General features: G+C 37.6%; 5 protein-coding genes and 1 non-coding gene across 6 annotated transcripts in view; 3 read left to right on the forward strand and 3 right to left on the reverse strand.

The window, feature by feature from the left end:
• LOC104120379 (kinesin-like protein KIN-14N) overlaps positions 1-5,073 on the reverse strand; it is a 6,804-nt gene extending 1,731 nt beyond the window's left edge. Inside the window, exons 1-12 of the mRNA XM_009632133.4 lie at positions 4,706-5,073; positions 4,335-4,589; positions 4,102-4,246; positions 3,653-3,762; positions 3,419-3,538; positions 3,130-3,333; positions 2,426-2,635; positions 2,263-2,337; positions 1,980-2,126; positions 1,766-1,904; positions 1,553-1,662; positions 1-75 (exon numbers count right to left, since the gene is read on the reverse strand). The exon at positions 1-75 is cut by the window's left edge and continues 87 nt beyond it. Of these exons, the coding sequence (XP_009630428.1) occupies positions 1-75; positions 1,553-1,662; positions 1,766-1,904; positions 1,980-2,126; positions 2,263-2,337; positions 2,426-2,635; positions 3,130-3,333; positions 3,419-3,538; positions 3,653-3,762; positions 4,102-4,246; positions 4,335-4,589; positions 4,706-4,759 (1,644 nt within the window). The 5' untranslated portion in view covers positions 4,760-5,073. The remainder of the gene's footprint in view (positions 76-1,552; positions 1,663-1,765; positions 1,905-1,979; positions 2,127-2,262; positions 2,338-2,425; positions 2,636-3,129; positions 3,334-3,418; positions 3,539-3,652; positions 3,763-4,101; positions 4,247-4,334; positions 4,590-4,705) is intronic.
• A 20,975-nt stretch (positions 5,074-26,048) lies between these two features.
• Positions 26,049-26,420, forward strand: LOC138895567 (uncharacterized). The gene has a single exon (XM_070180270.1). The coding sequence runs from the start codon at positions 26,049-26,051 to the stop codon at positions 26,418-26,420; it is 372 nt and encodes a 123-aa protein (XP_070036371.1).
• A 4,906-nt stretch (positions 26,421-31,326) lies between these two features.
• Positions 31,327-31,399, reverse strand: TRNAA-AGC (transfer RNA alanine (anticodon AGC)). Its single transcript has one exon. It is a non-coding gene; the product is annotated as a tRNA-Ala (tRNA).
• Positions 31,400-31,876: 477 nt separating this feature from the next.
• On the reverse strand, positions 31,877-33,133 carry LOC104120378 (21.7 kDa class VI heat shock protein). The gene is made up of 2 exons (XM_009632132.4): positions 32,724-33,133; positions 31,877-32,226 (listed from the first exon to the last, which is right to left on the reverse strand). Exons 1-2 carry the CDS (start codon positions 33,028-33,030, stop codon positions 31,976-31,978), a joined length of 558 nt encoding a protein of 185 aa, XP_009630427.1. The 5' UTR covers positions 33,031-33,133; the 3' UTR covers positions 31,877-31,975.
• A 1,114-nt stretch (positions 33,134-34,247) lies between these two features.
• LOC104120377 (formin-like protein 5) lies at positions 34,248-43,240 on the forward strand. Its single transcript, XM_009632128.4, has 6 exons — positions 34,248-35,118; positions 35,886-36,970; positions 37,044-37,243; positions 40,008-40,243; positions 41,285-42,196; positions 42,749-43,240. The coding sequence occupies exons 1-5, from the start codon at positions 34,957-34,959 to the stop codon at positions 42,164-42,166; spliced, it is 2,565 nt and encodes an 854-aa protein (XP_009630423.1). The 5' UTR covers positions 34,248-34,956; the 3' UTR covers positions 42,167-42,196; positions 42,749-43,240.
• A 17,539-nt stretch (positions 43,241-60,779) lies between these two features.
• Positions 60,780-62,237, forward strand: LOC138895568 (uncharacterized). The gene has a single exon (XM_070180271.1). It carries the CDS (start codon positions 60,780-60,782, stop codon positions 62,235-62,237), a length of 1,458 nt encoding a protein of 485 aa, XP_070036372.1.
• Positions 62,238-72,089: the final 9,852 nt, after the last annotated feature.

Raw genomic sequence — 72,089 nt, forward strand, 5'->3', positions numbered from 1 at the left:
CTCTGGACTTTCTGGGTTGCCCATCATTGTATGTGTCTTGCCAGAACCAGTCTGACCATAAGCAAATATACAGACCTGAAGAAAAAAAACAGGGCATTCAGCTAGTGGATCAGTTTTTCTTTGCTTATGAATTGAATGATTTCACATATCTAAAGGAAATAAATCTTTTCATCCCTCCATTTCATTTTATAAGGGGGGAAAAACAAGACTCACATTCAAAAGTTTCCTTAGTACTTGCACATGCCATGACATTTTTATGGCCATATTCATTGACAGTAAAATTAGAAGTTTAAAGTTAGAGTTTCAAATATAGAAGGCCGGATAGCTTATAGACACTTGTTGTTGCACTAGATTGTGCTCCCCCCCCCACCCACTCACTTTGACCCTGTGTTACCCTCACTTGCTCGGATGTGGATAACACATCAGTATCCACATCAGATAAGAATATGCCACATCATTATTTTCTTTACGAAAATTACTTCTAATAAAATCTTTACTACCGGAAAGTTGGAAACAGCCAGTAGACCTCTCTCACAGTAATTACTACCGGAAACAACCAGTAAACCATCATCTTCATTCCTCCATCACTATATGTGATCTTGCTGGAGTTCGAATTTTCGTCAGAGTTGAAAACCTTAACAACAAGATCGGAGTACTACCAGAAAGGAAGCTTCACCAGAACTCTCCATCGGCGGCGTTCTATCAGCAAGCAAACAATGTACCGGTGTCTCAAAAATATTCCAAACCCAGCCCATATTCTCTTTCCTCAACACCTCGATCTTCACCCCACAGAACCACCACTCGTTTCCCCATTTTCAAGGCCTTCACCACTCTGAAAAGGCAGAAACTCATTTCAGCAACACAACTCGCTGCACAGCCACCATTATACATTCATTCCCGTCCTCCAGTTTTTCCCATCACCTTCAGCCTTCACCTCTATTTCTTCCACTACCTAAAGGAGAGAGATGGTCATGTGAAGACACCATTTTCACAGTGGTTCACAAACAAGAAAGGGAAAGGACAGAAAGAAGAAGAAAATGGGGGCGGAGGCGTGGGGGTGGGGAATTTGTTTAAGGATACATAATTTTTAATCTTTTTTCTTTTTCTTTTGATTAATCTTTTATTTTAATATGTTTCAAGTAAAATCATTGCATTCACTCTCTTTTAAAAGCATGTAACCATGCACTTTACCAAACTCATCAAAACAAAGGCCACATAAGCTTGGCCAGGCCAACGGTTAGAGGGATTTAAAACACTAGTTTTAACCAAGTTCAGGTGTCTTAGTGAAATTCGGTGGAATTGGAGGGCCGAGAACGCAATCTCATGCAACTACATGTGTTTATTTTAACTATTTGACCGATATAGAAAGGTGCTATTCTTTTCGGAACAAACAAAAGGAAATAGTGCCATATAAAATGAATAGAGGGAGTAGCATTTTGCACATAGAACACTAATGACCAGAAAACCACTATAGCAAAACCTAAACTGTTTTTCCTATAAACACATGGGAATACTGAATTGCAGTCATGCACAAAGTTTAAAAATATATTACCTTATAACCGTCAAGAGCACTTTGTACAAGCTGGGATATCTCAACAAAGACATCTTGTTGTGAAGCCTCGGGCGTGAAAACTTTGTCAAATGTGAAGGAATGCTTTTGCCCTTGAGTAATAGAAATATCAAATCAACTTTCACAGATATTAAAGCGCAGTTAAAGGAAATACAAATATTATCTGCTTCAATGTGATAGAAAAAAAATACTGACCATTTTGTGCCACGTCAATCCCTCTCCCTTGTGCTTCCATTGAGGTAGGAAAAGAGATGACATTGGCTTCTGCACTAACACAGTCTTCAGATAATAAAGGTCTCACTCTACAGAAAACCCGTATGTTGCCTTTCAATTCCTGCATTAGAAAGATTCGTAAGTGAACCATAGGTGAACTTTTAGGATAGTTGCATATCATGTGTGCGAAATTTACCAGTATAGTATTGTGCAATTTTTTGCGAAGTTTCTCCCCTTCTACAACTTTTGTTTCTGCATCAGCAAGACGCTGGCGCAAATCAAAGATCATTTTCTTCTGCTCCTCATATTCTGTTTTTGTTTCAAGCGCTGACATGTCGGACATCTGACAAAGTGGTAAAATATTAAGAGGAATGTCATTTAAAGCTTATGAGGTATAATGGACTGTAGAAATCCCAGAAAGGAAAATGAATCTCAATATGCAGAGAGAAAGTATGTTTTCATGCCAAATTGTAACACACCTGTAACCTCTTCTCCGCAAAAGTAAGTTTTTCTTGCAGTCTGATTATTTGTTCAGATTGAGACAGACATCGTGCCTAAGGAAAAAAATCGAGAAAGATGGCTATTTACTACAAATAAATATTGCTATGAGATGTTCAGACATATAAATACAACCAGACGGACCTCCAGTTCGTTTGCCCTTACTGTCATGTTCTCTAACTCAGCAACAGATTTCCCGGTACATTCCTTACATTTTAGTAATTCAGCATTTAGAACCTGGACTTGACACAACTGTTGATCACGATCATCCCTCATCTTTTGTAAATCTGCCCGCAAACATCCAACTTCATTTGCTAATGTTTCTTTTTGTTTCACAGCCTCATCTTGAACAGCCTTTGAAGTCAGAAAGGAAAAATAAGAATACGACTCAATAGATAATAAACAGTTCCCATTCTTCAGTTTACACAGCCTATCAGTCCAGATATGAAGCAATAAGCCATGAAAGTAGGGGTGAAGTTAGACATCTAAAGGCATCAAACAAGCCAAGCAAATACTGCCTTGGAGAAAAACACCATACCAAGAAAAACCTATAAATCATAAACATCATCTAGAAATTTGACTAGTTCCCATATTGCCATCAAATTTAGGTACCCGACCATACAGTTAGTTGTTGGTACGGGTTGCAGAAAGCAACAAACTAAGCTTCAAGCAAAAGAAAGTAGTTTAAAAATCCAGAAATGAAGTGGCATTTCAGATTGATACAGAGTAAAGTTACTTCACTATTTGCTCGATCTATAAGTGCTCAAAAAGCGGAGATAGAAAAACAAGCTGCATAGATGTTGCTAACAACAGCAAAAAGAAAACAAAAATGAAAATCTAAAACTTACTCGAGAAGAAGAGAGCTGTTCCTGCAAAGAAGTATAATGCCCCCTAAGGGTGCTGAGATTTTCAACAACTGCAGCTTTCTCCTTCTCCACACGCTTCAATGTTTCATTTGTTGAAGCAAGTTCAGACTGGAGCTTACTGTTGTACTGCTGTAAACTTGTATTGTACTCCTGTAACCGCTTGTACATTTCATTTAGTGATTGAATCTGCAGATATTAAGCACGATGAAAGTTCAACAGAGCAATTCACAACTATAATCGAGCCAAAACAATACCTTGTACAACTCCTTACCTTTTGATTCGCACTTGAATTGTCTTGTTGAGATCTCTTGAGCTCTTCAGAAACTGAAGCTTGCAGTTTCTCTGCTGCATCTCTAGCCTCTTTCTCCCTACTAAAAGAATCCATCGCTTCCTGATCAAATTGTTAAGCAATTCAGAGACAAAGTTATATTTTATATGCTACAGGGCAAAGCTCCAACAAAGATCCCAAGTTAAAGAAACATGATTTTTGCCCTGCCAGTCCTACCAATTTGGCTGACTCCTCTTTTGCACACTTATCTTGCAGAGCTTCAATAGTTTTCCTCAACTCCATTATGATTGAGTTCAATTCTTCCTCTTTGGCTTTCATAAGCATCTCTAACAAAACGCAAAAGAGCTAATGTAAGTCAGTAATTCATTGTAGTAGTGGTGGAGCGAGAAATTTATACAAGGGGAATCATAAAGACATTACAATGTCACACCTAGAATTTGAACCTTGATCAAAAGCAATTTTTGAACCCCTTCGCCACTACGCTAAAACTTTTCTTAATATCAAGGGGATTCAACATTCATTAATTTAAACAATAAAGACTTATTTTTTCTCTATTTGAACATATAATTTTTCGACCTAGGGGATTCAACTGAACCCCCTTATTCTAGCCTAGCTCCACCCATACATTGAACAGCATTAACATATACAAGAGGAACACATCATACCCATCTCATTGCATTTCTTTTGTGCCGAGTCTAACAAGGTTGTAAGCGATGCCTGTTGTGTGACATGGTTCTCTTCAAGCTGCTGGAACCACTTAATGCATAGCTTAAGTCTTCTTATGTATTCTGACATGAGATCGCACTTTTCCTAATAGGAACAATAGAAATTAACACATCAATAAACATGATAAATCTATTTTAATATTTGTCTAATTAATTAATTCAACATATCACACCTTAGTGTTAAACTTGTTCTTAGTTTTCAATTTCTCAGCGAGTAAAGCTTCAACATCCTCTTTAGAAAACTCAAAGGCAGGGCTATCTGAACCGGCAGTACTTGGCGGTCCACTAGTTGGAGCCAGATCTGGTTGAGCCACTGCATTCACCACTGCAAATGCTTGCCTAGTTGGTCTACCAGCGGTCACCGGCATTCTCGGAATCGCAATTTTTCTCTTCTTATCTACTGATATTTCATCTGTTGCGTACTTACTCTGCAAAACCCAAAAATTTGGGAACATAAAACCGAAAAGTCAAACGCAAAATATATGTAACTGGAAACTATACAAGCAGAGGAGAATAGAGTGTTGAAAGTAAAAGCTTTGCTTACATTGGAAGGGCTAGAAGGAATTGGGGCTTTGTTCTGGTTCCTAGGAGGAGCCATTTTGAAAAAAAAAATTGTAATTACGAAATGGTAAGTAATGAGAAAGAGAGAGAGAAGTTAAAATCAGAGGATTTGATTTTGGGGGTGTGGGACTGTGGGTCCGTGGATTGTAATCGAAGCTACCAATACACTATCACTACCGTTGCTTTGAATTGCAGTAAACTGAGAAAGACACACAGTGATGAATTTAGAAAAAAGATTAGAGCAAGAAAAATATTATACTCCAATTGAAGAAGAGAAACATCATCTTGTCTCTCCCCCTCTGCAACCCTAATTGGTAATTTGGTCTGTTTGAATCGACGGAAGTCAAGGATAAAACGACGTAGTGTCGAAGAGCGTACGCTGGGGACTGAGGAGTATTTGAATTTTTTTGAAATGGGAGCAGGCGCTAGGGGACTTTTCCATTCGTTGAAATATTCACTACCAATTATACCCCTAACGGTCCATTTAATATCATTACTTGGACCCTTTTTTTACTGTTTTATTTTGTTTTGTAACTCCAACTTTCATTTGAAAATATCAATTTCATGACTCATTACAAATATTAATTGTATGATCTTTTCACAAGAGTTCAGTAAAAAATAATACAAAATAATAGTAAAACAAATGAGATTTTTATATGGTCATTTTCTTCTAAAGGAGATCATTTCTTCCCATTATATTTTGTTACAATTTTCTATTAATCTGTTTTAAAAAAATATAATTATATAATTAAAAATAATATAATTTTAATTTTTTTATTTTAACTGGAGTGTCGATATTTTATAGACACAAAAATTTAATTGACATTTAAAGCCAGAGACGGAGCTAGAACACAAGTTACGGGTTCGATCGAACCAATAGTTTTAATCCAAATCTTATATTTGTTTTAAAAAATTAATTAAATATATACAAATTATTAATTAGAACCCAATAATTTAAATGAATTAGGACCACATTTAAGATATGATAAGGTCTGCATACACACTACTCTCCCCAGACTTCATTTATGAGATTACACTGAATTTGCTACTGTTGTTATTATTATTAGAATTTTGAACTCATAAATTTTAAATTTAGACTACGCCTCTATTTAAATTCACAAGTATCAAACTCTATATTGAGTCAAATATGACCGCATAATTAAAACGAATAGTACCTTTATCTTCTTTGCATTTCGTTAAGAAATCAGCTGGACGGTTGTCCTCGAGGCTCCACCTGGGTTTTAAAATTAATTACGACTATCAAAGTATGCCACTATGTATTACCACATCTTTTGTATATCATTATTTTTATCATTTAAAAATTGTGTACTATTAATTTATTTTAGATTAAATTACGTGACACTTTTATATTGTGAGCTTATGACTCGTGAATAACCTTACTGCATTATGGAAGTTCACCCTAGAAAGTTGAAACTAATGATATAGAAAGTGTATCCAGAATTGACTCATAATTATTGTTTACCCTTAAAATTGAATAAGAATTAAACTTATAATGTGGTTCTAAGGACACATGATTTCACTTAATACCAATTGATAAATATGAAGATTAATAACAGAAATGAACTATAAAGTAAAGCAAATCAGTGTTAGAATGGAACTCAGCCCTCGAATTTGGATACCCTCGAACTAGTTGATGTAAGAACAATCAAAATATAACAAGCTGATGAACAATAGTATAAACGAGAAAGAGAATTATACTGCCTTGATATCTATGAACAATCTCCCTCACAAATGATTAGAACCCCCCCTTTAAATAGTAGAGGAATTCCACTTATGGTATAATTCTAATTACAGAAGGAAATCTCATGATTAGCTAATTAACTATTTCTGAGTTGATCCGTTCCGAGATTTACGTCATGATCTTCGACCAGTCACGGATATCTCGCCTTTCTGTTATTGTGCTATCTTCGATCTTGCTCGATGTCTGTCTCATTTGGCTTTGATCGCTACTAGCTTCGATCTCGATATGTACCTCGATTCTGAACTCGGTACCTTATCCTCGTGATTTTAGTCTGTTCCATTATGAGGCCATCATTCGATGTAACCTCCCGGTCTTGGTCAAGTAGTAAAATCGGGTGGGTCCGATTTTAACCGTATACAGATAGTCCCCTCATTTATTGGAGTGAAATGGCAAGAAACGAATTGAGCCTTCGATTATCTACCTCGACATGTCATGACGTCATCCTCGTGACGTAAACGACAAAAGAGACCGAAACGTCCAGTTGGTACAGTTTCCCAAATCATTAATGATTCAGTTGGTGGTCGGCCACTAGTGCCTTTGAACCGTCGCCATGAATCCAATAAATAGACCCCTTCCTCGTTGATTCAAAATTTACTTTCACTTCCTTCTAATCTCTAAAGCTTTTACATCTCTTAAGTTCTTCTCTTTTACAAATCTTCAGGTTTTGTTGTTAATCCTTTCTCAAACGCCAAGTCCTATTATCTTCCTCTTCTTTAAACTTACACAAAAATGGCAAAAACGTCGAAAATTTTACCACAAAAAGAAGCTATTTCATCTTCTCAACCGGCCGGCGAGAAAACACCGAAGGAACCCCGTCTTGAGGAATGCATTCCTGGGGGGTGCGCGATGAACTCCGATTTCAAGACCGATAAAGCCTCGTCGATTCCTGGTCGATGCGAGCCAATGTCGAGGTATATATGCTCGATAACTGAGGAATACCTTAAGCAGGTAAAGAAAAACTGCAACTGGGAGGGCAAAGAGGTGGTGATCCCAACCCCCAAAGAAGACATCACCACCCATGTGGAAGGGTTTCTACGTGTTTACACTTACCCTTTCACACTAGGCCCCTCGACCCTATCATCGTTGATTTTTGCCATCAACATCAAATAACCCTAGGCCAAATACACCCTTCCTTTTGGCGAATTATTATTCTGCTCTGATTCTTCGTGAGCAAAGTCGAGAGGCTCCCTTTCACCCTCGATCACCTTATCAGATTGTATAGCCCTCACCTCTATCGAGACGGGTTAATAAAACTCTAACGTTGGGCTACCAAAGTGTTGTTCTCGAGCATAGACGATGATAAGGATCGAGGCTGGATGGGCCGGTTCGTTCGAGTGAGGACTTCCGACCTAATCACAGCCGAGAAGATGCCATTTCCTGAGAAATGGAACATGAATCGTAAGTACCGTCTCACTGTTAGCTTCCATGTATTATTTGTTTCTTTGTCTTTTCTCATCGATGTCTTTTTCCATGATGTAGCGGTCGCTTGGATGCCTCGTGCGATTTCTGACCTTTAGAGCTAGGTTTGGAACCTGGCCTCGACCTATACATACGTCGAGCGCTCATGGCGCGATTTATCAAAAGGCTGGTGGGAGGCCAAGAATCATGGTAAGCCCATTTTTTGTGTATTTGATGATTTGATTAAGATGCCCTTCTTCTACTTATTCAATTTTCTCGTGTACAGGCCTCGGCAAGGATGCAGTCATGAGGCCCCCGTCTGGTGAGGAGGAGACTTTGACCCCAGTTCCGAAGCCGGCGAAGGATAAGAAAAGGAAAAGGACCTCAACCTCCGAGGATCCAAAGCTTAAGAAGAATCCAGTTCGTAAGCCGAAGAAAGACATTGTTGCCCTACTTGCGGATGTGATTCAACGGCTAAGGAAAGAAGAAGAAGACGAAGGCGATGGCTCGAAATTGGTGGCCCGAGTGAAGAAAACCATCGAGGCCCTAGAGGCCGCTGAGTCGGTGGTGGTTGAGGAGATTCCGCCTCGAGGCAAGAGGGTCTTGGAAAAGGACTTGGGTAAAGTCCCCGAGTCATCTAAGATTGAAGATGCCTCCTGCCGAGATAAGCAAAAGGCGGGTATGTCTGAAGGGTGCGGCTCTGAGGCCCTTCGCAGCGAAGAGAACGCCCCAAGTGGCTCACTTGGGGCAATAAATATTGGAGACTTGTCGATTCTCCCTGCGTTTTCCGGGGAGGCAATTCGGGAGGCCCAAGCTACAAAGACTCCCGAAGTAGACGGGGCCCATGAATGGGAGGACCCCTTCCGTGGTTACTTTATTAGGGTCGAGGATGCTACTGACCTGAGTGAAGCATCGAGTCTCTTCGATGAGGCTCAACAAGCCTTGAATCGGGTGAGTCTCAACTCCCTTTGTCGATATCATACTTAGTTTATTTCTTCTGTTCCTGTCTAATTTCCTTTATTTTTTCCGTATAGGCTTTGGCGCTCCATCAGGAGGCATTTTCAAAGTCCCGAGCAGAGCTGAGCCAGTGTGAGGCCGACCTCCGAGGACTCACAGAGGAGATAAATGCCCTTAAACTTCTCAATGGGAAAAAAGAAGAGGAGATCAAGGACCTCCGAGCCGAGTTGGCCAAGGCTCACCAAGATCAGACCGACCTAATCGAGCATGTAATGAAAATCTTAAAAGCTCATGGGCTCGATTCGGGAACGGTGGCTAACATTTTAATTTCACAGCTGCAGTAGAAGGTCGAGAAGATCGAGCAGTTCCGTGAGGAGGTCAACATGATAAAGGCGGAGACCTTGGGGTGGAAAGAAAGTATGGACCGCTTTGCTGCTGAAAAAGAGGCTGCTCGAGCCCAATTGTCATCGGTCAAAAGTCAGCTTCGAGGCATGAAGGAGAAGAGCTCATCTCAAGAAAAGAAAATAGAGAAGCTCGAGGCTCGGTTGGCTTCCGAACTTGCAAAGGCCAAATCTGAAGCCGAAAAGGCAAAGGCGATCGTGGCTATCTACCGAGCCGATGCTGAAGCCGCTCAAGTCCAAGCGAGAGAGACAGCTGAGACATCTCAAACTCGAGCACATTAGATTGTTGAACTCGCCAAATGCCAATCTCGGAGGGAAACCCTCGAAGAGATCCACGCTCGAGGTTTTGATCTTATCGATGAGATAATAAAGGCTAAAGAGCATGAAGCTGATGATAGAGCGCTGACCTCTTCCAATAATGATGATGATGATGGCAGCAAGAGCGGGTTCAAGAATGGGGAGGACCTCGATGGAGAAGAAGTTGCCCCTGAGGAAAATTAGGAATCTTAGGCTTTTTCTTTTTTCTATTTTTTGTGCGGGACCCTGATCGGTCCTTATAAATAACTTCGTATATATATAAAGATCTTTTCTCTCTTTGACTTGTCTTTATTCTATTTCCCGCCTCGTGAAAATTCTATTTTATTCATGCCTTCATGCCTTATGGAGATTTTGCCCACAAGTTTGGGACTTTAGGCAACTAGACTGAAGTTGGACCAATATAGTCTTTAAAATCGAGTAGGTAATTGCTCGAACTCAAAGTAGGGTGACCCTTAGGTTTTAGTTAAGTAAGGATGATTTCTCGAACTCAAAAAATAAAATGGCCCTTAGGCTCTTGAATTAGGCCGATATGGCCTCAAAAGAATGGGTTTTCCCCTTTTTCGACTTGAAAAATTAATCATAAAAATTTATCATGCCTTAGCACGAGATGAATTTGTACCCATTAGGTTTCTCGAGGATTGGTGTTATCGAAATCCTTTACTTTGTTATGTCTTAGGACAAAATTGTCTAAGAGTTCGAACAATTCGATACCTCTTAGGATTTTTTGAGGGTCGATATTATCGAGACCCTTAGTAATTCAGTCGAGGGTTGCCTTTTTTAACCGGTCTATGAGAATATTTGAAGGCCTATTTTATAACGGAATTCGGACGTCTCCGAACCGTGTTAATTTGGCCGTAGCCTTTAGTTTGGGATTTGCCCCTTAGGCTTGTTTCCCTGCTATACTTCGAACTCGTTCGAAGTGTCAGTCCCGAGTGGGGTGGCTGTGGCCTATAAAATTGAGGATTACCTTTTTAAAGTCTTACGATTTCGAGGTTTAGTAATTCGATCATGTCGATTTTTTGGACTGCAGTCCCCGAGTATAGGGTAAATTGTTTGAACTTCGGTTGTGATCTGCCCTTAAGCCAGTTTCCACAATATATCATAAGTATGAAATTGTAAAGTATAAATTTCTCTAAGGCATGGAACATCTTGTAAGGAAAAATACTTCTTTCAATAGATTATACATGCGTACATGTTTTGCCATTAGGGCTCGAGTAATCTGCATGGACACGGTTTATTTGACCGTTTGGTCCTTTACCTATCGATACCCTGTCGACATGAAGTATTTTCCTTGTAACTATCCGAGGATGATGCCCCCTAGTATTCGAGGTTGATTGTAAAGGAGCCTCAAATACTATTGAATTGCTCTAAGTTAGCACGAACAATGGTTGCCTCGTTAAAAACCTCGCCGGAAAACCCATTTGGGAAAAAAACCGGTCTAAGAAAAAAAGAGTGCAACACGTTCTTTCAAACCTAAGGACTTTGTATTTGAAGAATCCTTTGGTGTCTTCGATTAAACACCTGCAAATAGTTAGTATAAAATATAAACGAAAATGGAGAAGGTCGTACCTTAGCAGAAATATCGTTTAAGGAGTGATATGTTCCAATTGTTTGGTAATTGTTCGCCATTCATCATGCCAAGTTTGTAGAATCCCTTTCCGATAATATTGAGGACCTGATATTGTCCCTCCCAGTTCGGGCCAAGTTTTCCTTCGTTTGCTGAACTCGCCAAATGCCAATCTCGGAGGGAAACCCTCGAGGAGACCCACGCTCGAGGTTTCGATCTTACCGATGAGATAATAAAGGCTAAAGAGCATGAAGCTGATGCTAGAGCGCTGACCTCTTCCGATGATGATGATGATGATGGCAGCAAGAGCGGGTCCGAGAAAGGGGAGGACCTCGATGGAGAAGAAGTTGCCCTGAGGAAAATTAGGAATCTTAGGCTTTTTCTTTTATTATTTTTTGTGCGGGGCCCTGATCGGTCCTTGTAAATATCTTCGTATATATAAAAGATCTTTTTTCTCTTTGACTTGTCTTTATTCTATTTCCTGCCTCGTGAAAATTCTATTTCATTCATGCCTTATGGAGATTTTGCTCACAAGTTTGGAACTTTAGGCAACTATATCGAAGTCGGACCAGTATAGTCTTTAAAATCGAGTGAGTACTTGCTCGAATTCAAAGTAGAGTGACCCTTAGGTTTTAGTTAAGTAAGAACGATTTCTCAAACTCAAAAAATAAAATGGCCCTTAGACTCTTGAATTAGGCCGATATGGCCTCAAAAGAATGGCTTTCCCTTAGCGTCGTTCAATCTTTTCTTTAGATTTTCAATGATGGTCTTGTTTGTTGATTCAGCCTGTCAGTTCCCACTGGGATGATATGGCATCGACGTGATCCTTTTTATTTTGTGATCTTCGAGAAACTTTGTCACTTTGCGGCCGATGAATTACTTTCCATTGTCGCATACGATCTCGGCAGGCATCCCGAATCGGCATATAATGTGGTCCCAGATGAAGTCTATGACTTCTTTCTCTCTAATTTTCTCGAAAGATTGTGCTTCAACCCACTTAGAGAAATAGTCAGTCATAAACAAAATAATTTAGCTTTCCATTCCCCGTTTCATGAATAGCCATGGGGATAAGACTGAGTGAAGTTGCTCTCCGGGTTGGTGAATCATCGGTGTATACCTTTGACATTTGTCGCACTTTCGAACAAACTCTTTTGTATCCTTTTCTATATCGGCCCAATAGTATCCTGCTCTGATGACTTTGTGAACCAATGATTCGGCACCGAAATAATTTCCGCAGGTGCCCTCGTGAATTTCTCGTAGGACGTAGTCGGTATCTCCTGGTCCCAAACATATTGCCAATGGTCCATTGAACATCCTTCTATATAGTGTTCCATCTTCGGCCAATGTGAATCGTGCAGCCTTCGTACGTTGAGTCCTTGATTCCTTAGGATCCGATGGAAGCTTCCCGTTATTTAGGTACTCGATATATTTATTCCTCCAATCCCAGGTCAGACTTGTGGAGTTGATTTCGGCGTGTCCTTCTTCGATTACTGACCTTGAAAGTGCTACGACAGTCCCCGGGCTAATCTCGTTGTCTTCGATTGATGACCCCAAATTTGCAAGGGCATTGACCTCGCTGTTTTGTTCTCGAGGCACATGCTGTAGGGTCCATTCTTTAAACCGATGTAGAGTCACCTGTAGTTTGTCCAAGTACCTCTGCATTCGATCTTCTCGAACCTCGAAGGTTCTGTTGACTTGGTTTACCACAAACAGGGAGTCATATTTGTCCTCAATGACCTCTGCTCCCAAACCTTTAGCTAGCTCAAGACCTGCAATCATGGACTCATACTCGGCCTCATTATTAGTTAACTTGGAAGTTTTGATAGCTTGTCTAATTGTATTACCCGTGGGCGGCTTCAAAACGATGCCTAGCCCGGACCCCTTCACGTTCAAGGCACCATTTGTGAAGAGGGTCCACACCCTCGATGATGTACCCGACTTTAATAATAGTTCCTTTTCGACTTCGGGTACGAGGGTTGACGTAAAGTCGACCACGAAGTCCGCTAAGATTTGAGACTTGATGGCCGTTCGGGGTCGATATTCGATATTGTATCCACTAATCTCGATGACCCATTTGGCCAATCGACCCGAAAGTTTGGGCTTATGCAAAGTATTGCGAAGGGGATAAGTAGTCACCACACAGATAGGGTGACACTGAAAATGTGTTTTTAATTTCCTAGAGGGGCTTATTAAGGCAAGCACTAATTTTTCTAAGTATGGGTACCGGGTCTCGGCCTCACCTAAAGTTCGACTAACATAGTAAACAGGAAATTGCGTACCTTGCACTTCTCGAACTAGGACCCCACTTACCGTGATTTCCGAGACTACTAAGTACAAGTAGAGTTGCTCGTCCGCTTTCGGAGTATGAAGCAGTGGCGGGCTCGAGAGGTACTGCTTTAATTCTTCCAATGCTTGTTGGCATTCCGGGGTCCATGCAAAGTTGTTCTTCTTTTTGAGCAGTGAGAAGAACCTGTGACTTCTATCTGAAGACCTCGAGATAAATCGGCCTAAGGCGGCTATGCGCCCTGTTAATCTTTGTACGACCTCAACATTGTCCACGACTGTGATGTCTTCGATTGCCTTGATCTTATCGGGGTTGATTTCGATCCCCCGATTTTATATCATAAAGTCTAGGAACTTGCCCGAGCCGACCCCGAATGCACATTTCTCTGGGTTGAGTTTCATGTAGTATTTCCTTAGTATATCGAAGGTCTCCTGCAAATGTGTCAAATTGTCCTCTGCTCGCAGGGACTTAACTAGCATATCGTTAATATAAACCTCCATTGATTTACCTATTTGTTCTTCGAACATTCGATTTACTAAGCGTTGATAAGTGGCACTGACTTTTTTTTAGTCCAAATGGCATTACATTATAACAATAGGTGTCGTACTTAGTGATGAACGAAGTCTTTTCTTGATCCTCCGGGTTCATTTGCATTTGATTGTACCTCGAGTAGGCATAAAAAAAACTAAGGATTTCGTGACCGGCCGTGACATCGATCATGCGATCGATATTTGGCAGAGGAAAAGAGACTTTAGGACATGCTTTATTTAAATCTTTATAGTCTACGCACATTCTAAGTTTATTTCCCTTTTTAGGGACTACGACTACGTTTGCTAACCATTCGGGATATTTTACTTCCCGAATGGATCCTATTTTGAGAAGTTTGGCTACCTAGTCCTTGATGAATGTATGTTTTACCTCAGACTGGGGCCTTCTCTTTTGTTTTACCGGGCGAAACTTCGGGTCCAAGCTCAGTCGATGTGTAGTGATCTCTGGCGAGACCCCTGTCATATCTAGGTGGGACCAAGCAAAACAATCCATATTATTGATAAGAAATTTAATGAGTTTTTCCCTGAGCTCGGGGCTTAACCCCGTACCCAGGCATACCTTTCGATCGGGTAGATGCTCGATCAGTATGACTTGCTCCAACTCTTCGATTGTCGATTTGGTGGCGTCGGAATCCTCGAGGATTATGAAGGATCGAGGGGTCCAATAGTCATCGTCTTCGTCTGTTCCCTGCTTCTCCGACTGAGTCGAGGCTGGTGGCTGTGGTTGCTATTTAGTTTCCTATTTTTCTTTGGACTTCGATCCCTTTGTTGACAAAAGCGCCGATACCGGTATTACTTCGCCAATCGCGAACATCTCTTTTGCAGCATGATGTTCCCCATACACCGTTTTTACTCCATCCGGTGTTGGGAACTTCAGCATTTGGTGCAGGGTTGAGGGGACCGCCCTCATGTTATGAATCCAGGGTCTCCAAGCAGTGCGTTGTATCTCATATCGCCCTCGATCACATGGAACTTTGTTTCTTGAATAGTTCCGGCTACATTTACTGGTAGGATGATTTCACCTTTAGTTGTTTCACTTGCCATGTTGAAGCCATTGAGAATCCGAGTTGCGGGTAACCTCTGATCTTGTAGGCACTGCTCTATGACCCTCAATCGAATAATATTGGCCGAGCTTCCTGGATCAATTAAAACACGTTTAACCTGAATTTTATTCATAAGGATAGAGATTACTAGAGAATCATTGTGGGGGTGTGAGATCCCTTCTACTTCCTCATCATTGAATGATAAAGTGCCTTCTGGCACATAGTCTCGAGTTCATTTTTCCCTGGTGATTGATACTTTAGTGCGTTTGAACATGGGCCTTTGTGGAATATCGACCCTACTAACGATCATGTGAATCACGTGTTGTGGTTCTTCCTGCTCGATTTTCCTATTTGCATCCCTGTCTCTGAAATGGTTTTTAACTCGGTCGCTCAAGAATTCTCGAAGGTGACCCTCGTTGAATAGACGAGCCACCTCCTCCCTTAGTTGTCTGCAGTCTTCGGTTCTATGATCATGTGTACCATGGTATTTGCATATTTGATTGTAGTTTCTTTGGGATGGATCAGTTTGTAGGGGTCTAGGCCATCTAGTATCTTTGATTCTTTCAATGGCTGACACTATATGTGATGCGTCGATGCTGAAGTTGTATTTTGATAATCGTGGTGCTTCTGTGGGATCGGCATGTTTATCAAAGCCACTTTTGCTTATGAGCCCTCGAGAGCTCTGTCCTCGATCGTTCCTTCGATCATTTCGGGTGGGATTGCGTCCTGGGCCACTGTTTCTACGATCTGCGTTGTATGGTTGATACCAATCTCTGTTCGATCGGGGTTCTCTGTCGATATCCCTTTGAGTTATGCCGACGGGCCTGTTTGGATAAACAGAACCGGAAGGGGTCCCTAATTGATCATCCTCGACCCTGATTTTTGACTGGTACCGATTATGTACATTGGCCCAGGTTACTGCTGGATATTCAATTAAATTCTGCTTTAGCTGTCGTGATGCCACCGAACTTCGTTCGTTCAAACCTTGAGTAAAGGCTTGAACATCCCAATCGTCTGTGACCGGTGGTAGTTCCATGCGTTCCATCTGGAACCGAGATACAAATTCCCTCAATATTTCATTGTCTTTTTGTTTCACCTTGGAGAGGTCCGACTTCATAGGCGCAACCTTTATTGCTCCAGCATGTGCCTTTACGAAGGAGTCTGCAAGTATGGCGAAAGAATCGATGGAATTAGGCGACAAATTGTGGTACCATATCATTGCTCCTTTCGACAAGGTTTCTCCAAATTTCTTTAGTAAAACAGATTCAATCTCTTTATCTTCCAAGTCATTCCCTTTTATTGCGCATGTATAAGAAGTGACATGCTCATTAGGGTCGGTGGTCCCATTATACTTAGGAATTTCTGGCATTCAGAATTTCTTCGGAATGGGTTTCGGAGCCGCACTTGGAGGGAAAGGCTTCTGTACGAATTTCTTTGAATCCATACCCTTTAGAATCGGCGGTGCCCCCGATATTTGGTCAATCCGGGAGTTGTATGTCTCTACTTTCTTATCATTTGCCTCGATTTTCTTTTCTCCCGATTCAATCCATTTAGTGAGCTCCTAGAGCATTTTCATAATGGTGGGGCCAGTCCCCGATTCGTTGGCGTTCAACCTTTCCGCCAAAGGCTCAGTCTTGTGGATAACTTCTGGTTCGATCCTACTCGGTGTTCAGTATTGATTTTGTAGTTGGGCTATAGCGGCTTGTTGAGCCTGTAACATTTCGAATATTAATTGGAGGTTAACTCCACCATCTTCTCCTCCCAGTGTACCTCGACCACCTGATCGAACTTCTCTGCGTACGCTACCTTCGGGATCAACGCCCAAATTTGTATTTAGGGCGACATGTGAACTGATATCGATGAGATTTGCAATTGGTGCTCCCTCGAGGTCAGCCTATGGCACCTCGATCCCTGGGGTGGATGTATTGTCATTATCCCCGTGAAATCCGAGGTCATTGTCACCATGTGTAGGCGCTGCTTGTGAGTTTGATATGTTTATCCTGAAAACAAAGATTCTTACGAAAACAAGTGTAAAGCGGTGTGTGTTATCGGAATTAGTATTAAGCAATCACTATTATCCTTAATCCCACGGTGGGTGCCAAACTGTTTACCCTTAAAATTGGATAACAATTAAACTTATAATGTGGTTCTAAGGACACGTGATTTCACTTAATACCAATTGATAAATATGAAGATTAATAACAGAAATGAACTATAAAGTAAAGCAAACCAGTGTTAGAATAAAACTCAGCCCTCGAATTTGGATACCCTCGAACTAGTTGATGTAAGAACAATCAAAATATAACAAGCTGATGAACAATAGTATAAACGAGAAAGAGAATTATATTGCTTTGATATTTGTGAACAATCTCTCTCACAAATGATTAGAACCCTCTTTTAAATAGTAGAGAAATTACACTTATGGTATAATTCTAATTACAGAAAGAAATCCTATGATTAACTAATTAGCCGTTTCTGATTTAATCCGTTCCGAGATTTACGCCATGATCCTCGACCAGTCACGAATATCTCGCCTTTATGTTATTGTGTATCTTCGATCTTGCTCGATGTCTGTCTCATTTGGCTTCGATCGCTACTAGCCTCGATCTCGGCAGGTACCTCGATTCTGAAATCGGTACCTTATCCTCGTGATTTTAGTCTGTTCCGTTATGAGGCCATCCTTCGATGCAACCTCCCGGTTCTTGGTCAAGTAGTAAAATAGGGCGGGTCCGGTATTAACCGTATACAATTATGGAATATGTAACTAATCTTCTTAAGCATTTTCAACTGTGATAAGAACAACATTTTTGTTTTTACTTTGTCACATCTTAAAACTAAAAAGATATTATTAAAGCTAAAAACTGACTAATCATATATGAAATTTTATAATGGTTTCAGGAAATTACTCCTTTTTCAATTACAAAATGAAATACCAGAGTCTAAAAAAAATGAGAATTCTAAAGATTTGATTGTTAATTAGATTTGGATGAAGTAAATCAAAATATTATAAACTATTATAAATGCTTTATTTTTTTGAATCCATCGGATTGTGTAAATCATACTAACGACAATGTCACGCATGTGAATTGTAAATCAAACTTACAACCCAACGTATGATTTAATTATTATTGGCTCAATTTATGAATTTATTATTGGCTTTATAATTATCTGAAAGAATTTGAATATCGAACACTTTGAGGTAACAAATGAAATGTCAAAGCATTAATCTCTCTAAAAACATTATACACGATATATAATTGCATATATTTGTACGAAACTAAATTGGAAACCTTTTTTTTTCTTTTGGCATTATATTGAAATTGCACACTCATGCATTGGCCTATGCGATATATGCCAATGAAGTATTGAACCACCTAGTATTTTTTTTTTTAATTTAGTTTTGACTTGACATATATTTGAATAATTTTAACAAAAATATTTGTTTATACTTAATTTGTATCTGTTCGTTACTAACAAAGGACAGCTAGTAAGTTCATAGAATATGTTTAGTGACACTTCGAATCCACTGTTTTAAATTTTTATCCCTATCTGATCTGAGGGCAATACGTGCATAATCATTGATAGGTTTTAGTTGACATGCAAGGAAACCAGAAGATTAATTAATAATTTGGACTTAATTACCATTGAAAAAGTAAAAAGAGGTAGGTAACTTGAGTTACAAAACAGATGGAATTGATCCCTTGCCTTAACTTGCGTCCTATGGATGTCAAGAATACTATTCTACCTTTTAGTAGCTTTTTTCCCATTGGATATATAGCTTTTCTAAGCCTCGCACTGTGACAATGGCTATAGCCTATAGGTAAGTGAACTCAGAGAGGTAGCATTGGTAATATTTCTTTTCAGATTGGTGTTTTGTAACAATCCCTCCTGTCCTTTTCCATAAACCTTTCTTAAGGCTTCTTCATTACCCTTATTCATTCATGTGTAATTTTCACAATTAGATATATAGTCTATATATTATAAGAACATTTTTTCACTTTTCTCCACTTTGAATGTATCCCTAACGTGTTTAACCAACAATGACATAAAAGAGTACTGTCAAGTATGCACAGCCTTTCTTATTCAAAGTTTTCATCCCATATTTTCTTGTCGTCACCTAATTAAAACTAAAAGAGCGCAACCACGAGGGACCTTTTCCAAAGCTGTGTGATGTTAACTGCTTGCCTTTTCTAGGTATCGCACCATTTCCTCCACCTTAATTATTTCTCTTTTTTGTTGGCGAGGTCCAAATAGTTACAGTCTGGACATTATGTCATTGACGAACTCCTTGTTTACCCTTAAATTCGGATAACAATTTAAATTATAAATAGTTTTAAGGATATGTGAATTCACTTGGCACAAACTGAGAAATATGAGAATTGAAGTTAGAAATTAACTGTAAAATAAAAGAAACAAATGTAACGCTCAACTTTGACCCTCGAGCTAGGTCGCCCTCGAACCAACTGAATATATTATTGAAAAGCAAAAAATGAACAATTGAATGAGAGAGATTTAAGAGATAAAATGTTATATATTGTTTTGTTATGCGTGAATCCATTCTTACAAAATGATTGGAACCCCCTTTATATAGTAGAGGAGTTCTATATATGGTGCAATTCTAAATACAGAAGAAAATTTCCAGATTGGCTAATCAACCGGTCTTGACTTGATATATGCCGAGATCTCTGCCACAATCCTCGTCTGGTTACGGATTCCTCGGCTTTCTGTTATACAACTTAGCAGGCTTTTTTCGATCTCGCTAGATCTCTATCCTTCTCGGTCTCGACCTTAGCTGGTCTCGATCTCAATCAATCCTTGAATCACGAGCTAAGTAATATTTATTCATGTAACGATCCAATATAATTTGGGATTGAACCTCGGTTTGTCACCCCGGTCTCGATTAATCATACGAAATCGGGCAAGCCAGATTTTGATCGTATACACTCCTTTTTCCATTTAATCAAATTTGTTAAAGCTTTGCTGGTTATGGCAATTAAATAATACATAAATTATGAAATATAAATATATTATATAGGATTTTATTAGTTGATTGCTTCGTGAGCAGGCAATGTATTCGCCAGATTGATATGTGAAAGCGTAAAGAAGAATGCTATATGTGTATGCTCCAATATGTGTTTTTAGAAAACTCCTGAATTATCGCATGGTGAATTTCAGAACAAGGAATCGGTATACTTTTACCTAAAGGGAAACTGATAATGACAAAGTGAAAACATTTTCCAAGACTTGCATGCATAATACGACATTGTTGTGGTGATAGTGATACTATACGAGACAGAGCTACAAGTTGAAATTTGTGGGTTTGGGATTATAATATTGTAAATTACGAATTTTAAATTAATAATTTATATATATTAAATAAATTTCTTAAAATAAATACAGAGTTTGGACTAAAAGTTACTAGTTCAGCCTAACCCATATCTTCCACGCTAGCTCTGCCCATAGATATTATATATATACTCCATATATTATGGCTTTGACAAATATCAGTCTTCAATCTAATGCAACAGCATATAATATAGTGTAGTTTTTAATATATTCAAGGCTTGCATATATATATATATATATATATATATATATATATATATATATATATATGCCATACCTCACGCTAGCTTGCCAATTCTTAGGTCGCTTTCAAGTAAAGAAACAAAGCACATATGTATAAATAAACTATAAAGGGAAAAACAGGTACATAGATATATAGTTTGATAACTTCGTATCTTTGTCCCTGTTCAAAAGTTTCATGGCTAATATGTCACATGGTACTGAACTGCTGTATCATGTTTTTTGTATTGTGGTCAACTGGTCATATATCTTTCATGTTATTTTTGTAACAATGTTTAAAACTAATGCACTCTCTGTTTAAATTTGCGGGCAGGCGCTTATTTAATTTAAGGGAGAAATTCAAAAATAGTCAGATTTACAAGTGGTAATTGAAAATAGTTACAGTTTCAAAAGTAATCAAAATTTAGCAATTATTTATTTAAAAGATAAATCTGAACAAAAATACTGTTCAAAATTCGAAAATATTCCAGCATAATATGTTGGAGTTCGAATTTTTCACATGTGAGTTTCGAGCATAACATGCTGGAATTTCATAATGTGTTAAAATTCCAACATAATATGCTGAAAGTCCATACATATGTGCTCCAATCTCCAGTATATTATGCTGGAACTTTTCGTGTACTAGAGTTCCAACATAATATGCTGGAAGTTTATACACAGTTGCTCCAATCTCTAGTATATTATGCTGCAACTTTCCGTGTGCTGGAGTTCCAACATAATATGCTGGAAGTTCATACACAGTTGCTCCAATCTCTAGTATATTATGCTGGAACTTTCCGTGTGCTGGAGTTCCAACATAATATGCTGGAAATTCATATACAAGTGCTCCAATCTCCAGCATATTATGCTGGATTTTTTCGTGTTGCAACAAAACAATGACTATTTTTTAATTACTTTGCAAACGTTGGCTATATTTCAATTACCAGTTCGAAAACTGGCTAGCCCGTGCTATTTTGACCTTATTTAGGGAATCAAAAGTCTTTAATTTTAAATTGTTATTTTTAATATTCTTTTTAAATATTTTCAAGTGTTAGAATTGTAATTGGCATTATCTTTTATATGTAGTGTTGAATATTCAAATTTTAGACAAAAAATAAAGGAATTAACATTCGATTTTGGACAAGCAATTAACTGAATTAATTGACCAGCCTACTCCAAATTCCATTATTATCTTTGAGACGAAAGAAGTCACTTTTACGGTTGCATATACAAAGACCAAATGGCAAAATATTAAAGTTACGAAGTTACTTCCTCCTATGTACTTTAATTGATTTTTTAGTTTATTTTTATGGTCCACAATATTTGATTTTTTAATATATCAAGAAGAAATTAATTATTTTTTTCAAAAGTTGCTCTTAGAGTAAAGAGTCTAGGAGTGTTTGTTGTATTTCCAATAAACAAATTAAGGTTAATATGGTCAATTCTATTGTTAAATAATGCTAAAAGTATGATTCCTTAATATGTGTGGAAAAAAAAAACAAATAAAATAGACAGGAGAGAATATAATATTTCTTGAGCCGGACATGAATGTTGACCCTTTCTTCTGTTTTTGTTCTTCTTTACTTTTCTTTGTGCCTATTCTCCGTTTATAATTTTTCTAATTTCCCTTTCAAGCGAATTAAAATAATTTCTACTCAACTAAACAAGAGAAGAAACTGGACAAGACAAAGAAGCAGAACGTTCAACATTAAAGTTGTTGGCCTGCAAGATACATTTGATCATAATACCAATTCCTTTGGTAGCTGCTGGACAAGTCTTTCGCATTTTATATTGAATTTTTCGTTAAAATTGAACGAATGCTTTTTATGATTTTATTTTTTTAATCCCCAGTTGGTAACACATGATACAAATTCGAACTTAAAAGAATTAATGAAATCCTAGCTGCTGGATATATGACGTAACTTTTGATATATCAGCAATGAAATCCTAGTGTTGGATCACGTTATTTATAGATATATATCAGAAACAATCGGAAAAAAATCACATACATTTTGTGCTTCAATACTTTTAACTTAACCGAGATTTTTGGTTGGAACGTTGGAGGTAGGTGAAAAAATCACTATATGGCCTTGAATTTATGCGAATTTGTAAGTTTGGTCGTTGCATTTAATCCGTAGATAATTTAACCCTGATCAGTTTTAAAATCTGTACGCTTTAATTTGTGACCTAAGGCAAGCTGCCAAATTCAAAGAAGGTAAGGATATCAAAATCTTTTTCCTATCCAACAACAGAAATTATTATAGGGAAAGTTTAAAGTTAGGTTTTACACACTATCTGAAACAAACCAAATTAACTGGCTATATTAATTCACTAAATGGAGTTACAACTTACAAACAACTAGAAATAACAACCAAAAAATAGCTGAAATATAACAGAGAGGATGAGAAGACATAAATAAACCGTAGAAGAACGGGATGAGAAGCAGAACCGGGATGAGCGAATACATACACTTCATAACAATTCTCATATCCTCTTCTTTCTAACCCCTAATCCTTTTTGGGAAAATGACATTGCATAACCACTCTAAAAATAATAATCAAAATAATAGTTTTTTTCGCGGGTTAAAAGTGAAAAAATGACGTCTTTTTAGTGATGTAGTTTTTAATTGAGCCTGGATACCAAATCAGGTCTTCTGGTCCTATTTCTCGGCCCAATAGCTGCTTGTGTGACATCTTTGCAGGTATTCACATTGGCCTGGAGCTGGTTCATAACACTATCCTCCTGAAATTTACAAACACAAATTTTATGAAATCGAAACTCTTCCTCAAGAGTCAAGACACATTCAAAATGGTCTACAGTGATAGTTTAAAAACAATAAAGTTAAGGGCTAGTTTTCGTCGGCATCATATTTGTATTAAATATAGCACATGAATACAAATTAATACTAGATCTTTTTAGCTTAATGTTTACGAAGATCATGACAAGATTATAAATCTATTGTTCAAAATTCATAAAATTTTATTTATAACAAATATTGAAACTTTTAAAACAACCAATTTAGGTGCATATGTTGTTGTTTTTCTGTACTAGCATTACCACTTTCTTTTAAAGCAGATGATGCATCCTGGGATGCACCCGCTTCTTTTGCTTTATTACATTTTAGCAAAGACGTTTCAGGAACTAGATCGTTGAGATTAGTTCCTTGTTGTAATAATCACTCTCTTGAATTTCCGTGTTAAATAAAAGGTTCTTCGATTTAGAAAAAAAAAAAAAAAAAAAGCATTACCACTTTCCACCTAAAAACTTATCAGTCCTAAATGGTTCAGGAAAAATAGTTACGTAATTATCAGCCTCAACATTTATTGCATACCAATTTACTACCTGTCTACCAATAAACATCAAGAAGGCTTGACTCTAGTAGGTTATTTTCTTGAGAAAATTTCAGAAATCACTGTTGTTTAGTGGCTATTAACTTTTTATAACTATCATATACATAATTACTTCCTGTAGCTATTATTCAGTTTGTTACGGTAGTGTATTCGTTGTTTTCGCGCTAATGTATTCATGAATACAATATCAAAAGTCGCCTAAAAACAGGGGGGTTACTGTTGTACGCGACTGTATTCACATGTATTCGCGTAATGTATTCATGAATACAATAACGGCAATCACCTTAAAAATATGTCCGTCCAGCTGTCTAATAACCGAAATAGGATCAATTAGCGTGATACACTCCTAATATAACTCAACAAAATCAATTCTAACATGCCTCATTATCAATCCAATTAATTAGAATAATTTTTCAGTTGTATATAACTGTTGTATTTAACTTTTGTATTTAGTATGTTTCAATATTTGTTTTTTACTGTTGCATTCATTAGATTCAATGTTTGTATTTACTGTATTCACTATTTTAATTTATATTCAGTGTATTCAAATGTATTTATATTAACAATATTTTAGTTATTCCTAATACATATTATTACTGTTATATTCAGTATATTTTATTGGTTGTATTCACTGTATTTCTATTTGTATTTAGTGTATTTTATTGTATTTTAAAATTAAATGCATTCACTGTTTATATTCTGTTCTATTTCAATGTTTGTATTTAGGGTATTTTAATGTTTATATCATGTATTTATGCATAATGTATGTACAGTATGCATGAATACATGTGTATTCAGTTTTATTAAAAAAATACAGACCTTCAAAATAAATAAATACATGCAAAAAAATATATTTATACAAAAATACAATGTGTTTGAGTGAATTTGTACATAATACAATGTATTTGTATCATTATATGTGACTAAATAGCAAAAAAGAGAAAAAAGTTCGTTGGATCCGTACAATAAATTTCTGATAAGAGTTCATCACATTGCTCCTTTCCGTTCGAAAAATTCACTCTTTTCTATTTTCTGGCTGCCTTGTACTCTATTCTAATGTCTCGTCGGCCATCAATACTAGGGCGTGTATCTTGAATTGCTCGAAGAGAGAGAAAGAAGGAATATTCTGAGAGAGAATTGTGTGTTAATTGAAAGAAAGAGAGAGGAAAAATATAAATAGCGTATTTCATGCCTTAATGGTAGTATATACCAATATACCATAAACATCTATTTTGCTATAAGATATAAAATGTAGCTATAGAAAATAATATTTTAAAATAATTTTGGTTTATAATAAATATGGTGTAACCTTTGTTTTAGGAGGTAAAATTTCCTATTTAACTTTGTTTCTCCATTTGAAGTAGTTTTGATTGTTAAAAGATTAAAAATATACGTTACCTTGAGAAAGAAAATTTGAATTCAATAGCTCGAGGTTAGCTAGGTTAATCGAGTTAGTAATGTTTACTTGGACCATATTATGAGTAAAACGGAAATCTTTAAAGTGATTTTGATTGATAAAAGACTAACAAATAGTGTAAGCTTGTTGGACCATAATCTTCTTCACACAACCTAAACTCTAAAGTGGGGAAGAAAGAGGCGATACAGTCGAAGAGGAAGAAAGAGAAAGAGCCAAGTGGTCTGTCGAATGATCTAGAAAATAAAAGACCATACTCTATCATACATAGGCCTATCAGACACAACACACATTTGGGCCAAATACAAAAAACATAAATCAACAGCCCAATACAAATAAAGAACTGGGCCTATTACTATAGCCAAAATCCGGTCCACTTCAATGTAGCATATTGGATACACCTGAAAGACACTTAGTCCTTCCAGAACTTTCTTATCTAAATACAAGTTACAACTAGAGTTATGGGAAAACACATGTGATTATGGGCAAACATATAGGAATTTGGGACTTCTAATTAAATATAGTTGTAGTTGTCCTTTCTTATCTTTCAAATACTTGTATAAACATACACATTGTACAGAATATTAAATCATCAAAAGAAGAAAAGAATTATTCTAACTTTCTTCTAATTTTCTATATGGTATCAGAGCAGTAGCTATCTCAAAAACCTTAATCTGTATTTTTTTCAGTTACCTTCTTTTTTTTCTTTCTCTTTTCAAATGGCAACAAATTCCATAGATGACTCCTCCAATGTTTCTGCAGCTCACACAGTCTTTCAACCCACTGTTGTGCTTATCGATTCCTCTCATCCCTATTATTTTCATCCATCTGACTCACCAGACATGGTTCTTATCAACTCACTATTTGATGGAAAGGGATATGGAGGATGGCGTAGAGCCATAGTCATTGCACTCTCTGCCAAGAATAAACTTAATTTTATCGATGGAACTTATTCTGAACCTGATTCTTCTTCCATTAACTTCAAGCAGTGGAATCGTTACAATGATATGGTTATATCATGGCTTTTGAACTCTCTGTCTAAGGACATAGCTGAAAGTGTCCTTTATTCTAAAACTGCAACTAATATTTGAAAAGAGCTTGAGGTCAGATTTGGACAATGTAATGGTGCTCAACTTTACCAGTTACAAAAGGAGTTGAGTGATCTAGTGCAAGGCATCTGTGATGTGGCAGGAAATTATACAAAGGTAAAAAGAATTTGGGATGAGTTAGATACCTTGAATACTTGTGTGCACTGCACCTGTGAGTGTGATTGTGGAGGAAAGTCCAGAACTTTCAAATCCCTTCAAGATGGTAGGCTCATCCAATTTCTCATGGGGCTTAATGATACCTACTCAACTGTGAGGAATAACATTCTAATGATTACTCCTCTTCCTAGTGTCAATCAAGCCTACTCTCTTCTCAATCAAGATGAGAAACAAAGGAAAATTCATGTTGCACAACTCCCAGTCGAGACTGCTTTCCTGGTACAAAATCAGCAAACCACTTTTCAGAAATATACTATTGGAGAAGGAAAGTTCAAAACAACTGTTGAAGGAAAGAAGCATAACGTGATATGCAACTATTGCAAGAAACCTGGACATTCCATTGACAAATGCTATAGAATCATTGGGTTTCCCTCAACTTTCAAGTTCACTAAATCCAAAAGGTATCAAGCAGGTCCTCACAACAATGCAACAATCATGAATGAAGAAAACACAACTCAGTCAGTCAACATATTGGAAGGACATGCAACAGAAAAAGTCATCACTCAAGAGCAGCTAAATCAGATCTACCAGCTTCTTCAACATGTGAAGGTTGGCCAACAGGGTGAGAAAATTTCTGATGCAAATGCTAGTGCCAACTGTGCTAGTAAAACAATCACTGCTCCTAACCTATATTGCCTTTCTTGTTTCTCTTACATGAATTCTACCTCCTGGATAATAGATTCAGGGGCTTCAGAACATATGACTTTTGAATATTCTATTTTATTCAATGTGAAACCTCTAACCAAATCTCTGTATGTTAATCTCCCAAATTCATATAAAGTTAAGGTCAGTCAAGTTGGTAGTGTGCATGTTTTGCCAGATTTAACCCTACACAATGTGTTATATGTTTCAGATTTCAGATTTAACCTAATTTCAGTTCACAAACTCGCTCAACAACTCATATGTACCTTGATTTTCTCATCTTTTGGTACATTTTTGCAGGGCCCTTCACTGAAGAGGCCAGTGGTAATTGGTGAAGTGAAGGAAGGACTATATCTACTTAATCCAGCTTCTCTAAGTTCTGGACTAGCTTATGGAAGTCCATCAGTTTTTCAGTCTTATCCAGCTTGTAATAACCTTAGGAAAGACCTTGTCTCTCATTTAGTTTCTTGTTCTGCTAGAGTCAGTTCTAATGTAAGCCTATGGCACAAAAGGTTGGGGCATATGCTTCCATCCAGTATACAAAATATATCCAGTTTTCTGTTTTCTTATCTAACCAAATTTAATGTTCCCTGTGATATATGTTCTCAAGCTAGACAGACAAAATTACCTTTTCATTCAAGCAATATCAACACAAGTTTAATTTTTTAACTTATTCATGTTGATACCTGGGGACCCTACAAGGTACCAACTCATGATAATTATAGATACTTCTTGACCATAGTAAATGACTATAGTAGAGGAACTTGGACTTATCTTTTAAGAATAAAAAGCAATATTTTTCCAGTCTTACAATCTTTTATAGCAATGGTGGAAAGGCAGTTTGCAAGAAAAGTTTAAATCATTCGTTCAGATAATGCCTTGAAATTAGGATCAATATCCATTTTCTCAAAAAAATTCTTCTCTAATGGAATCCTTCATCAAACTTCTTGTGTTGCTACCCCACAACAAAATGGAGTGGTTGAACGAAAGCACAAACATCTTCTAAAAACATGTAGGGCTCTATTATTTCAGTCTACTCTCCCTACTATGTATTGGGGTGATTTTTTGTTAACTGCTACCTTTTTAATCAATAGATTTCCTTCTAGAGTGCTTAATTTCAAAATACCTTTTGAAGTCCTTTTTGGAAAACCTTCATCTTATGACTTTTTGAAATATTTTGGTTGCCTATGTTATGCTTCTACTTTACCTCATCACATAATAAAACTTTAATCTAGATCGGTCAAATGTGCATTTCTAGGATATTCCTTTGGGAAGAAAGGATACAAACTATTAGATCTTCAATCTAGAATAATTTTCATTTCTAGAAATATAATTTTTTATGAGGATATAATCCCTTTTTCTTCTCCTACACCTGAACCACCCATTTTTCCTAAAGAAGTTTCTACTATATCCAACCAAATTCACTCTTTCTTTCAGACTAATCACCCTTCTTCTTCAGAATTAAGTCTTAGTCCTACTCTCCCTCCTTTAATAGCATCACCTAGAACAACTCCTATTTTATCTTCTATCTCTAGGATCACTTCTTCTCCATCTCCTATTCCCCTTCAACCTGCACTAAGGAGATCCACTAGGGACCACAATCCACCATCTTATCTGTCAGATTATGTGTGCAATAATGTGTACTTGACTGCTCTAACAGATTTGTGTTTTGCAGCACCAGTCTCACCTACTACCATACCTTTCACAGACCTTTCTCCTACAAATCAATCACTTCTAACCTCTATTTCTCACATCATTGAACTTACAAGCTTCTCCCAGGCAATTTTACATCCCTGTTGGCAGGATGCAATGGCTACATAACTTCAAGCCTTGGAGGCCAACCAAACCTGGGAAATGGTTGAATTACCAAAAGGAAAGAAATCTTTACCATGTAAATGGATCTATAAGGTTAAGTATAGATCTGCCGGTAGTATTGAAAGGTTCAAGGCTCGACTAGTTATCCGAGGGGACATACAAAGGGAAGGAATCGATTACAATGAGACTTTCAGTTCAGTAGTTAAAATAACCACTGTTAGATGTATTTTAGCAGTCGCAGTCAAAATGAATTGGAAATTATTTCAATTAGATGTCAATAACGCTTTTCTTCATGGGATCTACACGAAGAGGTAAACATGAGATTTTCACCAGGAATGACTTCACCCTCTACTAACCATGTTTGCAGACTAAAAAAGTCCTTATATGGACTTAAACAGGCATCACGTCAGTGATACACAAGACTTACTGATGCCCTCAATTTCAAAGGTGATTCCCATTCTCTTAATGACTATTCCTTATTTTTCAAAAAGATAGCTTCTGGAATTTTTATTGTTGCTGTTTATGTCGATGACATACTTCTAACGGGTGATGATCTTACAAAGCTTTCTAGGTTAAAAGCATTTCTCAATTCAGAATTCAAAGTTAAAGATCTTTGAGAAGCTAGTTATTTTCTCGGAATGGAAATATTACGAGAAAAATATGGACTAATTATCAGTTAGAGGAAGTTTACCTTGGACCTTCTTTCTAAGTTTGGTGTCCTTGATTCACGTCCAGCTTCATCTCCTTTAGACCCTAGTTGCAAGCTTCGTGCTGATGTTGGTGAGCCTCTTCATGATCCAACAATCTACAGGCGACTATTGGGCAAGCTCAATTTTTTAATCCATACTCGCCCTAACCTCTCATTCACCGTTCAGCATCTGAGCCAATATATGCAAAGTCCGCGTCGACCTCATTTTGATGCTGCATTACGATGTCACCGATATTTACTATCTTCGCAGGGGCTTGGGCTCTTTATGAATTCAGACCCATCCTTTCAATTACTCGCCTTTTGTGACTTAGATTGGGGGTCCTGTCCGGAGACACGTCGCTCAGTAAGTGGCTTTTACATCAACCTTAGATGATCCCCTGTTTCATGGAAATCAAAGAAACAATCTTTACTCTCCCTATCTTCTGTAGAGGCCGAGTACCGATCTATGAAGAAGGTCGTTGCAGAACTCACATGGCTTATACGCCTTCTCACATATCTCTCAGTTCCCCCCTTTTTGCCAGTTTCTCTTCATTCTGATAGCCAGGCAGCTATTCACATAGCAAAAAAACCCGGTCTTCCACGAACGGACGAAGCACGTAGAAATTGATTGTCACTTCGTCCGTCAACAGTTCCTCGCCGGCTTGATCTCGTTATCGTTTGTTCCTTCGACATCTCAGCTCGCAGATGTGTTTACTAAACCTCTTTCTAGACCTCTACACCGCTCAATCGTTTCCAAGTTGGGTGTGCTTTCTCACCCCTCCAACTTGAGGGGGGGGGGAGGGGGAGTGTTGGACCGAAATCTTCTTCACACAACCTAAACTCTAAAGTGGGGAAGAAGGAGGCGATACAGTCGAAGACGAAGAAAGAGAAAGAGCCAAGTGGTCTGTCGAATGATCTAGAAAATAAAAGACCATACCCTATCATACATGGGCCTATCAGACACAACACACATTTGGGCCAAATACACAAAACATAAATCAGCAGCCCAATACAAATAAAGAACTGGGCCTATTACTGCAACCCAAATCTGGTCCACTTTAATGTAGCATATTGGATACAGTTGAAAGACACTTAGACCTTCCAGATCTTTCTTATCCAAATTCAAGTTACAACTAGAGTTATGAGCAAATACATGTGATTATGAACAAACATATAGGAATTAGGGACTTCTAATTAAATATAGTTGTAGTTGTCCTTTCTTGTCTTTCAAATATTTGTATAAACATACACATTGTACAAAACATTAAATCATAAAAGAAGAAAAGAATTGTTCTAACTTTCTACTAATTTTCTACAAAGCTATCTCGAGAAAGAGACTTTTAAATTGAATAGCTTGTTGTTAGCTATGGTTTAATCGATTTCGCAATCTTTACTTCGAAGTTGGAACTAATGTTATGTATATTATTCCTTATACAGTAGATGTAGAAACCAAATGAACTCGCGCTCTTTTTCAGTAAAATTTTATAATCATATTGTATAATAAAATGGAGCAATTGCCTGAAAATTTCGCTTTCCCATCAGCCTTTTGCATTGGAACGACACAGAGAAATAAGGAAAAATTTCGACTGGAGATGCGGGGTATCGATCCCCGTACCTCTCGCATGCTAAGCGAGCGCTCTACCATCTGAGCTACATCCCCGGTTGTAAACTATCCCTTATATATTATTTATCAACGATCTCTTTTTCCATTTAACTTAAACTTCTATCTTTTTCAAGCATCTTTTAGTAGCTCTCTTTGGATTATCATTCGCTTGCTAGTGTGTGGTGGTGGTTAAGAAAGAATTAATGAAATGATTATACAATATGTTTAATGCATGATCTCAACCATTAATATGAATTTGGCACTTGCAAAGCCCACTAGAATTCCATCGGGAGCAATATGTCTCTTGTTCTTTTCATCCTTTGGTGCAAATTGAATTTCTTAGGTGATATGTAAAATCTCACAACCGCAAAGTTGAAGCTCGAATATATGATATATTCTATCAAGAAGAAAAAAGCAGATGGGTGAAAGACCGAATATTATATGTTGGAACTGTACTTGTTTTGCCAGTTTACTCTAAAGTTGACAGACTAAACCTGTTTAGTAACATGTGAAGCATGTCCCCAGGCCATATGCTAACGTGAATAATCTGTTATATAAAAGATTGCATTTTTATACATCGATGTCTGTATTAGGCAAGCTCAGAATCTTTATTTTGCCCCGTTAAATGCTCCCTTAAGGTACATCATCATTTGGAATTGGAGGGGTCTTTGGAATCTTAACTTCTAAGAATTTGTGATCGCCACTCAAGAATGCCTCTGTTTTCCTCCACTCTGCGTTTTCAGGCAGTTCAATCCTCCGGACACAGCCGTATTCCCACCAATTTCCTGCTCTCCAGTCCGTCGTCCCGGCCTCTTTCAACTGGCCACTGACCACTAAGACTTTCCCATCCTCAACACAAACACGAATGCTACCTTTACCAACTCCTGTTTCAGATATCAACAGTGTTAATTCACATTGCAAGCCATAAATATGCAAGTATTAAACTTCAATATTTGAAATTTCGCTGAAATAATCCTTATTCCCAAGTCATCTGATTGAGGACAAGGTTTCTTTGTCTCAGCCAATAAGTAAAACAAACTATGAGTTAGAGGAATTATATACCTACAACTCCATATACAGGCTAATGTTTTGTGGACCTGCGGAGCCAGAAATTTTACAAAGAGTGTTCAAGGTTTAATTTTTGACGTATATACATAATATAATCTTTTATATATTCCGTATAATTTTACATAATCGTTGCAGTGACGGACCATAAAATTCAAATAAGATAGACCTCATTGCTGATTTAGGATGGCTCTATTATTATTTTCAGGTTGAACCATATATGCATATATAAAAATTAAAATATATACATACATAAACTCAAACTCATTATGAATGTTGAAATTGAAAGTAAATAATATTTATTGGAAGCACTGACCTGGTATTTCTGCTCTCAATAGATAATCTGTCTCTGTTTGAGACCAGTCAACTGTGCACTGATTGGAGCTGCGGGCATTGGACAACAACACATCTGAGTCAAATTCCCACAGTGGAAATGCATCTGAAGGATCAAAGAATTTTCCAAACAGTAGTGGACTAAACAGCGAACCTTCACACAAGGCCTTGTGAGTTGTCGAATTCCCCTTGTTCATGAAAGTTACAAAAACATCTTCTTTTAGTGGAACACACCATTTCTGTGGGTTTGGTTCTTCAAATTGAACTTCAATCTGTTTGTAACTGGTCATTGAACTTCAAGGATGAAAATGAAAAGAAATTTGTGTTCTTTTAATAATGCTGGACAGAGAATTTGAGACTTCAATTCTCCTTATACTATTAGTCTATAATTAGGAGGTGCCTATAGCTAGGCAGAGAACAAATTCTCGTGGAATATATGGAAATATGTGCTGTAAAGATAAGGGAATATATTTCTTATCAAGAAAAATGTGAAAATTACTTGTGCAACACTACAGTAAATCAGCGGCAGTCGTTGAATTGAGACGACGTGGCCTAATAAAATAGCCAACTGTTTGTCTTATAAGAGTACTTAAATGTTCTGGTAATTCTTGGTTTGACTGGTCCTTTTCAATTTCTGGTATTAACCCGGGACCTTACTACGAAAGGGAAGTCCATTTTGTAAGAAATCTTTACATTGCCCGTGCATGTAATATGTCTTTATATTAACATTGCGCAATGGAATTCTTTAAACTAACATTACATATATATACATTATTAATGTAGTTGAATTGATGATAGCAAATTAGTTTATCAGATTATGTTAATGATTATAATATCATAGAAACTAATTTATAATTATTTTATAAGTAATTTGACTGTGTAAATATTTTTTATATAGTAAAGGCGTAGTAGTCTAACTCTTGTAAACATTGCAAAACAATGAAAATTAAAAATAAAATGTAAGCCATATGTAGCGATGAAGCAAGTGTGAACAGATTACTCGAAAGTGGATTAGCACGTGTATTGTCATGACGAACACTTGCACCAACATATTTTCTTTCGACTTTCTCTAATATTTCTTCATTTCTGGAATTAAATAAGCTTAACTGAATGACATTTGCATATCCACTTAGTTAGTCCAAAAAGCAGATGGTATCGTTCAGATTCATATTGGAAAATTCATGGCCATAGCAGGTTGGAATCCAGTACTCCTTTTGAATACTGAAAAAGCCACTTTCGGAAGTGGAGTAACGCAAGAAATTAATAATGTTGTTCTTTAATGATATGTGGTAAAAGTGAGATATCAAGCGTCAAGGGTAAACATTTAAATATACATATAAAATATATTGAAATGAATTTATATATATCACATAAAATATTATATACTACACACGAAATATATCATCTTAAAATTTGACCCTATTTAACCAAATAAATAAAATAAGGTGCATGGAATTTTTCATAATATTCACTAGTATAACATATGAAATAAAATGAATCACAGGCCATACATGGATCTCTTCAGCGTCATTGTCGCATTCTATTGTAAGGGAAATTCAAAGGAAAAATGGATTGAACAAAAATATGTAGAATTACACACAGCAAGAAAAATGCAAAACGATTGGTAAATTTTGTTACAGCATCTCCTGAAGAACAAAAATCCACTTTTTCGACCCAAAGATTTTTCCGGGTCAACTTCATGCCCCTCCCTGACCCGCACCCATTGCATGTAAGTTAATTGTATTTAGCCTTTTGCTTGATCTGGTTTCATATACAAAACCCCAAGTGAAAGAATTTATATTTCTTTTTTCTTTTTGGGTGCGGGGCCTAGGCTTTCAATGACATGTTACATTGTAATGTGATTATTCTTGTTTGGTTTTGGGAGGTGTGTATGGAGAATTGACGAGTTTTTTGATTTGATCATTTCCAAAGAAAGGTTATTGATTTTATTTTTAATTTTATTTTTTTGGATTTATGGAGTGTTGTGTTTGATGCCACTGTATTAAGTATTTGCATGAAAATTGGAGGTGGGGTCACAAAGATTCTTGTAAAAAAATTGTGTTTAAGACATTTGGAAGTGGAAATATTGTTTCTTTTGAAGCCTGTTAAGAGTTGGTAAAGGTAAATTCAGCAAAAAGTTGACCTTTTTGTGGCCTCGGGAAATTGACCTGAGGTTTATCTGAAATTATTCATGAAAAGCATTTTCTACTTCTTTGATGCTGATTCAAGGGCAAATGGGTGTGAGAGGAGTAGTTCATTTATTTGTAGTATTCTTTCTGCTTTTCACTTTGGTAGCTGCAAATCCTGGAAGCAACAAGGACTCAGAAGATTATTTACTTGCCAATCTCATTAGCTCTGTGGAGATTAACAGAGACATGGTACTGAACTTTCTTATATTTTCTTTTGAGCTTCAGTCACTCTCATATGCAATCAAATGTTCCTTTTAAGAAATTTACTTTATTGGCCTTTTATTTTTCTTCGGATAGGATAGCTCTTCTAGACCAGCATTAAGGAGAAATTAAGCATTACTTGATCCCTTGTAGGAGTAGGAGTTCTTGATGTTCAATTTCTTATGTTGTCGAATGATTTTCATGCTATGCAGTTCGTATCGATTAATGAGAGCATTTGCTCTTCTCTGATACTAGGACGGCCTATGCTTGATATTCATAGTTTTATATCACTCTAAAAGGGCAGTCTGGTGCACAAAGCATCCCGCATTTACGGAGGGTCTGGGGAAGGGCCGCACCTCAAGGGGTGTAATGTAGATAGCCTACCCTAATGTAAGCCTAGTGGCTGCTTTCACGGCTCGAACCCGTGACTTTTAGTTTACACGGAGACAACTTTACCTTATATCACTCTAGCCTTTCCAATTTTGATCTTTCATGTCTTTGCTTCCTTCAATGGCTCTTTATTGCTTTCCTGCTGCCAATTTTCCTTTATATGGGTCTAGGTTTATCTATCATAATCAAGCGCAAATAAACCATTCCTGTTGTTCCAACTCACTTGGACCTGGATTAGCATCCATAACTCTCACTTATGACTCTCCTGAAATTAATTTTTGGTAGATGTTACTAATAATTATTTGATCTATACACGTTTGAGAATGAGCATTCATCAGAAAGCTTGATCAAATCTCCTGGTGCAGGTTGAGCTATTGTGGTTGAACTGTAGGATAGAGTTAATACGTGCTAATGAAGCTGTTGTAGATCTTGAGTATTATGTTGCAAAGGAAGATTCAAGTGGGAAAGACGAAGTCCTTCTTGACAGTAGGTCAGAAAAACATAAGCATGTCAATGTCATGCATCCGCTGGTTAAGCAAGCTCTTCTAGGTTGTTTGAGGGAAAAAAATCTCCTGTTTCTTATATGCGGAGAGGAGAAGGGCTCGCCAAATTGGTATACCAAGTGTATGGAGTGTCTCCTTTCCTGGCACCGAGCTCCTAAACGGCGAAAACTGAAAGCAGCCCCTAATCCACCACCTGCTCCTCCTAATTCAAAGTCATCTAAATCAAAAGATGACAAAAACTCAAAAAAGAAATCTGCAGGTAAAGGCAGTAAGAAAACAAGCACTCCTGGGGTTCCTATTATTGCGGCTGCTGCTGCCGCATCTGTTCTTATTGCAATCCTGTGTATATGCTGTTGTTGTAAGTGTCGTGGGAGATCGAAAAAGGGGTTGAATGATGAGAGGCCTCTTCTTAGTTTAAGCTCGAGCGACTATTCATCACATAAGTCATCTGCTTTAGGAGCTTCATTCAGTAATCATTCAGTCAATAAGAATCCCCATGATGATTCTAAGATTGAGATTGGAAGGACGGCCCCCGCTGGAATGCCTCCGTTGAAACCTCCCCCTGGTAGGATGATTACTTCCGAAGCTCCTGCTACGGCAGCCTCAGCCCCACCCCCACCTCCGCCTCCAGCAAAGCCATCAACTCCTGCACCACCTCCACCACCAGTTAAGCCTATTGGCCCACGTCCCTGTGCACCTGGACCTCCTCCTCCACCACCTATAAAGCCTGGTCCTCGACCACCACCTCCAGGCAGTGGTCCACCTCGGCCACCTTCCACGGGCTTGAAGCCACCTCGACGTTCCCCTGCTGGACCAAATGCATCCGCAACTGACGCAGAAGATACCGATGCTTCCAAAACTAAGCTTAAGCCTTTCTTTTGGGATAAGGTTCAAGCCAACACTGACCAATCAATGGTTTGGGATCAAGTCAAGGCAGGATCTTTCCAGTAAGTCTATTCTTTTCTTGCTTGATGCAGCTTTGAATTGTTTTAATAATAGACAGTGAATATCCTTTAACAGGTTCGATGAAGAGCAAATAGAGAGTCTATTTGGATATGCCTCTGCTGATAAAAAGAAGAATGGGTCAAAGAAAGAATCCTCCCAAGATGCTTCCAACCTATATATTCAAATTATTGATCAGAAGAAAGCACAGAATTTATCTATTCTTCTTAAAGCCTTAAACGTGACAACTGAAGAAGTTTGTGATGCACTGAAAGAAGGTGATCATCTGTTCCTTCTTTCACTCCCTCAATATGTAAAAATCAAAGAACTGCTTAAAAGTATGTCCCCTTTGGCACTATATTGGATAAAAACCCATGTTGTACCTTATTGACTACTGAATGTTTCCCTGACTCAGAGAACTGAATGATTATCTAGAGGCTTCTATGATCATTTGAGATCATTAACAGATAAATAATGTTTGCATGTAATTGCTTCAGCATGCGTTTAACTGAAGAGAAGAATCTATGAAAGATTAAAACAACAAAATTAAAAGAATGGAGGAAGAGGAGTGCGCAAGATTCGTCTGCGCATTCCCCTCTCAAGTGTTTCAAGATTTTTGGGCCAATCTTTCTTTTTTGGCCAAATACATAGACAACCACCTAAACTTGACACCAATTTCCACTTAAACACTTAAACTGAGACTTGTTCCTATTAGGCACTTAATCTATCTTCAAACTAACCTATTAGACACATTCAGCTTACGTGGCACAATGCGTGTACCGCACTTCATATTCGAGCGTGAACAACCAGAATTTTTGCTTTTTTAGTGTTTTTTCCTCTCTTTTTCTTCTCTCTCCTCCACCGATCTCTCAACCTTCCCCAATTTCTCCATAAACAACCATGAACCTTTTTTGTCCCCTTCAATCTTACTCCAGCGCACAGGTGCCATGGTCCCTTTCTCTCAACCTTATGTCTCTGTCTCCCTAAATTTTCCACTACAAAATACAAATTCCTCTCTTTCTGTTTAACTCTCTCTACAGATCTTTGAGGACCTCATATAATTACAAAAAAAGAAAAACGTATAGGCGCCTATTTCCCAATAATTTACTCTTTGTGCAATATGATGGACTTTGGAATAGAGAGCTACACCAACCCCACCGCCACCACTGCAACTGCCGACGGCAATTCCAATTATGATATTCCTCGGTCGTTGTCGTCTTCCAGTGTTTATCAAACCCTTCTTCTCATTAAATTTGATGACTCACTTTGAAAATTCAGGCGGCTAGGGAAATTGGACACCTCACATAAATTTCTAATTGTTATCCCCGTTATTTCTCCAACACCGTCAAACTCCTCTGTGACATGCTTTGTTTCAGTTCCATCGTTGCCTCACCAACACCACCTTCTTCAACTCTCCGCCATCAAACACCGACCGTAAAAGCATTTGCCGTAGCCCTGAATTTTTCAGCACTTGTTTTGTTTCAGAGCAAGATAACTCTGAAATTTGCCGGAAATAGTGAGAGGGGGGAAGGGGGTGCGGGCGACGGCTGTTTTATTTGTTTCATTTGCTCAAAATCATTTTTTAACTGAAAAGACACTTGGCATTTTTTATTCCTTATTCTATCATGTAAGAGCGTGTGAATTTCACGCAATGTATTTTGTGTACGGGTTAATCACAAAGTGTTTAATAGGTATAGATTGACTTAAGTTAAAGTGTCTAATAGGAACAAGTCTCAGTTGAGGTGTTTAAGTGGAAATTGGTGCCAAGTTTAGGTGGTTGTCTATGTATTTGGCCTTCTTTTATTTTTTACTGGTTGTATAGTAATTCAAGGAAAGCATTGTGCTTAACTTATTGTCGATTTTCCATCTCCTTCATGCCAATGATTGAACATTTTTAAAGGTCCTCAAAGATTTAATTCTAGTTGTATGTCATGCTTCTTTGGTGAACTATTTGCATGCCTTAAAACCCATGGGCCGATCTAAGCTATCAGCAGCGTGTGTTGACCCGACCAGGTATATAGACCGCTCTCTCTGTACCTATTTGAGGTAAATCACGCTATCAACCTCTGCTTCATTCTTGATCCATAAAGGTTTATTTGCTTTTGTATTCCATTGTTAGTTGTCAAAATGTTCCGGGAATTGTGTTTCCAAATGCCTAATTACAGTCATGTAATGCTTACTTATCACATGAGCTTGCTTTGTTATACTGCCTCTCGAACTAAAATGCCTTAATTCACTATTTCAGAGATATAATTGATATTTTTTTAAATGGAACATCACATTAATGATTGATGCGAAAGTGTACTCAAATGTGAAACTGAAATTGTTGAAACAGTGTTTCTCATTTAGAGTAAGAACTATGTAAACTAGTGTTAGATTTTGAAATTTGAGTCATTGAGGAGGAAACTTCCCAAAAAGTAGGTAAGTAACTTGGGAAGGAAGGAGTTCTAGTATTGATCGATGTTGGTCAATTTTCTTTTTTATATTTTTCAAATAAGTGCTCTTTGCTTTCTTAGTTCAGCTAGAAGTGTGAGTGTGTGACATTGCCTTTTCCCCTTTAGTCTACGGAATCTAGTACTTCTGGAAACTCCCTTCCAGAGTAAAATCATGAAATGCATTCAAGGAAAAGATATCTAGCCTTTCTGCATTTTGTCTAGTTAGATGACTGGTTTTTGTTCGTGTGAATAGTTGTCCATGCGGCACCCTTTAACCTTTCTCTGCATGTACATGTACTTTAAGAGCAGCTTTACTACTGATCTGCAAAATCACATTCACTTTTGAGGCTTTGCCGAGAGCCTTACCTTGCAATGGTTACATATTCTAAACCTGATGTCAGAATAAAAATATGAAGTAGCAGTTTCGCTTAGGGTAGCACAATCACAATGATTATACTGTCAACATATGGTTGCTATTTGCTATCAATTGGTAAAGCATTGATGTGCTTGTATGTTAATTAGGGTGATATTTCTTAAAAGTGGAATGTCGTTTGTTGTTAAGAGTTTGCAGCTACCTAAGCGTGATTAGTGGTTTAAATTTACTCAGGAAATGAGCTTCCTTCTGAACTCATACAAACTTTGCTTAAGATGGCACCAACGGCAGAGGAAGAATTGAAGCTGAGGCTCTATAACGGGGATCTTTCTCGGCTTGGGCAGGCAGAGCGGTTCCTGAAAGCATTGGTTGAGGTTCCATTTGCATTCAAGAGGCTAGAAACGTTGCTTTTCATGTGCACTCTTCCGGATGAGGCATCAATTATTAAAGAATCATTTTCCACTTTGGAGGTGAGATATTGTTTTCTTGATTACTATCCACTTTTGGGTAGTAAAGAGTGAAAATTGTAACTTGTTTGCGGTTTTCAAATTGGAGGAAATACTCTGAAATTCTCTAGAACTCGTGCTTCCAACATTAATCTAAGTGGACTTGTCCAAAGAACCAATGTGTTATATGGACACTTCTTCCACTATGTCTCTAACTGTTTGCTGTTAAATCCACCTATGAAGTTCATTGTGTTCCCCTGTTATATGTTACCAGCCAAAAGCCAAAGTAACCTTTAGAAGTAGAAAAGATAACCATACCCGACCTTGTTTCCTAAAAATGATCAATAACCATATTGGTTGAAAAATATATGGAAATCCACCTGGGAAAGCTCCCATAGTTACCATATAAGATGCTGATACTAGTAAGAAGAATGGGTTTGTGAATTGTGCATCTGCACAAGGCTTACTATATAACAGGTGTTGCCCTGCATTTTACTCTGCTTTATTGTAGTTGTTACCTGATTATTTTTCCATTCCCTATGTTGAAATTAAAGCAAATTTATCATGAAGCTTGGAATATCAAATATTTTATTTTGACTTTCATGATGGAAAAATAGCAGGAGTATTTTGGAACTTCACTTAACAGTTACTGAAAATATGGTCCGCCCTTACTTTTAGTCAAGCTTCTATTCAGAAGGTTAACTCGTTTGCTGTATGCAAGTGTGACTCAATTTTTGATATCAAAAGACACACTTCATTTTGAGCTAGTGATATATGGTTAGATGCTTATTCTTTATAGCTGATGAAAGTCCGATGCCATAGTTCTTACTATATGAAACATAGAGCTAAATTTTCCAATTTGAGAATATACATTGTTCACTTGCAGGGCAACCGGTTTCTTCCTTACATATGTTAACAATATGGTCTGCATCTGCTGAATGCACAATTTATGCATTAAGGATTTTCTGAAACACTACTGCTCAAGACTTATGTTTGTATACTTCTGTTCAGTTCTTTAAAATTCCTTTAACATTGGTGTTTGATGCATGTTCTTTTGTGGTCCAGGCTGCTTGCACAGAACTCCGGAATAGCAGGCTGTTTCTCAAGCTCCTTGAGGCTGTTTTGAAAACAGGCAATCGTATGAATGATGGAACATTTCGTGGTGGTGCACAAGCATTTAAACTTGACACGCTTCTGAAATTATCGGATGTAAAAGGAATAGATGGGAAAACTACATTGCTGCATTTTGTTGTTCAGGAGATAATCCGCTCAGAAGGTATACGAGCTGCTCGTGCTGCCAGGGATCAACGGAGTATGTCTAGCATCAAGTCCGATGATCTACTCGAGGATTTACCTCAGGATTCAGAAGATTACTATCGGAGTACTGGTTTACAGGTTATCTCCGGTTTGAGTAGTGATCTTGAAAATGTGAAAAGAGCTGCAATTCTAGATGCAGATAACTTGACAGGCACAGTGTCCAAACTTGGCCATGCACTTATAAAAGCTCGTGATTTCCTAAATTCAGAGATGAAGAACATAGATGATGAAGATGGGTTTCACCAGACTATGAAGAACTTTGTGCAGAATGCTGAAGGTGAAGTCATGTCATTGCTTGAGGAAGAAAAGCGAATTATGGCTCTTGTTAAGAGTACGGGTGATTATTTCCATGGAAATGCTAAGAAGGATGAAGGTTTGCGATTGTTTGTAATTGTAAGGGATTTTCTGGTTATATTGGATAAGGTATGCAGAGAGGTGAAAAATGCTCCAAGAAAGCTAAATAGCACACCAAAGAAAGAACATGTAGCCGTTACGACTTCAGAATCCACTCTTTCACCGCGACCTGATCAATCAACCTATTCACCACGACCTGATCAGCGTCAGAAGCTCTTTCCGGCTATCTCAGACAGGCGAATTGATGATTCTAGTTCGGATGATGACACTCCTTGAGTACCAGGGCCGGCTCTAATGTTGTTCCAAGTAAGGCTTTTGCCTCCCATTTTTTAGAAATAATAGATTTATAGGTATTTAAAAAAAATACTTAGTACTTTTCGTATAAAAGTAGAGTTTTTTTATAACAGTCGTCTCAAAGAAAACAAGTTTTCAAGATTATAATTGATAAAATCTTACCTAAGATTAACAATGTCTCAAAGAAGTTTTCAAGATTATAATTGATAAAATCTTACCTAAGATTAACAATGTCTCAAGATAGATTAAATTTGTTGGCTATATTATCAATTGAAAAGGAATTATTAGAGGAAATCGATTATAAAAAAATTATTAACAATTTTTAAAAAAACATTTAGGCCTCACATTAAACTTTAGCTTTAGGTCACACATATGTTTGAGCCGCCTCTGTTGAGTACATTTTTCCCAACAGGTACAAGGTACCTAGCTCTTTTTATTTATTTCCCTTTTGCTTTCTTTTATTTTGCCTAGCAATAGGAGACCTTCTAGGATGTTGAGGTTAATATATATCCGCTACCTAGAGTACCTTATATATTTATTTGTTTCATGTTATGATTTGCTTAGGGATCTGAATACAACTACAACAACAACAGCCATGTCTCAATCTCAAGCAAGTTGAAGTCGGCTATATGAATCTGTATTGTCTATGTCGCTCCATTTAAACCCGTCTCAGTCCAATAACTGCTTAGGAATCTTAGAACATGGGCTAAAATATTCTTTCGTTATAGAACCGGGGCATGGTAGATAGGAACGCGGAAGAGATTGACTTGTTGCTTGATAGGCTAACTTGAGCGGAGCAGAGACCTGAGAAAAGCTATGCCTTCAGAGATGATCTGCTACATGGCTCTACATCAATGTGGCCTTTTTTGCATTTCCACTTGTACTTAAAAGTAGCTAGGATCATTCAATTTATTCTTTGTAATTATTTTTTGTCAATTTTGCTGATAATTCTTCATTCAAATGGAAGTAGCCTGTGCATTATTTATTGATCGTGTTTGCAAGAAAGAAAATGTAAATAGTTTGTTCCGCCACAATCGAGCACCACTTCCAGACCAACATTCGCATATTTATTTTGGTTTACTTTGAATCTAATGCATAGGAAGCTTTTGTTGTGATAGTGATCAAAGGTTTTACTATAAGATAACTGCATGGGAAGTTCTTGGACTTGTGGTTATATCTATGATCTAAGACATACTTATTTGGAAGAATGAGTTAAAAAAGAATTTTGAAGTCTTGTATAAGAATTTGGGATACTTTTTTTTTGTTAACAAAAGAAGGGTGATTAAAGGGGTGGGGGTCAGATTAAAAATAGGAAAAGTTGTGGGTAACTATTAAAACTTCAAGTTGTGGGTAACTATTAAAACTTTTAAAAATTTAAAAAGACCCCACACCCATTTAAATTATTTTAAATTTTCATTTTAGTCTTCTCCCTAGATGTTTAAAACATCTCCCTAAATGTTTGAGGATAAGGAGTGGCGGGAGGACAGAGATGAGTGTTGCGAGATGGAGGAACAAGGGGAGTAAGAGGAGTGGTGGGAGGAGGAGGAGGAGGAGGAGGAGGGGAGTGGGAGGACGAATAGGGGGTGGAGGAGGAGGGGGACTTTATGTAAATAAGAAAAGTTTGAGATTTTTGAAAATTATATCATTTGTACTAATCATAAAAGTGTCCCTTCTACCCCATTCTTAACACTTATGTCTTAAAAATTGATATAAGTTTTCTAGTGTCTCAAAAATTTGATGAGTTAAAACAAAGTTTTAAAATCTTGTAGAAGAATTTGGACACATTTTTTGGTTAACAAAATAAGGGTGATTAAAGGGAGTGGGGGGCAGATTAAAAATAGGATAAGTTGTGGGTAATATTAAAACTTTCAAAAATTTAAAAAGACCCATACTCGTTCAAATTATTTTAAATTTTTATTTTCCTCTTCTTTCCCCTCTCTACTTTTTCTTCTTCTCCTTCTTTCTTCTTTCTTCTTTCTCTTCCTCATTCTCTTATTCTTCTTCCTTTTTTTTCTTCTTTCTCTTCAACTTTCGCTGTCGCTGCTTCTTCTTCTTCTTCTTCTTCTTCCCTAGTAGTTTAAAATATGCGAGAGAAAAAGAAAAAATGTAAAATTTTACAAAGTGAGTATTCTGCAAAACACCCTTCAAAATATTTTGAAATATCCCTAGGATGAGTATTCTGCAAAATATCCGAGAGATATTTGAAACATCTCTCGGGATATTTCTTCTGCTTTTTCCTTTTTTCTAGTGGTTTGAAATGTGAGAGAAAAAGAAAACAATGATAAAATTTGGTGAAACATCTCACTAGATGTTTAAAATATCTCCCTAAATGTTTGAGGATAAGAAATGGCGGGAGGATAGAGAGGAGCGTTGCAAGATGGAGGAACAATGGGAGGTGGAGGAGTGGCGGGAGGAGGAGGAGGGGAGGAGTGCGAGGAGGAGTAAGGGGGACTTTATGTAAATAAAAAAAACTTTGGGATTTTTGAAAATTATGTCATTAATACTAATCATAAAAGTGTCCCTCCTACTCCATTCTTAACATTTTTGTCTTAAAAATTGATATAAGTTTTCAAGTGTCTCAAAAGTTTGATGAGTTAAAAAAGACTTTTGAAGTTTTGTATAAGAATTTGGGACACATATTTTGGTTAACAAAAGAAGTGCGATTAAAGGGGGGTGGAGGTCATATTAAAAATATGAAAAGTTGTGAGTAAATATTAAAATTTTCAAAAATTTAAAAAGACTCACACCCATTCAAATTATTTTAAATTTTCATTTCCCTCTCCTTTCTTCTTCTCCTTCCTTTCATCTTTCTCTTTCTCATTCTCTTATTCTTCTTCCTTATTTTTTTCTTTCTCTTCAACTTTCGTTGCTGCTACTTCATCTATGTCATCGTCTTCATCATCATCATCATCATCTTCTTCTTCTCCTCCTCCTACTCCTCCTCCTCATCATCTTCTTCTTCCTCTTTCTCTTCCTCTTCTTCTTCCTCTTCTTCTTCTTCTTTTTCTTCTTCTTCTTCTTCTTCTTCTTCCTCTTCAACTAATTTTCATCATCTTCTTTTTCTTTTTCCTAGTGGTTTAAAATATGCGAGAGAAAGAGAAAAAATGTAAAATTTTGCAAAGTGGGTATTCTACAAAACACCCCTCGAGATATTTTAAAACATTCCTAGGATGAGTATCACTATCCAAAATTCGCCTAGTCGTGATGACACCTAACCCGACCTGCTAGATAAGCCAAATATAGTCAACACAAATCTACTGAAATTAATATGAAGCCAACAAATAAAATAGCTAAATTTTATACAACTTTTCAAGTGGTAGTAGAAGACATAAATTCTAAGACTTAGATCTACATTCTTCTTCTTCTTCTTCTTCTTCTTCTTCTTCTTCTTACTCTTCAACTAATTTTCATCATCTTCTTTTTCTTTTTCCTAGTGGTTTAAAATATGCGAGAGAAAGAGAAAAAATGTAAAATTTTGCAAAGTGGGTATTCTACAAAACACCCCTCGAGATATTTTGAAACATTCCTAGGATGAGTATCACGACCCAAAATTCGCCTAGTCGTGATGACACCTAACTCGACCTGCTAGGTAAGCCAAATATAGTCAACACAAATCTACTGAAATTAATATGAAGCCAACAAATGAAATAGCTAAATTTTATATAACTTTTCAAGTGGTAGTAGAAGACATAAATTCTAAGACTTAGATCTACAAGCTAATATGAAAATGATACAACATATGTTTGAAGTATACATAAATAGAAATTAAGTCCTCGACTACCATGAACAAGAGGTAGCTTGAATCTGGAACAACGGAACATCTTCAATGCCAGGCTTCGTCTTCCACAGCTACGCAGATCCAAAATATGCACACAAGGTGCAGAAGTATAGCATGAGTACAACCGATCCTATGTACTTAATAAGTATCTTTACTAACCTCGGTGAAGTAGAAAGTAGGTTTAAGTTAAAAGATACTCACACAATATATGTGCAGATGATAAGCAGAAAGAGCAATATGAGGAAGAGATACGAATAATCACGTAGTAAATGAAACAAAAATACAAATAATAGAGGGTCCCAGAACATCGTCACGTCTCTGTCTCACAACACAATATGATAACAGAAAATAATCAACAAGAATAACCAAAATGTGTCTTCTCCATTGCGGTGTGCAACTTGACACACACACACACACACACACACACACACACACACACACACACTCTCTCTCTCTCTCTCTCTCTCTCTATATATATATATATATATATATATATATATATATATATATATATATATATATATATATATATATATATAAAATATGTCTTTTTCGTTGCGGCGCACAAACCGATCCACAAATATATATACAAATACCATTGCAGCGTGCAACCCTATCAAACAGTAATACCAATATCCATTGTTGCGTGCAACCCGATCCTATACAATAATAACAATATTTTCTGTTGCGGTATGTAACCCGATTCCACATATACAATAAATTTATATGTAACTTTTCTACAACAATCAAACACGGAAATTTACAATGTAATAACAAGAAAACTAACATGCGGCATGCAACTAGGAGTATAAACTAAACGAAATAAGATAGAGAAACACGACACTATGGAGCTAGTCTCCCACATATAATGGCAAGGCTTTCCACAAGACGTAAACACGCAGCCAATCTAAAAGTCACCCAATCCGGTTAAGCAAATGAAAGTAGAACATGAAACAGGTAAAGATGTTTATCAAGTAAGAACAATGATCAAATGAAGTCATTCAATGTATATGAAATCATGTAACAAGTAGAAGCATGTATCAAGTGAAAGCATTTACCAAGTAAAAGCATATGGTAAGTAAAAGCTTATGGTAGGTGAAGGCATTTAGTAAGTGAAGGCATGTAGTGAGTGAAGACATGTAGTAAGTTATGACATCTAACAAGTAAATCACGTGACAAATAGAGGCATGCAACATGTATGAGCTAATAAAAAGTAGAGGCATGAATTCGAAGGGGTCATGTAACAGAACTAAATCAAGCAAAAGCGTAGGTATAACATTAACAAACAAGGTAAAGACATACCTATAACTGTAACAAGCCAAAGAAAAATCATAGAGGTAACTACGTAAGGAACTCAAACGGAAAGTATCATACAAAACAACCAATATTAATATAAACCAAAATAAAGGGTATGTAAATATTTAATGAATGAGTAATCATAACATAAATCCAACTTCCTTTCCTTTCGCATGGTAGTAACTAACAAACCAATTTCATTTCAAACCGCATGAAAATAGTCATCGTGCCAGTATCATATCAACCACACGAAATAACCCTCGTTCCAAACATAGCCCTAAGGCCCCAATCCTCACACGTATTATAGATAAAGAACTTAGGTAGCAAGACAATAACAGGTATAAATGGTTATTCCTGATGCTACAGTCAATTAAGTATGTAAACAGTCCGAAAATAACACATTAAATCCTTTTTAAGATGTCATATGTTCTAATATGATTCCTAACACTGTTAATTGAGTTTATTAGTTATAGAATTAAGTAAAACATAAGCCAAAGAATCACCAGGTTTATCAAAGCACAAAGAAAGTATATAATTTCCCCCTCCCGAGCATGGAAAACCTTGGCACATGCATATATGTTCGTCATCTAATATATGCATCACCCCCACATGTAGCAAACAATATCATTTAGTAGAAAAAATTTTCTCAACAAAGTTAGGCAAGACACTTGCCTCAAAAAAGCCAAATTGATACACTAAAAGCGCCATCCCACACAAATCGACCTCCAAACGGCTCGAAACTAGAACGCAACCCAAAATCATCAAATAATGCCACAGAAAGCAAACTCAAATAATAAAAGTCGAATCTTTAATTAAATACTCAAAGTCAACCAAAAGGTCAATCCGGACCCGCACCTTAAAATCCAAAAAAACTCACAAAATTCGATAACCCATTCGAATACGAGTCCAACCATACGAATTTTATTCAAATCCGACTCCGAATCGATGCTCCAATCTCAAATATTCACTTTAAAAAGATTTAGACAAAACTCCCCAATTTATCTTTTAAATTTATCAATCAAATGCCAAAATCGAAGATGGAATCATGTAATGTAATCAAAATTGAGTAAAAAAATACTTACCCCAATCCATGTGGTAAAAATCCCCTCCAAAATCGCCCAAATCCGAGTTCTATAACTCAAAATATGATCAAATGACCAAAACCTTCGAAATAAAGTACTTTATAATCACTGAACAGGGATGCCCTTCGCGAACGCGGAAGAACCCTCGCGTTAGCGATGCAAAAATTACTCTTCCACAAAATAACACTACGCGTTCGCGTCATATCCCTCAGAAACGCGATGAACACAGTTGCTAGACCTTCACGAACACGACGTCTCCTGCGCAAACGCGATGGACAACGCCTCCAGCTCCCTCGCTGATACACGAATATGATCATGCAGTTGCAAACGAGAAGAAGAAAATACCCAGCTCTAGACTTAGCCTATGCGATCGAGGCTACATCTTCGCGATCGTGAAAAACAACAGAGACATGAGTAAACAACAGAAACTAGCAATGAAATCATCCTCCGAAATAATCTGAACCCACCCCAAAACTCGCCCGAGCCCCTCGAGACCACGTTCGAACATACCAACAAGTCCCAAAATACAACAAAAACCTACTCGAGGCCTCAAATCACACATAACAACATTAAAACCATGAATCACACCTCAAATCAAACTTAATTAACTTTTAAACTTTCAACTTTCAAAACTCGTGCCGAACCATATCAATTCAACTCGAAATGACCTAAAATTTTGAACACAAGTTTCAAATGACATTACAAACCTATTTTAACTCCCAGAACAATAATCTGAATCCGATATCATGAAAGTCAACTTCCGGTCAAACTTATGAACATTCAAATCTTCAAATTGCCAATTTTTGCCAAATAGTGTCGAAATCTTCTGGAAATATCCAAATACAAATTCGGACATACGTCCAAGTCCAAAATTACCATTTGGACCTAAGGGAACCATAAAAATTCCGATCCAAGGTCAAATATACAAAGTTCAAACTTGGTCAACTCTTCTAACTTAAAGCTTCCTATTTAAGAATCATCCTTCCAAATCAATTTCGAATAACTCGAAAATTAAAACCGACGATACACGCAAGTCATAATACACCATACGTAGCTACTCATGACCTCAAACTACCGATCTGAAGGCAAATGCTCAAACAACTAGTTGGGTCGTTACAATGAGCATTCTGCAAAATATCCCGAGAGATGTTTCAAACATCCTGATCTTTCTTATGCTTCTTCCTTTTTTCTAGTGGTTTGAAATGTGAGAGAAAAAGAAAAAATAATAAAATTTGGTAAAACATCTCCTTGTGTGTTTGAGACATCTCCACATATGTTTGAAACATCTCTCACTAGATGTTTGAAATATCTACACATATGTTTGAAACATATCCGCATATGTTTGAAATATCTTACTAGATGTTTAAAATATTTCCCTAAATGTTTGAGGATAACGAGTGGCAGGAGGATAGAGAGGAACTTGCAAGATGGAGGAACAAGGGGAGGAGGAGGAGTGGTGGGAGGAGGAGGGAAAGAGTGGGAGGAGGAATTGGGGGTGGAGGAGGAGGGGGGACTTTATGTAAATAAGAAAACTTTGAAAATTATGTCGTTAATGCTAATCATAAAAGTGTCTCTCCTATCCCATTCTTAACACTTTTGTCTTAAAAATTGATATAAATTTCCATGTGTCTAAAAAATTTAGTTCCCTTACTTATTTGGTAGTAAATATATATGTGGGGAAGCTCTTTAAAATTCTTCACCATGGCTATTAATTGGGTTTTATAGTGGAGGAACAAGAAGATGGGGGGGGGGGGGGTCGTAGGAGTATAAAAGGAAACTGTGTGAGAATTCTTGAAAAGAGAAAAAATGGGTCTTGAAAGACAAAAAGGTGAAAGATATAGAACCAAAGTGTGATTCTATTGGACTCAAGCGACCAAAATAGGTAAAAAAAAAAAAAGACTGGGCATCATAATATATATAGCGCGGTTATTCACCGCGCTATACCTTAAAGACACGTTTGTCCATTAAGGTATAGCGCGCATATATACCGCGCTATACATAAATATTGGGCCCACCAATAATTCTTCTGCACTTAACTGACACATCAATAATTCATAGGGGTATATCGCGTGTATTTAAGGCGCTATACATCAAATAATTGTACCCCCGACTATTTTTTTCCTTATTTAAGGAGTTTTAGGATTTCGAAAAAATTCATTTAGGATCCTTCAAGTCTTCCGAAATAATTGTTCGTTAAATATTTGTTCATTAAGTTATTTTACATTTTGTCATAATGTCCGAAGAGCGAAAAATTAGGGTTTTATTATATTGGGGGGAGGGGAGAGGGTGAGGTTGTGGTGGAAAATAACTCAGTATGCTATAGTTGTTCTCCACAGTGTCATGTTAAGTTACTACTTACAATGAAGTACGATAGATTGGTATTGTTGTTATGTAAAATAATGAGTGTGAGCAAACGTTCGATGAATATTAAAGCAACCGTAAGATATCCGTATTCTGTTACTCCGCAAGGGGTTTCTTGTTATGCTGAGTTTAACATCGAAGACGAAGAGACTCTGACAGATGTTTTGAGGACTCCTGATGAACACCGGGAACTTCTTGTGATAAAAATATTGGAAATGTACGTCAAGGCTGAAAACGTTCGCAATAATGAGGTTCCGCAAAGTAGGAATATCCCTCAATCATCGGGTGGTTATTTTGGAGCAGTTTTAGCCGAACAGGTTCCGGGTGAAAGACTTTGGCCTGATCTAAACTTATCTCCACAGGCGAATGAGGACCAAGGACATAATTTCTCCCCAAGTTTACATAATCCACAAGCCGAGTGGTAAACTTCAATTTTCCCTTGTGTTACGATATTTATTTTTATGTATTGAATTTGTATTAACACTCATATATTCTACAGGGGGTATCGGCCAGATATGAAATTTACAAGTTATGAACCAACGGACAGTTGGAATATGCTTAGTTTTGGTGTGTTAGATCATGGTGGTCCATCCGGGAGTCATCACCAATAAGATAATGTGCATCGTGGGATATCAACACATTATTATTTGTAAGTTAAGTGATAAAGTGTATATGTGAAGTTTGTATGAATTTGAGAAACTCATTATTTTATTGGTTGTGCAGTGAAAACGAGCAACTTGAAGGTCATATCCTTACTCAATTGCCCGAATACGACATATTTAATCGGGATCTGGCAGATGCACAAAGTCAGGAAGAGAATAATGATTATGACAATAATGCTGATGAGTCTAGAGATGACACACACTTCCCTGATGAAGGTGATGATGATGAGTACGAGAATGCTGAACCTGATTTGATGAGGTAGCATATTCCACCTCCCGTTAGACCAAGAGTGTACAAGTACCATGTGCCGTTTCATTCAAGGGAGATTCTCTACCTTGATCATTTGCCTAGTATGCCAGATGTGGATGCCCTCACAAGGGATCTTGACAAAATTCGGATAGCAATGCGGGATGAATCTAGAGCAACGGTGCTGTCAAAGTACATGATTTTTGCTGATAAAGAGCGCCTAAGTAGGGCGGTGCGAATGTACAACATAATAAAGCGTCATGAGATCGTTGTTCATGAGTCATCTCCGGAAGTATACAAGGTTATTGTCGTAGATGGTTTCAAGGTTGTAATTATATGCTGCATGCGAGGAAGCTGAAAACAAATATGTGGGTTGTGGGTAAATACATTGGCACCCATAATTGTGAAATGGACGCATTCAGCGGGAATTATTTTAACTTGAATGTTGACTTGATTTCTCTTGTCTTGATTTCACACATTGAAGTGTCCATAAGGTACAAGACCAAAGAGTGTATAACATCTATCCACCAGGTATATGGATGTACCATTACTAAAAGAAAGGCATTTCTCGGGCGCAAACGTGCATTTGAAATTGTTTATGATAACTGGGATAAGTCCTTTGCCTCTCTACCCAAGTACATGGCCGCATTGCAACACTTTAACCCCGGGACTGTTATTGAATGGAAGCTTGAGCGGAGTCCGAGAATACCAGAACATATATGTGTTCTGGGCATTTAAACCAGCCATTGAGGGTTTTGTGCATTGTCGGCCGGGTAATATCCATAGACGACACTCATATCTATGGAAAGTATGATATTAAGTTGTTGATCGCCATTGCAGTAGATGCTAATGGAAGTATATTTCCCCTAGCATTTGCTATTTGTGCCCATGAAAGCCAAGAGACGTGGACATTATTTTTGAACCACTTGAAGGAGCACGTTTTCAGACAACGTTCAAGCATTTGTCTAATATCTGATCGGCATGGCGGTATTTTAAGTTCTGTACAGAATTTGCGTGCATGGTAGGAACCGTATGCCTACCACCGTTATTGTATGAGGCACTTGAAGGCTAACTTTCAGAAGGCTTATCCGAATAAGGACTTGCATGATTTAATGTGGATGGCTGCAACAGATCACCAAGAGTGTAAATTCAGGAGGCGAATGGAATTGATCAGGCAGGAAGACCAAGAAGCCTATAGTTGGTTGATGCGACATGAGCTTGACAAGTGGACTTTGCATGCGGATGGTGGCAGAAGATGGGAAATTCTCACTACAAATGTGTCGGAGTCTTTCAAAGGGTTATTGAAGTCTGCACGTGGATTGCATGTCACTGCCATGGTGTGGATGTCATTCAAGAAGATGGCAGGGAGGTTTGTTGAAAGATCTAGAGGTGCATCATCTTTGATGGAAAGGGGCGTTGAATTTATGCCAATACCAATGAAAAATTTTGGGAAATACAGGAAGCGAGCACAATGGCATTCATTTTAGCAGTATTGCAACAAGCGAAATATTTTTGAAGTTCGCACTACTATTCATCACAACCGGGGGAATAATACACATACAGTCAATGATGCCAGAACATTATGCTCATGTGGGAAATGGTCCATCTATCACATGTCGTGCTCATATGCCATGAAGTGCTTTCAACATACAGGTTTTGCGGCAACGAGGTATGTTGATAAAGAATATAGTATTGCTGTGTACTTAAACACATATAGTGGACAGTTGCAGCCAGTGGGTGCTGAGCATTATTGGCCGCCAGAACCATTTAAAATGGTGTGTAATAAGGATTATGTGCGTCAATGACAAGTCCAAAAAAGAACATGTATACGTAACCAAATGGATGTTGGTGATATTGTTTATGCACGTAAATGTGGCATATGTTCCCAAACAGGACACGACCGTCGTAAATATCCTTCAGCTTGTTTGGGTAGCGGTGGTAATTCAGCTCCCGGTGGAAGTTCATCCAATGTGCCCAATTATCAAGGACACACATAGTGTTTTGTTGCAGTAATTTATTGTTATAAATGTATGTAAATGTTCAGCTTACAAAATATATGAAATAAAATTATATTTCCATTGGGGTTAAATCTAATTGATATTTAGCATCAATACTTCAGTACAACAATTTAACATACACCCCAAGAAAAAAAATAATTATCATTCGCCATTATCGTCGTTGTCTGACACTATTTCATTGTCACCGTCTTCATCTTCTTCGTCAACATCGTGTATGCACCCTTCGGGACCGAGGGCATCGTAATCTAGGCCCAAGTTGGCACACATTTCTCGCATTTCATCGCTATCATCAACAAGACCACTTGCTTGATTTCTACAATAATATGGGACTCCTACGTCCAACATCTGTGGCAGAAACTTAGGTAGTTCCTCCCACTCGACAACTATTGGGAAAATAGGATAATCACTGTCTCTATGCAATTTTTCATTTTCTAATAAATCCCAGTACTGATCCTTCGTTCCTCCCAGGTAGTTAAGATCATCCATTGCATGATGAACAGCTAGTGCCTTTTCTATCTCTAGAATCTTCTTCATCAAATGCCGAATCACTTCTGGTTCATCTTTGTGTTTGTTTGTTTGGAAGGTTGCAGACAGTGCTTGTGGCACAATAAGCCAATGACAATGACATAATACTTCATTATCACATCGTTTTGAGTAAAGGGGAACCCATTGTAGTTTTTCGCCCCAAATTCACATACCTTCAGGCTTTGTAGAATGCGCTTCATCCTCAATAATGTGCCCTGCAACTTTGAGATCGATGTGTATATTGATAGTCTTATTTTCCAAGAGACGTAGAACACCATACCACTTGTCATCAACCAAATCAGTATAGCAACCTAGCATAATTTTTTCAAGGTAGGGATCGATTGTGTTATGACGTGTTCCATTTGGATCTTTTGAACTACGTTCACCTTTTTGCCTCTTTGTAAACCACTTATTAAATGTTAGTGGCATTTCTGAATTGGATGTTGTTTTGGTTCTTCAAATGGTATTTGAGTATTGATATCTTGGTTCAATTTAAGAAGAACTAAGCTGCATGTCGACCTGTATGAACAAAAAACATAGCGCCTCACCAATATGCGTTATGTGTCTTGTCATGTCGACCTGAAAAAGCTACTGACCTGAAAAGCTGTCGTACTGAAAAAGATGGACCCACTTGTACCCGAAAGAATTATTATCACGTGAAACATAGCATCGCACCAATATGCGCTATGTGTTTTGTCATGTTGACCTGAAAAAGCTGCTGACCTGAAAAGTTATCGTATTGAAAAAGATGGACCCACTTTTACCCGAAAAAATTATTATAACGCGAAATATAGCGCCACACCAATATGCACTATGTGTTTTGTCATGTCGACCTGAAAAAGCTGCTGACCTGAAAAAGCTGCCGTACTGACAAAGCTGGACCCACTTGTACCCAAAAGAATCATTATCACACGAAATATAGCGCCGCACAAATATGCGTTATGTAACCTAAAATCACTCTTAGCTGCCTATAAAAACCTTGCATATTTTAGTTATTATTTGCGTTGTAACGAAACGAAAATAAAAACTTTCCAATAATTTTCCATTTTCGAGCAGTACGACATGTTTGGACGCAATTACGTACCAAGGTGTTACTGTGAAAAACATGCGATTTTGAAGCCATGTTGGTCAAATTGCAATCTGGGGCACATGCGTTGGATGTGTAAACAAGTTGTAAGTTATTATTCTTGGAAGAAATGTTTGTTAATACTTTTTATATAACATATTAATTAATAGTCTTGTGTTATCCTCTCATTGGTAGGACGAAAAGAAATGTGATTTTGACGAATGGTATGATGAACCCATTAATCAGAAATACTACAAATTATATTTGCTAAACATTTGGAATCTGACCGGTGAATACGAACTCCAGATCGTGAAGCTACAAGAACAACTTGCGGCATTGCAGGAGAAACTAAAAGAGGCAGAAGAAGAAAAAAATAGGCTGGAGGAGAAATTTAAGTGGTTGAAGCACAGAATAATGGGCGATAATGACTAAACAAACACATTGATGCGTTGAGTGTAGTATTTTATTTTTATGTTGTACGTGTCATGTATTATCTTTAATTGGTAAAGAATTTAAATTTTATGTTAATCTATCATTTTTTTGTGTTGTACTGTTAAACTACTAAATATCTCGAGAAATAAAAACTCATGGGCAGATTATGTAAAACATAAATAATGTTGCTACTATATATTTAATATCATACATACAAATAATAATAAATGTCAATGTGTCCCACAACCTGTATGCTTTAAAGCATTCGTTGGCCTGAGGCGCATCCCATCCCGCCCGGCTACGCTATCATGATCATCTTCATCATGTCGCCTCTTTATCAGAGTATGCGCTGCAACATGATCGACAGTAAGGCTGGCAGACTCAGTAGAAGCGGCCGTCAGTCTAGCAGTAACCTACAAAATAATAAGATATTTTAGTATATATAATATAAATTACTAACGTACATGTTAGCTAAATTTTTTTTAATGGTCATACCATGATCTCGGTGGGCTCCTGAATAAAATCAGCCGTGTCTGGCATGTTAGTATCGCTCAAAGTGGCCTCCGTGACGGGCGATGATGATGTCTTTAAAGAAAATAAAAACTCTTTAGATACTGAAGACTAATTAATGAGATAAAAATAAATAGAAATAATAGTAATACAAACAAACATGCGCCTGAGTAGCGACACACTCCTCAGCAGCCCTTGATGATGAGCCATAACTCAGTCGTCGCCCACTATGCACCTCTCGTATCGGACGATCCTCAGCAACCGTCGATGGCCCTGTTTGATCAGGAAAATACTGATCCCACTCCTGCTGTGTAATGGCCATGTCCGCGATCAACAATGGAGTTGACGAGGTCACCTGCGAAGTCCCTGGTGTCAGCTGAAGGCTGAATGTCGGCATATCATGAGGAGCATCGTCTGGCTCAGGGTGGTCACCCGGCTGGTCAACTCCAAAATCCTCAACAGGTGCCTCAACGCCCCCTTTCTAGGAATCACGTCCTCGCCGACCCCCACGACCTCGTGGGACACTCCTTCCACTCTGGGCACGCCTGCCACGTCGACCATGTTCAGGCTCCATTGCTGGCCCACGATGGTACTGCTCTGGCGGCACATAATCATCCTCGTATCCTAAGCGCTCATCATTTCGGGCTCGCCTCAATATCCGGGAAGCCAAATTTGTAATGTAACGTGCCGGCCATACTTGTGCAAAGCTGTCGCTCCCTCGCCGGTATGTTGCTGCATCTGCAGTCCCAACTGGTAGAATAGATGTAAGCCAATAGCTTGCACAACATGTAAAATATTAATTACGGAACGATAGGTTAACGTTATAAGTAATTATAACAAATAACATACCAGTGCCTCATTCCTCCCGGCGTTTTGAATATACCGACCACCAGCGCGATGGATGGGATTTCCGATGAAAAGTCGGGTAACGTTGCGATACCAACCCATATACTTATGCTCACCATCCGTACGCTCAGGTGGGGGGAGGGGAGGGGGTGGTGGTGGTAGAATCAGGTCATACCGACGGTCCCAAATCTCAATCTGTGCCTCTAGCCAGGCCACGTATGTTTGGTCAACCCTGGAACGATCATCCCACTGGTAATGTGTCCTAAGCCAAGCGGGCGGAGTAGGTACAAGCCGCGGTCCACCAAATTGGCGAAGGACTCGCTCGGTGGCATGATGCTTGACGATATCGTGAAACATCAATGGGACGGAAGAGCTCCACATAACTCGACCGCTCGAGCAATAATCGGGCAAACCAGCTATTAGCTCGTCGCCGTATGGCCTCCATATGAACTATTAAGTAAAAACACGAATCGTAGGTAAACGCAACACATATAAAGACAAGCCAAGTAAACTTAAGTATATATGTACCTACGCACCTTCAAGCGAATCCAAAAAATCCCTGTAATAGGGGAGATGATGTCGAGCCTCGACCTCGCATCCGTAGCCTCGCCTATCAACCCACCTCCTAGCTAAAGGGAGAAACGATGGAGGTGGTACATCCGGAGCGATGCGTGGTAGAGGTGGTTGGAACTGCAGGAACCGCTCCCAGGCCCAAACCTAATATACATTGTGAACGTAAAATTTAAGGTATATTTTTACTATGTCTGTTATAAGCAAGAAAAGAATTCACTATGGTTTCACCTGCAGCAGCGGCAAAAATCCGGCAACGTCCCTCTGGGTGCCCATGCACGCCCGGCACATCTGCCTATACAAGTAACCTAGAACAGTTTCACCCCAGCTGTAACCAGGTAAATCATCTAGCTGCTCAAGATGATGAAGAAATCTCAAGCTAACTAGGTTTTTCGAAGTGTTCGGGAACAATACCCCACCAAACATAAGCAACATCAACAATCTCGTGTACCGGTCGATAAGAAGATCCGGTGTATCATCTGTAATGTCCGCATCCATCGCCTCCAGATACTGCCGGACGGGTGTCAACTGCAAATGACTGGCCCCACTCAATGCAGTCTCCTCCACTGGCTGGAAACCGGTGAGTCGCTGCAATATCTGCAGGTAATGCAATCCCGTATATTCTCTAACAACATGCGGTAAAGCTACAGGTAATCCATCAACCGGCAGCCCATAAAGAACCTCCAAGTCCTGAGGCGTGATGGTAGCCTCGCCGATGGGTAAATGAAACGTGTGTCTCCGGTCATCACCGCTCTATCATAGCCGTGATCAACACCCAGTCAAACTGCAACCAACCGATCTCTATGATCCTGTAGAAACCCGTATCCTGAAGGCATCTAACTATACGGGGATCGAATGTGTGGTCCCTAATAAACTCCTACATATCATCTATACGTCTAGAGCAGAATGTCTGGGATAAACACTGGCCCTCCCATATATATGAAGACCTATGCTCGGCCTGTAGTAACAGTAGCTCTAACGATGCAGGTCCGGGATGCACATGCGGAACCTCCATGACGACTACTGTAAATTGAACAATATTAATTAAAGTATTTTTCTTTTTAATTGCTTGACATCTTTAAATATATTACAATATATTTAATATTAAAATTTATTCTATATTTTTACTATATTGTTAATTAGGTTGGTATATTTTCTATATTATAATTTTATATTTTATATGTTGGTTTATCATTTTATATGTTAGTTTATTATTTTATATGTTACTTTATTATTTTATATATTAGTTTACTATTTTATATGTTTATTTATTATTTAATATGTTAGTTTCTTATTTTATATGTTTGTTTCTTATTTTATATGTTTGTTTGTTGCTCACCTATTTTTGACTATAATAAAATTAAATAATTAATTTTTATAACTATACATGATTTAATTATTAAATATTCATATAACAATACTTAGTTTGACACATATTGTTGTTTTCTAATATTATTTTCTTACGTTTGTTGACTAGAATTCGAGAGAGTTTGTGTTTGAACTATCATCTTTTTTAGATATTTTTGGATTTAACAGATAATTAAATGATTAATTTCAATAACTACAAAGATACTACGCTAAAGGGCACTTCATTTTACTAAGCTAAAAGGGCACCACATTACAAATACGGGCACTACATTAAAATTACGGGCACAACATAACACTACAGGGAATTAAACAATATTAAAGTCACATATTAATATATGTACAACTACATTTAAATAATATTAATTATTCCTAAAATAATAATTTGTCTATTTTACTAATCTTTTAGCACATAATTATCTAATCCGGATAAAAATAATAAATTAATTTAATCACAAAACAATCACAAAAATACATATACCACAGTAAAAAATAACTAATTAATAATTTTTATAACAACTAATAACAATTTCTCTATTTTACTAATTTTTTTAGCACACTAATAATATAATCCGGATAAAAAGTAACAAATTAATTAAATCACAAAACAATCACGAAATAACATAGAACACAGTAAAAAATAACTAATAGGCATTTTTTATACATAAGTTTTAACAAAAAATAAGTCGGAATACCTCGATTTTAGTTTTTTGGAAAGTTGAAGATTTGGTGATTTGGAGCCGAAACGAGCAACCCACTACGAGATAACGCCTTAGATACGATGTGGGATCGAGAATCTACACATTCTGTGGGACCGGTGGGCTCCAACCGAGTTTTTTTTTGGTTAGGGGGGTGGTTTTTCTTTTTTTTTTTTTAATGGGGGAAGGCGCTGGTTCGTGTGGTGGGGAAGGAGAATGGCACGTTTATTTATATAGGTATAACGCCCATATATACCGCGCTATAATATAGCGCGGTATATATGGGTGCTATACCTTCCCGCCCATTTTAAGTTTAAATAAAGCGCGATTATTCACCGCGCTATACCTTAACGGACAAACGCATCGTTAAGGTATAGCGCGGTGAATAACCGCGCTATATATATTATGGTGTCCAGTCTTTTTTTTTTTTTTAATCTATTTTGGTCGCTTGTGTCCAAAAGAACCACACTTCCGGACTCATTTTGAGACTGAGAAATTATTTTAAAAGACATAAAAGTGATAGATATGTAATGATGACAAATTTTGAGAACAAACATTTTTTTACTATATAATTTTCTTTTCAAATACTTATGTAAGCAAATTAAAAATGATAGGAAAAAAATATAGATATATTTCTCGTTGTTTAAGCAAATGTACTAAAAAAGCTTGAGAATCGAATGATATTTTGGTAAAATATGTAATTTCAAAGAAAATAATCTTTTATCATTAATTTTGCATAAGAAAAAGGAATTAGAATACACTAAAAATATGATAGTATCCGTAGTAGCTAGTTTCGAAATAGAGGGTAAAGTTAAAACCGATTTTGTTAGAGAAAATGTTTACACTGTGACCATATCATACCATCTTTCTTATAGATCAATATGTTATTTTAATCTCAAAATAAATGAAATACACTAGATTCGTAAGATGAAGCTAGACATATATAAGCAAAAGACAGGCAAAGTGAAATATGTACAAGTTAAAACAAGAGTATATAGGGCGGTTATAACTCCACTGCAGTGAGCGAAGATATCATATCTTGATCACTTTCTTTAAGTATTCAAAACAAGTGTTATAAACTCTCTACTGTACTTTAATAGTATATCTTTCTGTTTGGAAATATTCTCTCAAAATCCAAAATGTTGGGTGCAGAAGAACCAAATAGTCCAGAAGGTGGAGGAGTTTCATCCTCATCTTCAACTTCATCACATTTCTCGCCTCCTCCACATGAGGCACAACACATGATCGACCAAAATCTACTAGAAAATGGAGCCTTTGATCTAGCTTGTCCCGAGTCCTTCACTCAAATTATGGAGCAAGTAAAAGAAGAAGAACAAGGACAAGAACTTGTTAATTCTGACGCTTGTTCCACTAATTGCACAGGGAATATTGAGCGTAAAAGACGCCGTACTCCTACTGATCAAGAAGAAGGAATTAATAATGACATTGTAGAGGCAGTATCTGAAATACGTAGAACTAATGTTGGTCCCCGGAGATACTATGCTTTGTTCGGTCTCAACACTTCTACTGATGATGAAGCAGAAGAAGGGCAGCAACAGAATGAAAGAGGAGAAGAGTTTGGAAATCAAGATTCAGAACAACAAGAAAGTGGAGAGAAAGAAAATCTTGAATCTGAACCAAACGAAGTAGAAGAGGATAGAAATCAAGAAAACAAGAATGATAAAGAAGAAGAAACAGAGGAATTGGAAGAAGAAGAAGAAGAAGAAGAAGAAGAAGAAGAAGAAGAAGAAGAGGAGGAGGAGGAGGAGGAGGAGGAGGAGGAGGAGGAGGAGGAACAAGAAGAATTACAGGAAGAAGAAACAGAGAATGCGGGAGATACAGAACATAATAGGAATCATCAAAATTCTGAACAACAAGAAAGTGTAGAGCATAATGACAATCAAGATACTGAACAACAAGAAAATGGAAATCAAGAATCTGAACAAGATAATGAAGAGGCCAGCGAAAATGATGAAAATCAAGAAGAAAATGACAGGGAAGGAGAGGAGGAGTCAGAGGTGGACGAAGAAGAAAAACGAAAAGCAAATGAAAAAGGAAAACGTCCAATGTCTGAAATCTGCAAATTAAAATTCATGATCCCTAAATTCTCCAAATTTGAAAAAGGTGGACCGTCAGATACCCCAGAAGGAGATCAAACTCAAGAAGATGATGCTAATGATCAGTTAAACAACGAAGATCAGTACAATGATGATGATGAAGATGAAGATCATCAGGTTTTGGCAATTTTAAAGTCAATCTGGCATTTCAACTGCAACAACGGGTATTTCCCATATCCTACCTCAGATGAACTACATAATCACATTATGGATTCAGTTACCAACTTGAAAATCCTTGAAGAGGATTTAACTAATAAGATCATAGCATTAGAGGATAATTTCAATACAGTTAGGGCACTGGATGGAGATAATCCCGATACGGATCGTCCTATTCATCGAGAAATTTTTAACTTGTCTATGCGATTATGGGGTAATTCTGAAGACCAAATTGGCAATGTTGAACAACAAAATCAGGAATTATATGATGTGAATATAGAGCAAAATAGTACTGCTGATGATCTTGAGGGCTGGAGCTGCTGATAATTTTCAGACATTACTTTAAAACTTTTTCTATATGTACAGTTCTGACTTAGAAAGGTGGATTTTGTGAGTTAGTCTAATATGCTACTTAGCTATTTTTAGAATAGATGAACTGATCATGAAGTGGTAGTTTACCTTGCACTTTTTAGTTCACTTGAAAAATGTAATGGGATTAGGGAACATGAAAGGGCTTTTTTTGTTAAACTGTTTTCCTTTCCACTTCTGTTTGATATTTTTTCTTCCATTTATAGAATGAAAGATACTATTGTTAATGCTTTCAAGGAAGGAGAATGATGACGATACTTTGCAAATAGTTTAGGAAAAGTTAATAATAATACTAACCTTTATAATCATAGTTGCTGGTTAGTTAATAAACTGTTTATTCTATTTAGAAGGTTTGATTTACATGTTTGATTTTGTCTTACAGGAGTATTAGTTATTGGGCTAACAAATGTATAGACTTGGATATATATATATATATATATATATATATATATATATATATATATATATATATATATATATATATGGAAATTTACCTAGTTATACTATAATATAAATTTATTTATCATTTTTATTTAGGTTTGTACTTAATTACATTCTATACCTATATTTACCATTTATGTACAAAACCATAAAAAAGAAAAAAAAAAAATTCCTTAAATCTAGCATCTCATTCTCTCTCATTCACCCCCCCCCCCCCCAAAACTAAATTTCATCTATTTTTCAAAAGATTTCACATCTCATTCTCCCTCCTTCATATTTATCCAAAATAGGTACTTCTCTCGTAATGTAAACGAAAATGGCAAAAACATTATCTTTAAAATTGCAGCAACAAAGGGTTCTCCATCGACATTCATTAAAAAGCTTCAAAAGTTTAAATTCAATATTCAAAATTTACGAATTTGTGATTTGTTTGGATTTGGTGTTCTTGCAAATGATGGAGAATATACCTTGTAACTTATATCTCAATTTTGAGGGAAATTAGTTTAGTTTAGAGTTGGTTTTATATACAATTTTACATTGAAACTTGAAAAAAACAAAGTTGTAGGAATTGTATAATAATTGTATGATAAATGTATCACAGTTATTTTAGAATTGTATTAAAATTGTATTACTTGTATCTGATACTTTAATACCTAAAATAATATATGATACAATACTAATACAAATTTAATACAATATTATATCAGATCTTAGGTTTAAAGTTATTTGAAACTTGAACACGATGAAGATCACAATTGCATCACAAATTTCATAAATGTGTCGCAATTTGTATCACAAAAGTATGAGAATTGTGTTAGTATTATATCATGTATTGTTTTAAGTATTAATATATCAAATACAAGTTAGATACAATTGTGATACAAATATGATACATTTATGATATAATTTTGTTTTAGGTATTGGTGTATCATATACAATTCTTCTTTCTTCTTCTTCTCCTTCATCTTCTACTATACTAACTCTATACTTAACTAATCTCCCTAAAAACCGAGATATAATTTCCAAATGATATTCTCATTCACTTGCAAGAATATCCAATCTACACAAATCACAAAATCTTAAAACTCGAAATTGTATGTATGTATGCTCGAGAATTATATGTATTTTTGATCTTAGAATGGACCAATTTGTGGAAGAGTGTGCTAGGCAAATAAACGGAAAAAATTAGGGAAAGGAAAAAAAGGAGATGGGAGAGGAGAGGGAAAAAAGGAAAGAATGTAATTGAATCCCTTAATTGAAGGCACTAATAATGGGGTGAGAGCCTTTTAAGGAAATAATATATACAATCTCTAAGAAAAATTCAGGTACTTATTGAAATTAAAACTACAAAACCTAAATAAAATAGGTATAAATTTCTATTATATTATATATATAAAAAACTCTCATATATATATATATATATATATATATAGGCCCACATGAATAACTTTAGTAGGTACTAGATATCGATTATTTTTAATAACTGTCACTTTTTTACATTGGAAAAGTAAAATTTACTTTTAGATGAAAAGAAATAATGAGAAAGTGAAATTTGCAGGTCTATTTAGTGAAAGAGTATAATGATCAGGAACAATATTTCTGGACATTTTGAACGTAAATTTTCTTGACAAAATCGTTTTTAGTTCACTCGAAAATTGTAATGGGATTAGGGAACATGGAAGGGCTTTTTTGGTTAAACTGTTTCCCTTTCCACTTCAGTTTGATGTCTATTCTTCCATTTATAGAATAAAAGATACTATTATTATTAATCCTTTCAAGGAAGGAGAATGATGACGTTAGTTAGCATATAGTTTAGGAAAAGTTAATAATAATAGAAGCTTTATAGTTATAGTTGCTGGTTAATTAATTACACTGTTTATTCTATTTGAGAGGTTTGGTTTTGTCTTATAATTAGTTATCGAGCTAACAAGTGTAAAGACTTAGATATATATGCTGACTCACATGAATAGCTTTAGTAGATGTTAGATGTGAAATTGTCACGACCCGAAATTCTCATCTCCGGATCGTGATTGCGCATAACATTTTACTTGCTAGGCAAGCCAACGTTAGAATAACATTATCCATTAACAATTTTTAAATTTATTAATAACAAGGAAGCAAATGCGAAAGCAATTTTGAAATAATCCATAATAATAACGGTGTCTAAATACCATCCCAGAATTGATGTCACAAGTGCACGAGCTTCTAGAATAAATACAAATAAAGGTCTGAATAAAATAAAGCTGTCTGGAAATAAACACACAGCTAAAGTACAATAGACGGGGACTTCAGAACTGCGAACGCTATTGAGTTATACCTCAAGTCTCCTCTGATAGCTGAAATCCGAGCAAGTCTATGGTACGCCGCTGGGACCAACTCCAAAATCTACACAAGAAGTGCGGAGTGTAGTATTAGTACAACCGACCCCATGTACTGGTAAGTGCTGAGCCTAACCTCGACGAAGTAGTGACGAGGCTAAGGCGGTTCACTTACATTAACCTGTACGCAATATTAGTAACAACAACAATAATAGGAATAAATCAGGTAATTCATTTATAATAATTGAAGGCAACTCAACCTCAAGGTCTTGCCAAGAAAAATGCCGAGAATTAATTCAAGAAGTTCATTGATATGATGAAGAGTCTCTCTATAAATGTGCCATTAGTTGAAGCTTTGGAGCAAATGCCTGGATATGCTAAGTTTATGAAGGACTTGGTGACAAATAAGAGATTGATGAATTTTGAAACTATCAAAGTCACTCACCAAGTGAGTGCAATTGTGCATTCGATGGCTCCAAAGTTGGAAGATCCCGGTTCTTTTACAATTTCTTGTACCATTGGAAGTGCCGAATTTACAAAAGCTCTATGTGACCTTGGGGCGAGTATCAACTTGATGCCCTATTAGGTTTTCAAAACATTGGAAATTGGGCAACCAAGACCCACATCTATGAGATTATAAATGGTCGATCATATAATGAAGAGACCATTGGGGGTGATTGAGGATGTATTGGTTCGAGTTGACAAGTTCATTCTCCCGGCGAATTTTGTGATTCTTTATTGTGAAGTGGACTATGAAGTGCTGATTATTCTGGGTAGACCTTTTCTTGCTACGAGGAAGGCTCTTGTTGATGTGGAAGCCGGTGTGGGTGATGAAAAGGTTGTGTTCCATGTGTGAAAATCTATGAGGCAACCGAATAGCAATGAAGGGTGTTCGTTCGTGGACTTGGTGACCGATGTGATTATTGACGATATTAGTGCCATGATTAATGTGGGTGGCATGTTGGAAGCCGCTTTGCTCAATTTTGATGATGATGAAATAGATGGCTTCATGGAATGTATCAATTCTTTGCAAAGGATAGGGTCATACAATTATGCACGTCGGGGAAAACTCCTCCTACAAAGACTTCAATTGAAGAGCCTCCTATCTTGGAGTTGAATCCATTGCCTCCACATCTCAGGTATGAATTCCTTGGCCCTTGCTCTACTTTACCGGTTATTCTTTCCTCTTGTTTGATTAACATGTAGGTTGACTCTACATTGGTGGTGCTCCACAAGAGGAAGAAAGCTATTGGGTGGACTTTGGCGGATATTTGGGGAATAAGGCCCGTATTTTGCATGCATAAGATTAATTTCGAGGAAGATTACAAACCCTCCATTTAACATCAAAGGAGATTCAATGAGGCAATGCAAGAGGTGGTCAAAAAAAGAGATCATAAAGTGGTTGGATGTCGTGGTTGTCTACCCCATTTCAGACAGTTCGTGGACTTCTCCGGTGCAATGTGTTCCGAAGAAGGGGGCATAATTGTGGTCACCAATGATAAGAAGAAGTTGATTCCAACAAGAACAGTGACCGGATGGAGAGTGTGCATGGACTATCGGAAGCTAAACAAAGTCACAAGGAAAGACCATTTTCCACTACCCTTTCTTGACCAAATGCTTGATCGGTTGGCCGGCCGGGCATTCTATTGCTTTATGGATGGATATTCGGGCTACAATCAAATCCTTATTGCCCAGGAAGATCAAGAGAAAACAACTTTCACTTGTCCCTATGGCACTTTCGCTTTCAAGGGGATATCATTTGGCTTATGCAATGCACCGACAACTTTTCAACGGTGTATGATGGTGATCTTTACGGATATGGTAGAGGACTACCTTGAAGTCTTCATGGATGACTTTTCGGTAGTCGGGGATTTCTTTGATGATTGCTTGAAAAATTTGGATAAGGTATTGGCAAGGTGTGAAGAAACGAACTTGGTGTTGAATTGGGAGAAATGCCATTTCATGGTCGAGGAGGGTATTGTCCTTGGTCACAAGATTTCAAAGAAGGGGATAGAGGTCGACAAGGTGAAAATAGAAGTGATTTCTAAACTTCCACCTCCAACATTCGTGAAGGGCGTGAGAAGTTTCTTGGGTCATGCGGGGTTCAACCGGTGTTTCATAAAAGATTTTTCTAAAGTGGTGAACCCCTTGTGCAAGCTTTTGGAGAAAGCTGCTAAATTTCACTTCAATGATGATTGCATGAGAGCATTTGAATTGCTGAAGTTCAATTTGATAGCTACTCTCATTATCACAATCCCAAATTGGATCATTCCTTTTGAGCTCATGTGTGATGCTAATGATGTGGCGATTGGAGCAATTTTGGGGCAACATATCAACAAGATCTTTCATCTGGTCTACTATGCTAGTAAGACCATGAATGATGCCCAAGTCAATTACACTGTAACCGAAAAAGAGCTCCTTGCCATTATGTTTGCTATTGAGAAGTTTCGCCCGTACTTGATGGGTTCAAAAGTGATTGTCCATACGGATCATGCGACACTTCGTTACCTTATGAGCAAGAAAGATTCCAAAGCTCGGTTGATGAGATGGGTGCTTTTGTTGCAAGAGTTCGATATAGACATCCAAGACCAAAAATGAAGTGAAAACCAAGTGGCGGACAACTTGTCTCGTTTGGAGGAGGAGGAGAGGCCGCATGATGGCCTTAAAATCAATGACTCCTTCCCCGATGAGCAATTCTTAGCCATTTTAATAAAAGAGGTGCCATGGTTTGCGGATCTAGCAAATTTTTTTATGAGTGGTATTATCCCGGATGAGTTCTCTTCAAACGAAAGAAAGAAACTCAAATGAGATTGTCAAGACTATTATTGGGGCGAACCGTATCTTTTCCGAATTTGTACGAATGGAGTGATTAGAAGATGTGTACCGGAGGAGGAACAAGTTGAAATTCTTGGGGCTTGTTATTCTGCACCGTATGGTGGTCACCATGGTGGAGCAAGAACGGCAGCCAAAGTGCTAAGTTCCGGTTTCTATTGGCCCACTCTCTACAAGGATGCAAGTGATCCAGTCAAGCGTTGTGATGAATGTCAAAGGGACGGTGGAATCTCAAAGAAAAATGAAATGCCCCTCACCACCATTTTGGAGATTGATATTTTTGATGTGTGGGGTATTGACTTCATGGGACCTTTTGTGAGTTCTTGTGGAAACACCTACATCTTGGTCGTGGTTGATTATGCGTCAAAATGGGTTGAGGCCGTGGCTCTACCCAACACTGAAGCAAGAAGTGCGGTGGCATTTTTGAAGAAGAATATCTTCACAAGGTTTGGTACTCCGCAGGCTATCATAAGCGATAGGGGGTCGCATTTTTTCAACAAAGCTTTTGACACCTTGCTTAGCAAGTGTGGTGTCACTCATAAAGTTACAACTCCCTATCACCCTCAAGCAAGCGGTCAAGTGTAAGTCTCCAACCGGGAGATAAAGAGTATTTTGTCCAAAACAGTGAATGCTAACCGGACGGATTGGTCAAATAAGCTTGATGATGCTCTATGGGCTTATCGAACTGCTTTCAAAACTCCCATCAGGATGTCTCCATACCGGTTTGTGTTTGGCAAAGCCTGTCATCTTCTGGTGGAACTTGAGCACAAGGACATGTGGTCTTTGAAGAAGTTAAATCTAGATTGGTTTGCAGCTGCTACCTCGCGTTGCACATTTGAAAGAATTAGATGAATTCCGATACCATGCATGCAAAAGTTCATCCTTGTACTAAGTGTCACGACCCAAATTAATCCTCCATAAGGTGTCATGACGGCACCTAGTCTTTACGACTAGGTAAGCCTAATGTTACGAAAAATGTAAAGAAAATACAACATTTTAAAGATAAATGCCATATTGTGAATAACCAAAAGTAATACCACTCGGCATATACAAAATAATTTTCCAAGACCCGGAATATCACTAAGTCACAAGCTGCTATAATCTGTATAGCTCTATATAAAAATCTGAAGATAATAAAGAAAGTCTCTACGCGAGGGAGTAGAAGGGGACTCCGAGGATATGCAGACACAAGCAGAAGTACCTTGAAGTCTCCTAGAATTAGCAGCATGTACTAACCCCTGACGCAGCTGCTCAAGCTCTACGCGCCAAGCATCCATGAGGCTCTGAGGAACATACTCACGCAAGAACATATCTGAAAACTGAGTCCAAATGAATGAGGCTGCATTTTCCGGACTACTCAGCTCATAAGCATGCCACCACTGATATGTCGCTCCCCTCAGCTGGAAAGTGGTGAAAGAAACCCCACTCTTCTCCATAATGCCCATGGTGCGTAGAATACGATGACACTCCTCAAGAAAAACCAGAGCATCATCTGAAGCTAGTCCACTGAAAGTAGGTGGGTGGTACTTCTTGTACCTCTCAAGTCTGAGTTGCTCTGCCTCAGAAGCAGCTACCCTGGTCTCATGCTGAATCAGAGCCACTGGGGGCATAGGAATATACTCTGGGTCCTGATCAACCTGGACCCTCTGCTCAGGAGTGCGGGTTGCAGGAGTCTGTGCCCCTCCCCTGGCCTGAGATGTAGCGGGAGCAATCGGAAATAGTCCAGCCTGAGTCCGAGTGCTGAACATGCTCATGAACTGAGCTAAAGTCTCCTAGAGGGCTGGAGTACCAATAGGGATCTCCAGTGCCGGTCCTCCAACTGGAGCTGCTGGGGGATCCTCTGACGCAGCTCTCCCAGGTGCTCGGTCTGCACCGCGTGGTCATCCTCTGCCCCGACCCTAGCCTCTGGAGGCTCTGGCAGGGGGATCGGGTGCCTGATCGTCGGTCCTCCCAGTACGGGTCCTCACCATCTGTTAGAAAGAATAGAATAGAATTTTAGAATTTTTATTTTGATATCAATAACTCGCACGATAAGGAAATCAAAGAAATATGATTGTACTTAACAGTTACATAGCCTCTCGGAGATAAGTACGTACGTCTCCGCACCGATCCACGAGACTCTAATAAACAGGCTTGTGACTCGCGACTCCTATGAACCTAGTGCTCTGATACCAACTTGTCACGACCCAAATTAACCCTCTGTAAGGTGTCGTGACGGCACTTAGTCTTTACGACTAGGTAAGCCTAATATTACGAAAAATGTAAAGAAAACACAATATTTTAAAGATAAATGACATATTGTGAATAACTAAAAGTAGTACTACTCGGCATATACAAAATACTTTTCCAAGACCCGGAATATCACTAAGTCATAAGCTTCTATAATCTATGTAGCTTTATACAAAAATCTGAAGATAATAAAGAAAGTCTCTAGGCGAGGGAGTAGAAGGGGACTCCGAGGATCTGTGGACCCAAGCAGAAGTACCTTGAAGTCTCCTAGAATCAGCAGCACGCACTAACCCCTAGGCTGATAGCTCGCACCTGGATCTGCACACGAAAACATGTGCAGGAAAGGGCATGAGTACACCACAATGGTACCCAGTAAGTGCCAAGCCTAACCTTGGTCGAGTAGTGACGAGGTCAGGTCAAGGCCCTGCCGGAGTAAATATAATAAATTAAACAGTAAAAGATATAAGTAAGTTTTACTATAAACAGTTAAAGAAAATTCTTGAAAATTTAACAGTCAAGGGAACCCTCGGCTCAGAACAAGGTAAACACAATGTGAAATCTCCCGGGATACCGTCCCATAGTTCCGAATGATTATGCAGTACAGGGAATCTTTCAGAATACGTCCGTAGTCCCAAAGTAAATATGCAGTGCTGGGGGATCTCTCGGAATACGCCCGTAGTCCCAAAATAAATATGCAAGACATGGGGGATCTCCCAGAATACGTCTGTAGTCCCAATTTTAATATGCAAGACAGGGGGATCTCCCGGAATACATCCGTAGTCCCAATTTAAATATGCAATGCAAGATAAAATGACAGGTATGGCATCGAATTATACAGTTTATACTAATCACAGATAAGGAAAATAGCGATTTAACTAAGCATGGCGCACAGAATGTCAAATAGGCAGTTAAAACACGTAAGCATGCTTTTCTAGTCTAAGGTAAACAATTAAACATATTAGTGCAATTTAATAAGAGAAAAAATTTATAATTTAAAAAGGATAAAAGGGATTTTTGCAATAATAGCTCGTGTACGTACTCGTCACCTCACGTACACGGCGCCCACACATCAAATAATATCAAATATCCTAAGGGGGAAAGTCCCCAACACAAGGTTAGATAATTCACTTACCTCGAACCAAGCTAAATCAATCGGTAAGAATGCCTTTACCACAAATATCTGGCTCTCAATGGACCAAATCTAGCCAAAAGCAATTACATATCATGATTACAATCATAATAGACTCATCTAATTAATTAAATCAATACTCTAGCAAAATTTCCGAAATTCGTCCTAAAAAGTCGACATGGGCCCACGTCTCGGAATAGGGTAAAAGTCACAAAATCCAAAAGCCTATTCACTCACGAGTCTAACCTTATCAAATTTACTAAAATCCGACACCAAATGGTCCTCCAAATCCACAATTCAAACTCCCAAATCCCTAGTCTCCTACTTTCAATTTCCACCTTAAATACACACTAACTAGGTGTGAAAATACATGGAGAAGCAAGATTATTGATCAAAAATAAGCACAAGGGACTTACCTCAAGAAATCTGTCGAAGATGCTCTCAAAATTTGGCCTAAACCGAGTTGCAAAGTCCAAAAATGACAAAACATCGCGAAGCCCTTCGGTTTTAACTACTGCCCAGGTATTTCCGCACCTGCAGATCCTAGGCTCGTACCTGCGGGTGCGCTTGTGCGGAAAAATGTGTGCATCTATGAAAATCAATTACCCCCTCTGCCTTCGCACCTGCGATGAAAGGGCCGCACCTGCGCTTGCGTGTCTGCGGAAATCCCTTCCGCTTTTGCGGACCTTGCGCACCTGCGGTGACCCTAACGTATCTGCGGGCATCGCAGATGCAGAATTCACCTCGCACTTGCGACCCCTAGCGCTCGTCCATTTTTTCCGCTTATGTGCTTGCCTCTCCGCACGTGCGATCATGCACCTGCGGTCTCTCCACCGCAGGTGCGAAAATGATAGATGC

Source organism: Nicotiana tomentosiformis, chromosome 7, assembly GCF_000390325.3.
Source record: "Nicotiana tomentosiformis chromosome 7, ASM39032v3, whole genome shotgun sequence".
NCBI classification, from domain to species: domain Eukaryota; kingdom Viridiplantae; phylum Streptophyta; class Magnoliopsida; order Solanales; family Solanaceae; genus Nicotiana; species Nicotiana tomentosiformis.

Excerpts from the sequence above, each read along its gene's own strand:
- LOC138895567 (XM_070180270.1), top strand. The coding sequence starts at position 26,049 with ATGGCAACAAATTCCATAGATGACTCCTCCAATGTTTCTGCAGCTCAC.
- LOC104120378 (XM_009632132.4), bottom strand. The coding sequence starts at position 33,030 with ATGACCAGTTACAAACAGATTGAAGTTCAATTTGAAGAACCAAACCCA. Across the intron at positions 32,227-32,723 it reads ATTGAGAGCAGAAATACCAG|GAGTTGGTAAAGGTAGCATT; the intron begins GTCAGTGCTTCC and ends TATCTGAAACAG.
- LOC104120377 (XM_009632128.4), top strand. The coding sequence starts at position 34,957 with ATGCTGATTCAAGGGCAAATGGGTGTGAGAGGAGTAGTTCATTTATTT. Across the intron at positions 35,119-35,885 it reads TGGAGATTAACAGAGACATG|GTTGAGCTATTGTGGTTGAA; the intron begins GTACTGAACTTT and ends CTCCTGGTGCAG. Across the intron at positions 40,244-41,284 it reads AATCATTTTCCACTTTGGAG|GCTGCTTGCACAGAACTCCG; the intron begins GTGAGATATTGT and ends TTTGTGGTCCAG.
- LOC138895568 (XM_070180271.1), top strand. The coding sequence starts at position 60,780 with ATGTTGGGTGCAGAAGAACCAAATAGTCCAGAAGGTGGAGGAGTTTCA.